The sequence below is a fragment of the Scyliorhinus torazame genome, chromosome 13 (genome assembly GCF_047496885.1).
Source record: "Scyliorhinus torazame isolate Kashiwa2021f chromosome 13, sScyTor2.1, whole genome shotgun sequence".
Lineage (NCBI taxonomy): Eukaryota > Metazoa > Chordata > Chondrichthyes > Carcharhiniformes > Scyliorhinidae > Scyliorhinus > Scyliorhinus torazame.
The window spans coordinates 4,788,257-4,860,107 of NC_092719.1; the positions used below are offsets into that span (position 1 = coordinate 4,788,257).

Consider the following 71,851-nt stretch of genomic DNA (forward strand, 5'->3'; position numbering starts at 1 on the left):
CGCCACATTCTGGCGCCTGTTCGGGTACACAGAGGGAGAATTCAGAATGTCCAATTCACCTAATAGCACGTCTTTCAGAACTTGTGGGAGGAAACCTAAGTACAGCCCCTCAAGGCCTCACGGCACGGCCATGGACTCCTGGACAGTGGGTGAATGCCGGATATTTAAATCTGCCCACTGGCGCTGGGCAGCAGGTCACTAGCACGCGAGTTGCTGCCGGTCCAGAGTCCAATTTGGGGCTCTCCGCCGATTCACCCGGCACAGAGCCGGACGTGACGGGAAAATCACACCCATTGTCTTTTGGTAATGCCTTGTAATTACATATGGCATATGTAACTGTGGACTAAGAAAACTGTACTTGTATGATGCAATAAGTTATGCAGTTAGATAATTATCATGTTAAGTTTGTGTAATGGGGATGTAACATCAGTGTAAAGAAATCTTCATATAGAATCTCTACAGTTCAGGCCATTCAGCCCATCGAGTCTGCATCGGCCCTTTGAAAGAGCACCCTATCTAAACCCACTCCACCGCCCTATCCCCGTAACCCCACCTAACTGTTGGGACACTAAGGGGCAATTTATCATGGCCAATCCACATAACCTGTTCCAGGTTGGCACAAAAATTGAGGCCAACTACAAGAGCAGCTATAGTAGGTCAGGGCTGAAAAGGAGGTCAACGTAATTGCCAAATATTTGCAAAAGATGTGATTTTTGGGACCAGAAACATCATAGATTTACAGTGCAGGCCATTCGGCCCATCGAGTCTGCACCGGCCCTTGGAAAGAGCACCCTACCTAAGCCCACACCTTCACCTTATCCCCGTAACCCCACCCAACCTTTCTCTTGGACACTAAGAGCAATTTAGCATGGCCAATCCACCTAACCTGCACATCTTTGGACTGTGGGAGGAAACCGGAGCACCCAGAGGAAACCCACGCAGGCACGGGGAGGACATGCAGACTCCACACAGACAGTGACCCAAGCCAGGAATCGAACCGGAGACCCTGGAGGTGTGAAGCAACTGTGCTAACCACTGTGCTACCATGCCGCCCATTATGGGACTGTCTTGTATGCTGTGATTAACGGAATATATCGAGATACACATCATGATTGTGTGGGACAAATTGGATGGTTTCGAGGGGCTTTTCCTGTCGGTTGTTGTTCGTAACATCCTACGAAACATACAAATGCATTTATGCATGTTAGAAATCCAAATGTATCGGAGGCTTTCTGGATAGTTACACAATACAGTTTAATAGTGATAATGCAAACAAAAATATACAGTCTAGGCAACATGGTGTTAGAATCTCATACTCCATATCTGATACTCGTCTTTTTCAAATATCTTGACATATTTCCAACTGGGACAAGAGATGAAGAGAAACTGTTTCTCCAAGAGGCCTGTTTCTTTGGAACTCTCTTCCTCCGAAGACGGTGGATTGTTGATAAGCAAGGGGGTGAAAGGTTATCGGTGTGGGGGTGTTGTTGGGTTGAGGTTACAATCAGATCCACCATGATCTTACTGAATCCTACTCTTGCTCCTAATTGACCGGATATAACAAAGTGAAGGAAAGTATGTCTGAACTCTCTACATAATCACGATCCTTGGACATATGCCTGGAATAATAGGTTTTCGGTTGCCAAAGCAGGTCAGACACCAAACTCGAGACGGATTTTATATTTAGGCCAATAAACAGCTATGATAAGCTGGTTAACAATATTAAGATGAAAAGTCAATGAGCTGAAATGTAAACTCTGCTTTTCTCCCCAAGGATGCTGCCAGACCTGCTATTTCCAACATTTTCTCTTTTTATTCGATTTCCAGCAGCCACAGTATTCTGCTTTAATTTTATGTCACAATATCAAACCCGCATCAGTGTTTTTAAAGTAGGGTCAATATTCACTCCTTTGTTTTTTGCTTTGATTAAATAAACACAAACCGATGAACATTTATTCGGGCCCAAGAGGCACGTTTGGTGCAACTCCCTAATTATGCAAGGAAAACGAGTGCTTGTCTGGAGGAGTGGTTTTATTCCCACAATATAGGTCTTCAGCTTACAAAAACTCTCTCCTCATCGATTATTTATAACACAACATCTATAGTGACTGCCTCGGAAATTCCTGTTCCTTGCTCTGTACAAGTGACGTGCAGCGATCCATCCCTTCAAAGAAGAAAAGTTACTGAATGAGTGTCAAATTCGGAGTATTGAAAGAAAGACAGTTACCCACCTGAACCGGTTACTGTTCAGAACCACAGTTACAATGATGGTCACAGCTGGAGGGAAACTGGTCATATCAGGCAAAGGGGTTTCTGACTATTTACTAATTTCATTAACTTATTCCTGGTTAATTTCAAGTCATCGTCCCTGTAGAAATTAAGCTCTTTTCTAAAAGCTATTTAAAACTGGATGATAGAATCATAAGAGGGTTTACAGCAGATAGAGTCCACATGGCCCCATTATCGCTGCACTGTCTGAAAAACAAGCCTCATCCCAGCAGCAGTTGGTCCACAGCCCTGGGGGTCACAGAACTTGAGATGCACGTTGACAGCTTTTAAATGGGGTGAGGGTTTCTGCCTCTGCTACACTTTCATACAGCGAGTTCCAAACCCACAACTCTCGGTGAAAAACAGGCTTCTTCATCCCTGTTTTAGATCCATGCGCCTTAGTCACTGACCTCTCTGCTAAATAGGCCCTACCCATCCACGCTATGATGCAAAAATGAGTGTGACCTACTTCCATAAAAAGATGCAATCAACCTATTCATGGGGCCAAACAGAGAATTTGCTTTCTTGCCTCATTATTGTAGTTCAGTGAAGCAGCAAATGTAAATATGCAAAGAGGGCTTAATGTCTTCTGATATACCAGACAAAGCAATCATACACACAGCGAGGGATTAGGAGTTCAATGCAATGACAGGTCACTTACTGTGTACTGGAACAGTCATTAAACTCTTTCAAGTCACAAGCCCAGTAAAATTAAAGAGAAAGCAGGATGAACGCCTCAGTGCAGCCCAAATAACACCGGTCTTTTTATGTCGAGCATACAGCAAGCTGACAGTGGCACAGAACCACCTTCTACCCTGATCGTCAATCCCCCACGAGTTGAACTGATTAATGACCAGCTAGAAACTGAACTGCAGGACTTCCAGTGGCAGCTATGAAGGAGTAAGTCGCACATTTGGTGGCTCCCACTCGGGTCGGACTTTTGGACCTTTCCCCCCGATTTCCTACCGGACTTGAACTGTAAAACTGATGACAGAGGCAATTGTGTACTGAATTCCCACATCGGTGCATGGAGAGAAGGACTAGAAGTGCTCATAAAGGCAGAACCAGAAAGACAGAGAAGGCCTGGGCTGAAGCTGCAGCGGGAGACAGCATGGCGGAGGACCGGACCTCCGGTTTGTCGACCCAGCGGTCAACGGAGCAGTTGATGCAAGTTATTCAGGAAGGCTTTGCTAAGCAGAAACGGGACTGCTTGCACCCGGTAAGAGTCGATTGAGCGGCTGGAGCTTTGATTGGACGCCCAAGATCGGGCGATCCAGAAGATGGAGAAGGCGCTGGCTGAGCAGGAGGAACATCAAACTGCGGTGGAGTTGGAGGTGGGGATGCTGAGAGATCAGCAGAAGAAGCTCCTGGAGAAGGTGGAGGACCTAGAGAATAGGTCCCGCCGGCAGAACTTGAGAATTGTTGGGCTCCCGGAGGGGTCCGAAGGAGCGGACGCTGGGACATACATTGCAGATATGTTTGTGAAACTGCTGGGGGATGGGGCATTCTCCGAGCCTTGGAGGTGGACAGGGCTCACAGAGCACTCGTGAGGCAGCCGCGAACGGTAGACCCCCAGAGGGCAATGGTGGTGAGATTCCACAAGTACTTGGATAAGGAACGCATTCTACAGTGCGCCAAGCAGACACAGAGCTGTAAGTGGGACAATAGTATCCTGCGGGTCCCCGAGTGTGGAGGTGGCCAGAAGAGCAGGCTTAAACCAGATTATGTCGATCCTTGTTAAGAAAAGGTGAAGTTCAGACTGTTGTATCCGACCCGTCTCTGGGTCGCGAGGAACAGCACTTTTATTTCGATTCGCCCGAGGACGCGCTGGACCTCGTGAAAAGGAAAGGACTGGTGGTGGACTGTGAACTTTTGAACTTGGCTGCAGCGTTCATGTTTTTTTTGTTTTAGTTTCTCTGTTCTTTAAAAAGAAGTTTCTCGTTTTGTGGAAGCTGTCTGTAATGCCTTCTGTATTGATTTGGGACCAGTGGCAGAGCTGAGTGAGTTAAGGTTTTCATTTGCACTGTTGGGGGATGGAGGTGTGCTTGTTTAGATTTTGGTGTCTTTCTGTCGGGCAATTGTGTGGGGATTGTTTGGTGTTGGAGTTTGTTTGTATGAGCAGGGGGGTTGGGGACAATAGGTGGGAGACTATCCGGCACCAGGGACGGGGGCCACCAAGCTAGCTGGGCGGGCTAGCTGACGGAAGCGCAGTGGGGTGGGGGGGTTTGTGCACATGTTCAGTTTATCAAGGGGGTTGGGTTACAGAGTGTTGTTACTGGGGGGGGAATGTTCTGCTGATGAGGGAGGGACTTGTGCCAAAGGACAGAGAGGAGCTTGGGGGCGGAGGCTACCTGGGGGCGGGCCGGTGGAGGCGCGGAGCACGGGCTGGAGGCGGGCCCAACAAAGGGGATGGCTGATCAGCGAAGTGGGGGGGGGCGCAATGAGCCCCCCAACTAGGCTGATCACCTGGAATGTTCAAGGGTTAAATGGACCGGTCAAGAGGGCATGTGTGTTCGCGCATCTTACGAGGACTGAAGACGGACGTGGTAATGTTGCAGGAGGCGCACCTTCGAGTGACTGACCAGATTAGACTGAGGAAAGGCTGGGTCAGTCAGGTCTTTCACTCGGGACTAGATTCAAAGACGAGAGGGGTCGCGATCCTGATCAATAAGCGGGTGGTGTTTGAGGCGGGTAGAATAGTTTTGAATGTGGGAGGTCGGTACGTTATGGTCAGTGGGAAACTGGAGCGGGTGGTATTAGTAAATGTTTATGTGCCAAATTGGGATGGTGTGGAGTTTATAAAGATACCGGACCTTGACTCGCACAAGTTGGTCATGGGAGGGGACTTCAACACAGTTATGGACCCTGGCTTGGACCGGTCAAGCTCGAAAACGGGCAGGGTGCCAGCAATGGCAAAGGAACTAAAAGGGTTCATGGAGCAGATGGGGGGTTGGGGGGTGGATCCATGGAGATTTGGGCAGCCGAGGGTGAAGGAATTCTCCTACTCACACGTGCATTAAGTGTACTCCTGGATCGATTTCTTCATTTTGAGCAGGGCCTCACTGGCAAGGGTGGTGGACACAGGGTACTCGGCGATCACAATCTCAGACCATGCTCCGCACTGGGTTGACCTGCAGGTTAGTAAGGACAGTAACCAGCGCCCGCAATGGAGGTTAGATGTGGGACTTTTGGCTGACAAAGGTGTGTGCGAGCGGCTGAGGAAATGTATTCAGAACAACCTGCAGGTCAACAACACGGGGGAAATTTCAGCAGCGGTGGTGTGGGAAGCACTGAAGGCGGTGGTCAGAGGGGAGCTGATCTCGATACGGGCCCATAGGGAGAAGGTGGACAGGGCAGAGACGGACCGACTGGTAAAGGAGATACTACAGATCGACAGGAGGTATGCAGAGACCCCAGAGGCAGAGCTTTTAAGGGAATGGCGGAGGCTACAGGCGGAGTTCGGCTTGTTAACCACAGGGAGGGCGGTGGAGCAGCTGAGAAAGGTGAGGGGGGCGATCTATGAGCACGGAGAGAAGGCCAGCAGAATGCTTGCACAGCAGCTTAGAAAGAGGGAGGCAACCAGGGAGATAGGGAAAGTAAATGACGGAGATGGGAACCTGGTTGGAGATTCAGCAGGGGTGAATAAGGCGTTTAGGGATTTCTACAGTAGCCTGTATAGGTCAGAACCCCCTGGAGGGATGAGGCACTTCTTGGGGGGTCTGAATTTCCCAAAGGCGGGGTTGGAAGAGATAGTGGAGGGTCTGAAGGCCATGCAGTCGGGTAAAGCCCCGGGGCAGGACAGGTACCCAGTGGAGTTTTATAAAAAGTTCTCTGGGATATTGGGGCTGGTGTTGATGAGGATATTCAATGAGGCAAGGGAAAGAGTGCTGCCCCCGACGATGTCACAGGCCACAATTTCACTGATTCTGAAGCGGGACAAGAACCCGGAGCTGTGTGGGTCCTACAGGCCGATATCCCTGTTGAGTGTGGATGCCAAACTGCTGGCCAAAATGTTGTCCTCCAGGATTGAGGAGTGTGTTCCGGACGTTATTGGTGAGGACCTCACGGGGTTAGTTATGGGTAGGCAGTTGGTGGCCGATGTAAGAAGGCTGTTAAATGTGATCATGATGCCCTCGGAAGGTAGGGAGGTGGAGGTAGTGATTGCAATGGATGCAGAAAAGGCTTTTGATCGGGTAGAATGGGATTATCTGTGGGAGGTACTGGGACGGTTCGGATTTGGGCGGGGCTTTATTGACTGGGTCAGGTTGCTGTATCAGGCTCCTGTGGCAAGTGTACGGGCGAATAGGACAACATCGGACTATTTTAGACTGCACCGGGGGACGAGACAGGGATGCCCCCTCTCCCCACTGTTGTTCGCGCTAGCTTATAGAGCCGTTGGCAATTGCTCGGAGAGCCTCAAGGGGCTGGTTCGGGGGAGGGGTGGAGCACAGAGTCTCGCTCTATGCAGATGACCTTGTTCTGTATGTATTGGACCCATTAGAGGGGATGGAAGAAATCATGAGGATTCGAGGGGAATTTGGCTGGTTTTCGGGGTATAAGCTAAATATGGGGAAAAGTGAGATGTTTGCGATCCAGGCGAGGGGACAGGAGAGGTGATTGGGGGAGCTGCCGTTTAGATTAGTAGGGGGAAGCTTTAGGTACCTAGGCATTCAAGTGGCGCGGGAATGGGAGTGGCTGCATAAATTAAATCTGGCCCGGCTAGTAGACCAAATGAAGGACGATTTTTGGAGATGGGATGCGCTCCCGTTGTCATTAGCTGGGAGGGTGCAGACGGTGAAGATGACGGTCCTCCCGAGATTCCTGTTCGTGTTTCAATGTCTCCCCATCTTTATTCCGCGGTCCTTTTTTAATCGGGTCAACAAAGTGATCTCTGGCTTTGTTTGGGCGGGCAAGACCCCGCGGGTAAGGAAAGTAATGCTTGAGCGGAGTCGGGGAGAGGGCGGGCTGGCGCTGCCAAATTTAATAACTATTACTGGGCGGCGAATATAGCCATGATCAGGAAGTGGGTGGTGGGGGAGGGGTCGGCATGGAGCACATGGAGGCGGCTTCATGCAAGGGCACCAGTTTGGGGGCATTGGTAACTGCGCCTCTGCCGGCACGGTACTCCACCAGCCCCATGGTGGTGCCGGCCCGGAGAGTGGGAGGAGAAGCTGGGAGGAGAGAAAGAGGATGGTCTATGGGCGGACGCGTTGAATAGAGCCAACGCGTCCGCAACATGTGCCAGGCTCAGCCTGTAACAATTTAAGGTCGTTCACCAGGCTCACATGACAGTGGCCCGGATGAGCAGATTCATTGGGGTGGAAGACAGGTGTGTAAAATGTGCAGGAGGACCAGCAAACCATGTCCACATGTTCTGGGCATGTCCAAAGCTTTGGGGATTTTGGCAGGGAGTTGCAGATGTCATGTCCACGGTGTTAAAAACAAGGGTGGCGCTGAGTCCAGAGGTGGCGATTTTCGGGGTGCCGGAAGACCCGGGAATCCAGGAGAAAGAGGCAGACATTCTGGCCTTTGCTTCCCTGGTAGCCCGGAGACGGATACTATTAGCTTGGAGGGACTCAAAGCCTCCGAAGTCGGAGACCTGGCTATCGGACATGGCTAGCTTTCTCTGTTTGGAGAAAATCAAGTTCGCCTTGAGAGGCTCACTGCTAGGGTTCACCCGGAGGTGGCAACCGTTCGTCGACTTCTTCGCGGAAAATTGGCTCAATTTAAACTCAATTCAAATTTCCCTCTCAAAGCAACTCCAGACTTTTCATTTACTTTTAACCATCAGTTGTACATCATAGGAACATCGGAAATAGGAGCAGGAGGAGGCCTTTTGGCCCCTCAAGCCTCCTCCGCAATTCAACTAGTTCATGGCTGATGATCTACCTCAATGCCACCTTCCCACACTATCCCCATATCCCATAACGTTAATATCTAGAAATCTATTGATCTTTGTCTTGAATTTACTCAATTACGGAGACTCCACAGACCCCAGGGGGAGAGAACTCCAAACATTCATCACCCTCGGAGTGAAGAAATTCCTCCTCATCTCATTCCTAAATGGTCTGCCTCTTTTTCTGAGACTGTGTTTCTTGGTTCTAGACCCCCCCCCCCCCCCTAACCAGGGGAAACATCCTTCCTGTACCCCACTGACGAGTCCTGGAAGAAGTTTGCATGAATATTTCCCCCAGGTCAATGTGCTCCTGGATGGAAAAGTGGTTGAGGGTTGGTGCAAATTTAAATCATTGTAAGCAGGAAAACCCAGGTTTCGGTCTGATTTGTATTGAGTCAGTGATTCTTAGCTCAGGCTGCAATGGAACACGGCACTCTAGACAGGAGGAGGCAAAAAAAAAAAAAAGCAACAATTCCCTCTCCTTATTTGCAAAAAACAGGGAATCTTGCTGTTAAGAGTCAGCCCTGGTTAGAGAAACAACAATATCAGGCTCAGACTTCATACTTTGTCACTCAACAGTCACTAGTCTTGAGAAACAGTCCTGGGAACTGGGAGGAAAAAGAAAATATATCAACAGACAGCTGATGGCTGTGGACCCAGACACCTGTTAAACATCAAAACACACTTTCGGGACAGAAAGCAGAAAACCAGCAAAACAGATTCCTATACATCGCTCCCAAATTGCCCCAAAATGAACTTTGAAACATATACCTTTTCATGGTGAGAACAGATAGAATGTCATGGTTGCTGCCTTCCTTCAGTTGTAAATCTCGGAGTACAATCTAGCCAGTAAGACAAAATGAAGCAGCAGCAATGAAGTGGGTAGAATGGGGCGTTCTAATCATTCAGCTTATCAAAATAAAACAATTATTCATACATTAAAAAAATTTAAGAGTACCCAATTATTTTGTTCCAATTAAGGGGCAATTTTAGCGTGGCCAATCCACCTACCCTGGGTTGTGGGCATGAGACCCACTCTGACATGGGGAGAATGTGCAAACTCCACACAGACAGTGACCCGGGGCCAGGATCGAACCCTGTGTCTGTGTGGATTGACCATGCTAAATTGCCCTTAATTGGAAACAATATAAAAAACACGCATAGAATATCAAATCCACAGACAACACTGCATCACATCTACGAGGTAAAATACTTTCCAGTCTCTCGATTTGCTTATTTTGGACTTTTTAAAAAACATCAATACATTTTTTCGATGATACGTTGATTAGATGTTTTCCCAACTTGGATTTTAAAGTTTGAAGCAATTATTTGTTTTCTGACGCTCGGCTGACCACTAGTGGACCTGTACTAAAAACCTTTCCAGTTGTGGTCTAAAAAGATTTCCTCTATTGTGTATTACAGGACAATAAGTAAAAGCAGGAGACCCGTACACAGGGTGTGTATTTCACTGAACAAGCGGATTCAACTTCATCACAGCCTCGTTCCGGAGTTGCCTAGGCCGGTCCAGTTGAGAATAAGAACTCACCACTACATTGCAAATCGCAGCAAACAAAGACGAGTGAACTATGTATGAGAACACAATGTTTTGTGTCACAGATCCCAAACACTGGATTCAACTGAATGACAGAAATAAAATGATCAAATCTAAACAACATCCCAAAACTGTACGAGCATCGCCTAGTGGCATAAAACCATACATCTGACAGGTTATTAATGTGAGCTTTAGCTACAACAGTCACACAAATATCCACTCGGCTGCAGTGTTAACCTTGTACTTTGAGAACAGGAGAAGCTTTTCTCTCTGCACTGTGTAGCAAAATCATAAACCCATTTTCCATAAATAAAATCACCATTAGACAACGCTGAGGAATTCATCAATTGTGCAAATTATTGGATAACTATAAGAATTTTATTTATTTTTTGTATACAGTCTGATTAGGATGGCTGCTGGCAGTTATCTGCACAGGGTAATAACAGTGTCCTTGTGCAGGCTCCCTAATCTATGGGGATGGGATGGGAGGAGCAATTGCAAGGAGCAGAAACTTCCCAAAGCCCCTTAACAAAAGCATCTCACCAATATTTGCTGGTTAAGACCACCTATCCAGTGTGGCATAGACTAGAAAAGTCCCATGTTTGACTTAGCTCAGGGCTTAACATTTGGTGATTCCAATTGGTCGGATGGGTAACTGGGATGGAGATGGAGGGGAAATGTTTTTAAAAAACAGCCAGACAGTGCTTCCATTCATTATCCAATGACTCCTGTTGGACAACAGAATAATAATATTATTATTGTAAGGATAAGGACAAGATGAGGCTTGGTTATAATGCCATCCAAAATCAAACAGTTTGCCAACGCTAGCTACCTAGGGTCATACAAGGAAGGAGACTTGTTGGCACGTGTGGATATACATTCAACACAAGACAAAGTTTTTTTTAAAAAAAACAGTGTTTTGAGAACATTCTACACCTCCTCGCTCCCTTCCAAGGTCCAGCTTCCGCATACGTGGAAGTGAACAGGTTTTCAGGTTGTCCTGAGAAACAGGAGTCAGCCATACACCCCACATCAAACCACGGCTAATCTTCAACCTCAAATCCACTTCCTTCCTCGAGCATATTCAATGCCTGAGCTTTTACAGCCCTCTGTGGCAGAGAGTTCTCGCAGTCAAGACTGAAAAACACAAACAGACCTGCGCCAATTTGTTTCTTTCTTGTTCACATCCTTTTTCACCAGATTCGTACAGCTCGAGGCAGACAGAGGAGGCATTTCCTGGCGCCTGAAATGCATGATGCTTTCTTGCTGGTAGCGGAGTACCTGATGGAAACACTACCTTGTAGGTGTCAGATCCAGACTCGTTACTCTCCTGCAGAAAAACATAGGGTAAAATAATATGCAAGGAACTGCCTTCAACGTGTCCATGGAGATGCTGAAGATGCTGTAGTAGAAAAGGCAAATTATCTCGACACCGTAATCACCAGATAGAAAGAACAATTTTCAATTTCCTCAGCAAAGCAATACAGGATTCTTCATAAAAGCATTGAGCACAACTTTGACAAGCCAGAATGTTAGTCATTTGGAACTGAGCTTGTGCATAGCATTAAGCTCCATGGATCTTATTACGGTAAATGAAACATGAAAGGTAGCAGTTAACAAATCAAAGGGCAGAACTAGAGGCAAGTGACAAATAAATACAGCCCATGATGCACTGGTTTTAGTAAAACGCTGTTGGTCAATCATAGATTGCACAAATGTGTGATTTAGATACTTAAATGTGGCAATGAAAACAATATCAAGATGTTCTAATAGGTAGGGTTTTTTTTGGTTTTCTGGGATCAGAGATTTTAATACCTTAGCCAAAATGTTTCGTGCTGAGCACTCCACAATGACAGAAGCTTCCTCTAATGAACTGTTCTCCTTTCCCAACAGTAGTGCAGCCTCGATAGCTGCACCAACAGCTATCACCTCATCGGCGGGGATGGAGTTCAACAAATCAACATCTGGGAACAGATCTCGAATCATTTGCTGCAATTTTGGAATACGGGCAGAGCCCCCACAAAGTACAACCTAAAAGCAATGAATGAAAGAAAATATATCTTAAAACACTTGAAGAATTAGAAGAGACTAAACCAGTCTAATAGATAAAGTTTCTGGTTTTCAGGCTTAGACAGCGACTTATAAGACAGAAGTAAAGGAGATAGGCTGCCATTTAATAGATCATGAATTTTTGATACAAATATTCTGCCTCAGATTCTGTCCAGTCTCTCTCCCGCCAAAAAATTGGTAAAATTGATCCCAGCTAAATGTGCACTTTTGGGTCAAAATAAAATTGAATATTTGTAATCAGAAAATCAGCTTTAATCTAAATTTGTTCAGCAAAATATTTGAACAAATAAATATACTAAAAAAAAAAATACTAAACTGAGATGGTGTGTACTCCCCAGAATCTGCAGCAATTTGCCATAAATGCATAAAATACTGCAATGCAACAAAAAGGGGCTGTTTAGCACAGGGCTAAATCGCTGGCTTTGTAAAGCAGACCAAGGCAGGCCAGCAGCACGGTTCAATTCACACGCCAGCCTCCCCGAATAGGCGGCGGAATGTGGCGGCTAGGGGCTTTTCACAGTAACTTCATTTGAAGCCTACTTGTGACAATAAGCAATTTTCATTTCAAAAAGGTAAAACCTCCACACCAGAACTGCAGCATGCAAACACTATGTATCAAACAAAGTTTAAATTTAACTTTGAGTCAGGAGGGGTCATTAAGTCTAGGTCCCCCCCCCCCCCATGGGAAGGACAGCATTTACTGCCTATCGCCAACTGCCCTCGAGGTGGTGGTGAGTTTCCTTCTTGAACCGCTGCAGACCATGTGGTGTAGGTGCACCCACAGTGCTTTGGGAAAGGAGTTCAAGGAAGCTGACCCAGTGAAAGGATGTTGATCAGAGTTCCAAGCCAATTGGTGCATGGCTTGCAGGTGGTGGTGGTTCCCATGCGTCTGGAGCCTTGGTCCGTCTGGATGGTAGTGGCTGTGGGTTTGGAAGGGGGTGCTGTCGAAGGAGCCTTGGTGAGTTGCTGCAGTGCATCTTGTAGATGGTACACACGGCTGTCACTGTGTGTTGGTGGTGGAGGAATGAACATTTAGGATGATGGATGGGATGCCAATTAAACAGGCTACTTGGTCCTGGATGGCGTTGAGCCCCTTGCGTGTTGTTGGAGCCGCACTCATCCAAACAAGTGGAGAGTATTCCATCCCATTCATATTCTGACACCACAGGGTACGGGGAGTGTATGACAAAACAACTTTTTGAGATAGAGGATCAGCCACGATCATATTGAATGATGGAGCAGGCTCTGAGGGCCAAATGACCTACTCCCAGTTCTATTTTCTAGGTTTTTCGGAAGAATATCAATAGTGCTTAAACCAACATCAGAACGAGGATTGCTTGCACCAGTATATGATCTGTAAATCAGACATCCCACCTGTTGACAGGGTACAGGTTAAACTCGATCTTTACAATTATATCACAAATTGACCATGGTTCAAATCTTTTTCCTGCTTGGACCTGGATTATTTTCATCTCAGGATATTGAGCTGAAAAGCTTTCTTTGTTGGCCGTTACTTTCTGCTCCCCCACCCCCACAATTTGTTTTCGGAGGCGAGGGGAAGAGAGATGCCTTGTCATTTTTATACTGCCATCTACACAGTCAGAGAGTGCCACATAAGCAGGGACCCAATTGTCTAATTTCCCCCCATTTTCCATTGAAAGTGTGTCGCCAGTCTTTACTGATGAAGTTGGGGCTAACAGCCAGGGAAGCATACTGGAATGGCTCGGATATGACGCTTCCTGCAGTCAAATAACCCGCTAACAGTGTCAAGGTTTGCATTTGGACAAAAACCACTCCGAATGCCAATCTCACAGAGACCACAAGAATAGCTGGCAAGGTAATTGAAAAACACGGTACTGGGGCAATTGGGGTGGTTCTTCTGCCACTTGTTGGAGCAAAGTAAATAACAGTTACTCTGAATTGGCCCGATGGTTATATTGAGTGCGCTTTATGTTGACTATGGAAATGTGCACCATTTCTCAGCAATGCCAAACAACACCGGCTCTCCCCTACACACGGCACGAATCGTCACAAGTGCAGGAAACAACAATATAGATTTATATGCAAGATGCTATTGTTTCTCAGAAGCCGATTTTATAACATTAGAATTCTTCAAATAAACTGCTTCTGTTGCAATCTTAATGTGGATTTGAAAATGTCCATCAGTTCTGACATAATTTACTTACGATATTTAATAAAAATTAAATCACCTTCAGCAGCAAAATATTTATCATTTCCATAAGCTCCCATTATTTGTGTGTTGGCAAGTGAAGGTGGGTGAGGTAGGACCAGTCAGTGGTCCATCAGGTTTTTTGCCCTGCTTAAGTGGCCCACAGACAAAAAAACGTTTGATGATCACAGGTTCAGGTCAACGTTATGTTTCAGCATCTCTACACAAACCTTTGATATGTCGCTGCTAGAAAGTCCAGCTTCCTCCACAAGCTTCCGAATAGGTTGGACACTTTGATTGAACAACGCAGAGCATACTGATTCGAATCTTGCTCTAAAATCAAGATACACACGTCTACTTTTTACAAAAGATTTCAAATTCTAATGTTATAGAGGTTAGATAGCTTCTAGATCTGTTGTACATGAAGGAAATAGTCAGTATAACAGACATTTAATCCAGGTCGTTAACTGTGTTTCTATTTTAAGGTCACAATTTCTTAATGTTACCCATTAAAAGTTCCAAAATGACTTCGCGGTACAAGATGAGGAAATATTGAATTGTTGCAATCAGAAAATCCAGAACTAACAGAACATTTGCGCCAAAATTAACAGTAGAAACACAATGATCTTTCATTGGCCTATTGGGATGGGGGAGATGGAGGGAAGATTTATCGAGGGATGACCTGGAGTGCACAGGAAGGATCTATTTTCCATAGCAGAGTTGTCACCAACCATGGGGAATTATTAGGATTGGGAGGTTACAAAAGATTGTTGTTTTGAACAATCTGTTTAAGGTATAATGCAACAGTGAGGGTGGAGGGGTTATGATACATGCTTAGAATTCTGCCCAACAAGAAGCCTGGGCATTCGATTGCTACGGGAACCAAGAGGATCCCCCAAGTCAAAAGACTCGCCGAGCAAGGTTCAAAATGCTCACATCTGGAAAAAAAGGCAAGGGCAGTTATGCTGACAACAAATAGACTTTTAAGGCAGAAAAGAGAGAGAGAGAGAGAGAGAGAGAGAGGGGGGAAAAGGACTGCAGTTAGTGTTGTCAGCAGGGAGAAGCTGCAAGCTCTCTTCCGAAGCACAATGTGGGAGCACAATGTGGGAGAGAAGACAGACTCTGGTTGAATCTAGGGAATCCAGGAGATTCTTCCTGGCATGGTTGGGGGTGGGGGAGAAGACTTTTGCGCTTTACTGTCGATCGTGGATTTGGTAACGGGGACTCAGACTACTCCAGCTAATTCAACATCGCCCCATGATCAATGGTGGAAAATGGGCCCTCTTCCTCACCACCTCAAAATGGAGGCAATTCTAGGAAATACATAACTAGCAAAATGCAGGCACCAAGGAAAGTCAAATTTGAATATAGAATCATGGTGCAAGAGGAGGTCATTCACTCCTTTTGTCTTTGGGCCTGATGCCATAAGGCTAGAAGGCAGCCTTTAGGGAGGCCTAAACTATAGTCAGAGCCAACATTCAACACCAACATGTCTCTTGGCCTAACACAACTAACTATATACATACCTGGAGACACTGCAATCAAAGTCTAAGCCTTCATGAAGTGAATCTACAAAACAGTTTGAACTTTCCAGAGTTGACAATGTATGTTTTGCAACTTCAGCACTATTAACAAGCTTCATCATGGCTCTCGCGTTGTTCTTTATATCGTGCCTCAACAACCTATTAAAAAAAGTTTACAGTTTTAATCTTGCAGGAATATCGAAAGTGTTGAAAGTGATCCATCGTGTGCTGTATTCCTGCTGTGCAGACTCTTACCTCTGAAATTCCGAAGCTAAATACTGTGCCAAGGCGTCTGTGAAACACTCTCCTCCTATGCTGTCATTGGTATGAGAGGCAAGGACTCTGTACATGCCACTATTTACCTCTGCTATTGTAACAGACAGTGATGATCCACCAAGTTTATAAACCAGTGCATTACTATAAATGGATAGAAAAAATATATCATACAAAAACGGTCAGGTTTTCCGGCTTAGCTTGCTCAAAACACACTTACACAACTGAAAACCACATTAATGTTGGGATAATCAGCAATATTAAGTGCAATTAATATTGCTTCAATGTATGCAAATGATGAGGCTAAACAGACTATTAGCAGATTTGATTTGTACATGAATCATCTCGTAAGACAGTCAATTTTTAAAAATAATAAAGTCCCACCTCAATTCACAAGACTGGAAGTAACAAAATTATATGCAAATATTTATATAACTACAACTAAATATAAAGATGCCATGACGTTCTACTGAAGTAAAGTGTTTTGAATATTGATCATAAAAGGATAGCTTAAAGACAAGCAAATGTCAAAATTCTTCTATTGTTTGGACTGTTAAAATAAACTACCTTTTCTCAGCAGGTGACTCCTGTCCAACTCCAAATGCAAGAAGAGCTGCCGCAGGTTCGTGAATCAACCGCAAAACATTGAAACCAGCCGCCTGGGCTGCCTGTCTACACAAACAGAGCATATCACATTAAACCGGTCAACGTTAGCCAACTATTCACTGCAGTACACAGGGAGAAAATAAAACACCCATTTAACCTGGGAGAATGTCACACAAAATAAATCAGAAATGAATGAAATGTAAAGATGTGAACCAACAAAAAGGTGCCAAATGTTTAAACGCGCAGACTAATGGAAAGTAGGTCAATCAGTTTGAACCTTTTGTGGCTGGACAGATGAAGAAGGTCTACTTCGTTTACCTCAGAACATTTTTCTGGTTCTTTCCAAAGTCCAGTGGGACAGTTATGACAACATCATTTACATCAGAGCCCAATGCTGATTGTGCTGTTTCTGTTAACATAAAAATAAATTCAATTTAGCAACAGAAATATAAACGTGAAAATGCTGAAAACCAAGTTATTGAATCTCAAAACATATTCCTTATTAACCCTGCACCCCACAACGACCGTCATGCTGGCTACCATAAGTTCCATCCTTTGTTTATTTACTTTAACTTCAGCCTTGAATACGAATATCTGTTGTGACTCAGTCTCACCTGAGACAGAAGGTTGTGGGTTCAAGCCTCACACCAGGGCAAAGATCTGGGCTATTGCTCTAGTGAAGTAGTGAGGGAGTGCTACACTGTTGGAGGTCCTGCCATTTGAATGAGAAGTTAAACTGAGCTGCTGTCTGAAATCTCAGGTGAACGCAAAAGATCCCTTGCACTAATTCAAAAGAACAGGAGAGTTATCCCTGGCGTCCTATCAACGTTTGTCTCTTAATCTATATCACAGAAACAAGAATCTGGCGAATATCACATTGCTGTCTGTGGCAGCTGCTTGTGTGCAAATTGGCTGATGCATTTCTACTCTACAACAGTGATAACATTTCAAAAGTATTTCATTGGCTGTAAAGTCCCATGGTTGTGATACATAAGAAGTCGCTCTTTTTTCTCATGCCAGACTAGAATACAGACATCACAGGGTCAGAAACTTTTAGACTGCCCACTGCAGTGCGATCATCACTGTTCCACTGCACAACAGTTCAGGTTCCTGAATTTTGGGGGTTTATTTTATATTTGTTCTCCGGATGTGGGCAGTGCTTGCAAAGGCTGCACATATTGCGCAAAGTCTCTTCCTTAAGAGCCATTGTGGTGGTGAAGGCTCCCTCTGCAGTGTTCTGACAGGGAACTCCAGGATCTGTCCCAGAGATGGTGAAGGAAGAACTATAGATGCCCAAGTCAGGATGGCGAGTGGTTTCTGACAACTGGGATAATCTTCCTTTACGTCAGTTGTGATTTTAGCTAGTAGACAGGTTTCGATATGACACCCAGTAACTTGAATTTTATTGGGGCTCTTTGGTGCCATATTCTGTTGAATACTGTCTTGATGCTGTAGGCAACAGTTCTCCTAATTCTCAGATTAAAATCACAATGCTCATTATACAGATGCCACTTTATGTTCCTAGCCACGTTGCAAGTTACTTCCTAAAAACATTTCAGCTGTTCCTCAGTGTTTGTCTACTTCCTAGTGAATTAGATTGAGCTCACACAAACACAATTTATATAATGCACCCATTTCCATGGTAAAGGCCTCCTTTACTACTCAATGCTGTATGGCCAAGATAGACCCTTCCCTCGATCCATGATTATGTCTCTGTTGAAGCCTGGTCATTTTTGAATGCAAGCAAAATTTAAAACATACATTTCCCCTCTGAAAGCAGACTCACACTCGCCTTTCGTTTTTTCAAAAATCAACTTCATTACTTCTTCCGGAGGGACAATCTTGAGCTCTTCCCCAGTATCAATCTCATATCTGGGTTTGCCATCCTTATCAATAACCTGTTTAAACATTGAAAAAGACAACATAGCCCAGGTCCAATTACAACATAATTAATTCTGAGCAACAAAACGATTGCAACAGCTGCAAACTGTAAACATTTTTGATGTCCCATGACAAATCCTGTATGTCTTGCAGACTAATTTTTTAATAATAATCTTTATTGTCACAAGCAGGCTTACATTAACACTGCAATGAAGTTACTGTGAAAATCCCCTAGTCGTCACATTCCGGCTCCTGTTCGGGTACAGAGGGAGAATTCAGAATGTCCAATTCATCTAACAGCACGTCTTTCGGTACTTGTGGGAAGAAACCGGAGCACCCGGAGGAAACCCACGCAGACACAGGGAGAAAGTGCAGACTCCGCACAGACAGTGACCCAAACCAGGAATCGAACCTGGGACGCTGGCACTGTGAAGCAACAGTGCTAATCACTGTGCTACCGTGCCGCCCACTACAGGACAAGCATGACTCTTCTGGTCACTCTTGTAATGTTAGGTTGAAAGTCTAGTCTTTTACTCCTCCTTTGGCTAAGGTACTGGTATGAAAAATAATATTTTAGTAAAGTCATCACCAGCAGGTATTTCCTGTATATGCCTGTTTTTGCAAGTATCACAGTCAGTGCAATTATTATTGTTTCCATTTGAGCATAAATGCTCTGAAGCCACTGTATGGTGCTACAAAGGGGAAGGACATATCGCCTGCAATGTGAACCCACCAACACTCTAGCCAGGTTGTGTTCTGAACAGTTATCTTTTAACGGGGTTGGTTTCACAGTGGGCTAAACAGCTGGCTTGTAATGCAGAACAATGCCAGCAGCGCGGATTCAATTCCCGTACCAGCCTCCCCGAACAGGCGCCGGAATGTGGCGACTAGGGGCTTTTCACAGTAACTTCATTGAAGCCTACTTGTGACAATAAGCGATTATTATTTACAGTGAATACTCTCAAGTTTTCCTTTTTACCATTGCTCGTTTTGTCCTCAATGCAAAATGCTGACGTGTTCTGATGAAACGGTCACACACCCGAAATGTTAATTCTCTCCATGGATGCTGCCTGACCCGATGAGCATGCCCAGCATTTTGTTTTTATAAATCAATGTGGCATGCTTTTTCATTTAAGGCATAGTCAAGGCCACCTTTTAGTGATCAAAATATATTTGCAATGAGCCACTGAATAAAGTCGTAACAGCTTTCCAACAGAAAAGTTATAGTACCTCACTTCTGTCCTGGAACTTTGTTGCCTTACTAACTATTAAGTGCTATATCTAAAAAAGAAATCTTTCAAAGCCTTGGTATTAGATGTCATAAATACATTGTGTTCATGGAGCAGATTACTTTCAGAAGTGTATTTTGCGCTCACATTAATGCTCTCTCATCAGCATTCAAGGTGACTGACAAGAATGAAGAACAATTAGCTAGTAGTTTAATACCAGCGTACAATTATTTTCAGGTTTTGTTTTTAAGAAAGCGGGCTTTAAAGAGCATGAAAAGAACTTTCTAAAGTAGGCCATTTCCAACTTTATGTCAATACTTACAGAACATTTGCTTTCAGCCATATGTTTCTGAACTTGAGGATCATCAAAACTAGGAAAAAGTTTGGAACAATTTTGAAAATGGAAGGACACAATTTAATTGAAAGATTGTCAATGCATAAAATTGCTAAATACTTTCAAAAAATGTCATTACGGGCCCCCTGATTACAACAGTTATATAAAACATTTACTAGAGAGATAAATAATTTATTTTTAATTAAGATTTCAGTCCATTTGTGAGACAGCACGGTGGCAGTGGTTAGCACTGCTGCTTCACGCCAGGAACCCAGGTTCAATTCTGGCCTTGGGTGACTGTTAGTGTGGAGTTCTCCCTGTGTCTGCGTGGGTTCCTCTGGGTGCTCCGGTTTCCTCCCACAGACAAAAGATGTTCAGGTTAGGTGGGGCTGCCGGGAAGCCCGCAGGTGAGGGTGCGCTACCAGCGGAAAAGGAGAATCCCAACGGCTGGAGAGTTACAGCCAATATGCAGCCGTTGCATTTTACTATAAAGTGCATATAAAATCATCAAATAATTCATCTTCTCCCAGTACAATCTGAACTGCAATTGCCACCGAGGCAGCAAAGATGTATTTACATAGTTCGGGTTGCAAAGATTTCAGTCCTTACCGTCTGCCAAGAATCTGCTTCACTTTCAGGATAGTGTTTGAAGCATTTCTGATTCTACCATGTTTTGCTGCCAAGCCAACAATCTAATAAATAAAGCAAATAATGACACTCAGAATTCAACCATGTGTACAATGTCAAAGATATAAAACCGTTTCAATTACCTTCTCATTTTCTCTGTAAGCAACAACTGCTGGGGTAACACGGTCACCTGCATCATTTGCCACAACATCTGCTCGACCATCCTGGGAGGAAGTAAATCCAAGTTTTATATCACAGGAGAAATACATTAGAAATGTTTTGTTACTGCCAGAAACTGCATTCAAAGAATATGAAAGTAATGGGATGGTGCAGTGGATTATCAAACCAACTTTCAACCTGGGTATGAGAGCCGTGGCTGTTAGTAGCGCTCTTGCCTTGGTCAGAAGTTGTAGGTTCCAGCCCCACTCCAGATACTACAACACAAATTTTGAAGTTGACAATCCAGTGCAGTACTGAGGGGAGGGCTGCAGTGTCGGAAGTGTGCTTTTCAGATGAGATGTCAAACAAAGGCCCATCTGCTCTTGCACGTGCATGTAAAGATCCTATAGCACTATCTGGAAGAAAAGTAACGGGATTCTGCCCAGAGATCTGGCCAAGATTTATCCCTCAATCAACATCGCAAAGCTGACTACCCAGTCCTTATGACAATTCTGTTTTTTGGAGCTTGCTGTGCACAAATTGGCTGCCACGTCTTCAACACTGTAACAGTGATTTGTTGGAGTTATGAGAATACCAGATAAGCCGAATACTGTTAGTAAGATTTGGCTTGATAAACCATAATCACTGAAAGAATATAATGCATGGAAGAACAATGGCAAAGGAAATAAGTGGCAGGACACCAAGACTGAACTGAAACATACCTTTCCTTTACAAACTTGAATAAAAGCATATGCAACAATGACTAAATAGGCACACTGAGCAAACAAGGTAATGATTCTAAACAATATGAGCTTCTGCCTTAAACTCAATACAACACTTAGCCCAGTTGAAACGTTTTACTCTGGCTTTCACTCCGAACCTACTCATGCTGTTATAGTTCCCTGTCCTCTGGAACAAAAATAGAAAATGTTGAAAATATTTAGCAGATCTGGCAGCATCTGTGGAGAGAAAAACAGGGGCGGGGGGGGGGGGGAGAAGAGAAAACCAGAGGGTTGGAGGGGGAGGAAAACAGTGCCAGGGGGTGAGAAGAGGAAAACAGTGTGTGTGGGGTTGGGGGGGGGGGGGGGAGAAGAGAGGAAAACAGTGGGGGGGGGGGGGGGGGGGGGAGAGAGAGAGAAGGAGAGAGGAAAACGGGGAAGGAGAGAGGAAAACGGGGAAGGAGAGAGGAAAACGGGGAAGGAGAGAGGAAAACGGGGAAGGAGAGGGGAAAACGGGGAAGGAGAGGGGAAAACGGGGAAGGAGAGGGGAAAACGGGGAAGGAGAGGGGAAAACGGGGAAGGAGAGGGGAAAACGGGGAAGGAGAGGGGAAAACGGGGAAGGAGAGGGGAAAACGGGGAAGGAGAGAGGAAAACGGGGGGGGGGGAAAGAGAGAAAAAGATAGAGACAGAGAGGGGGAGAGATGGTGGTGGGGGGGGGATGATATAAAAAGAACACGTCCGTACAGACTCAAAACATTAACTCTGTTTCTCTCTTGGGCGACACGGTGGTTAGCACTGCTGCCTCAGGGCGCTAAGGACCAGGTTCGACTCAGACCCTGGGTCACCGTCTGTGTGGAGTTTGCACATTCTCCCCGTGTCTGCGTGGGTCTCATCCCCACAACACAAAAATATGTGCAGGGTAGGGCCATGCTAAATTGCCCCTGGATTGGAAAAATAAAAAACTCTTGGTTCTCGTATACAGATCTTCTCTCTTTACCGATCGACTTGGTCCGACCCAATTCTCCAGAACGCCCTCTTTTCCTTTCTAACATACAGAACTGAGGTCTCTAGTTAAACACGGCAGACTGGACCTACGCAGCCTTCAGGTCAGCTTCCCCTACACTTACTTTTTCTCAATAAAACTCACTAGTATCTCTAGTCAACATACCCCCCAGTGCCCACACCACCACCACCCAGTGCCCACACCCCCCCCCCAGTGCCCACACACCCCCCCCAGTGCCCACCCCCCCCCCCGTGCCCACCACCCCCCGTGCCCACCACCCCCCCCGTGCCCACCACCCCCCCACATGCCCACACCACCCCCCAGTGCCCACACCACCCCCCAGTGCCCACACCACCCCCACCCTCCCCAGTCCCCAGATACACCCATCCAAACCCCAGCACCCACATACACCCTCCATGCCCACACCCCTAGTGCCCACACCACCACCCCCCGTGCCCACACCACCCCCCGTGCCCACACCACCACCCCGTGCCCACACCACCACCCCCTGTGCCCACACCACCCCCACCCTCCCCAGTCCCCAGATACACCCATCCAAACCCCAGCATCCACATACACCCTCCATGCCCACACCCCTAGTGCCCACACCACCACCCCCACCAGCCCAGATACACCCCCTCACCTCTCAGTGCCCACACCACTCCGTGTCCACCTCCACCCCCATGCCCCCACACACACCTCAGCCCCGGGGAGCAGAGACGGACTGAACCGGGCTGGACCGCTGGACCGCTGGACCACCCCCACCCCCACCCCCGCGCGGGCAGAGGCCCCGCCACCGGGTGGACCCGGCCCGGCTCCCACCTTGTACACGGCCACACAGCTGCACGTGCCCCCGAGGTGGACTCCAATCGCCGCCATTGTGATCACTAGACAACCACCCAGAGTGACTGCAGCTGACCAATGGGCGTGTCTGGGGAATTGACCAATGGGCGCGGTCCGAAGCGTTGCCTGCCCAATCGGCATGCGTGATGGGAAATGAGCACGCTGATTGAGCCAGTATCTGCGCAATGGGAATGCGGGATGGGAGAGCAGCGCGCTGATTGGAGAGGCACTGCCCAATGGGATTATGGGATGGAATTGGAGCACGCTGATTGGAGCAGTGTCTGCCCAATGGAGCCCGCAATGGCGGCTGGTGTTTACTGTCGGTTGTGAGGCAGTTTGAGGGGCCGACATGAAGCGGCTGCTCCCGGTGCCGCTGCTGCTTCTGCTGTCGCTGGCCCAGGGCAACCAGCCCCTCCAGCCCGGGGAATGTGAAGGTGAGCGGCCTGACCCGGGATAGAGTCAGTGGGACTGAGAGGCCCGGCCTCAGCCCGAAGGGTATGTGTGTGAGATTCCGGCCCCGGGGGACCCGGCCCGGCCCCGGGGGACCCGGCCCGGCCCCGGGGGGCCCGGCCCGGCCCCGGGGGACCCGGCCCGGCCCCGGGGGGCCCGGCCCCGGGGGACCCGGCCCAGTCCCGGGACAGTCAGTATGGTTTATCGGGGAAATCAGAGCCAATTAGATGCTGCAATCTGAAACAAAAACAGAAAATGCTGGACAATCTCCGCTGGTCTGAAACGAGGAGCAGGCCATTCAGCCCCTCGAGCCCGCTCCGCCATTCAATACTATCACGGCTGATCACCTCTCGGCCTCAGCTTCTCTGCCTGTTCTCCATCACCCTTCACCCAGTACTGAAGCAAGCTGACAATAGGTTTAGATTAATACTGTTGAAGCGGCGTGGAGCAATGGTTGTGGATCAGGGGCCAGTGAGGAGAGCCCAGCAGTTCTCTCCAGCTTTGACAAAAGAGTCATCCAGACTCAAAATGTTAGCTCCTGTCTCTCTCCACAGACGCTGTCAGGCCTGCTGAGACTGCCCAACATGTTCTGTTTTCGATAGGGGAAGATTGTGTGTTACTAACTCCATAGAATGTTTTAAGGCAGTAACAAGGAGGAATGATGAGGGTAGTGCTGTGGATATTGTCTACATGGATTTCAGTAAGGCATTTGCCAAGGTCCCGCATGGAAGATTGATCAGAAAAGTGAGATTTCATGGGATACAGTGGGAGGTTGCATCCAAAATTATATCAGTGACAGGAAACAAAGGGTAATGGTCGATGGATGTTTTGGCGATTGCGATAAATGTTACCACAGGGCTCCGCATTGGGGCCCTTGCTGTTTGTTGTATATATTATTGATTTAGACTTAAATATGGGTGGCATGATTGGGAAATTTGCAAAAATCTGACCATGTAATTGATAGTGAAGAGAACACTTCTCGACTCCAGAATGATGTCAATGGTTTAGTGTGGGCAGAGAAATGGAATTCCGTCCAGAAAAAAGTGAAGTAATGTATTTGGCGAGGGCAAAAAAGCAAGGGAATACTCAATAAATGGGAAGATATTAATAGGGGTTGAGGAATAATAACAATCATTTTTATTGTCACAACTAGGCTTACATTAACACTGCAATGAAGTTAGTTTAAGTGAGAGAGCTTGGGGTGCATGTCCACCGGTTCTTGAAGGTGGTAGGACAGGTGGATAAGGTGATAAAGCATATGTAATGCCTCCTTTTGTTGGGTGAGATATTGAATACAAAAGCAGGGGTGTAACGCTGGAACTGTTATAGAAACTTTGCTTAGGCCACAGCTGGAGTTCTGTGTACAGTTCTAGTCACCACATTACAAGAAGGACATCACTTCTCAGGAGAGAGTACAGAGATTACAAGAACTTTGCCAGGGCTTAGAAAATTGCAGCCAAGAGAAGAGATTGGTTAGGCTGGGGTTGTTTTAGGAGGCTAAGCGGTGACCTAATTTTTAAAAAAAATTTAGAGTACCCAATTAATGTTTTCCAATTAAGGGGCAATTTAGCGTGGCCAATCCACCTACCCTGCACATCTTTGGGTTGTGGGGGTGAAATCCACGCAAACATGGGGAGAATGTGCAAACTCCACACCGATCAGTGACCCAGAGCCGGGATCAAACCTGGGATCTCGGTGCCGTGAGGCAGGAGTGCTAACCACAACGCCACTGTGGTGACCAAGTGGTGACCTAATTGAGATGTACAAAATTATCAGAGGTCTAGACAGGAAAGACTTGTTTCCCCTAGCTGAGGAGTCAATTACCAGGGGGCAGAGATTTAAAGTGATTGATAGAAGGATTGTTTTGCACTGAGTGCTGAATTTGGTGCATTTGAGTGCGATAGTGAGAGTTTGGTGACCGAGGGAGTATAAGGCTTCATTTTTATCTAAAGTTTAGTCTTTCTTTTATTTAGTTAATTAACTTAAAAGTTGCTGTTTGGTTTAGAAGAAGGTGAATTTTCAATCAGCTTTAAACAGGCTTCTACTTGGAGGCACTTGCAGCTGGAGCTTGTTAATTAGTTAATTGGATTAGGCCAGTTTTCCAGAGGCTAGATTCACAGTATAAAAGTGATCCCCTACAGTGCAGACTTTGTTTGCACCGAGTGCTGAATTTGGTGCATTTGAGTGCGATAGTGAAGAGTTTGGTGACCGAGGGAGTGCTGAATTTGGTGCATTTGAGTGCGATAGTGAGAGTTTGGTGACCGAGGGAGTTAGGTGAGGAGGGAGTAAGGTGCTCCTTTCATTTTGTTTCCGACATTTCCGCAAAGAGTGAGAAGAGAGCCAGGAGTTTACAGAAAGTGTAGCTGACTGGGAGCAGAGTCGGAGGGCGGAGATCTAGTTAGTCCACACGGCAGCTATATTCTGTAAGGTAAGAGGGGATGGAGGCTAGGCCAGTGACATGCTCCTCCTGTAGGATGTGGGTGGTGAGGGATACCACCGGTGTCCCCGCTGACTATACCTGCAGGAAGTGCACCCAACTTCAGCTCCTCAAAGACAGTGTTAGGGAACTTGAGCTGAAGCTGGATGAACTTCGGATCATCCGGGAGGCAGAGGGGGTGATTGAGAAGAGTTACAGGGAGGTAACCACACCCAAGGCACAGGACAAGAATAGCTGGGTTACAGTCAGGGGGAAAAAAACAAACAGGCAGACAGTGCAGGGATCCCTCGTGGCCGTTCCCCTTCAAAACAAGTATACCGTTTTGGATGCTGTTGGGGGGGATGACCTACCGGGGGAAGGCCCTAGCGGCCAGGTCTCTGGCACTGAGTCTGGCTCTGGGGCTCAAAAGGGAAGGGGGGAGAATAGAAAAGCAATAGTTGTAGGAGATTCAATGGTTAGGGGAATAGTTAGGAGATTCTGTGGTCACGAGCGAGACTCCCGGAAGGTATGTTGCCTCCCGGGTGCCAGGGCCAGGGATGTCTCGGATCGTGTCTTCAGGATCCTTAAGGGGGAGGGGGAGCAGCCAGAAGTCGTGGTGCACATTGGTACCAATGACATAGGTAGGAAAAGGGGTGTGGAGGTAATAAACAAGTTTAGGGAGTTAGGCTGGAAGTTAAAAGCCAGGACAGACAGAGTTGTCATCTCTGGTTTGTTGCCGGTGCCACGTGATAGCGAGGCTAGGAATAGGGAGAGAGTGCAGTTGAACACGTGGCTGCAGGAATGGTGTAGGAGGGAGGGCTTCAGGTATTTGGATAATTGGAGCGCATTCTGGGGAAGGTGGGACCTGTACAAGCAGGACGGGTTGCATCTGAACCAGAGGGGCACCAATATCCTGGGAAGGAGGTTTTCTAGTACTCTTCAGGAGGGTTTAAACTAATTTGGCAGGGGAATGGGAACCGGATTTGTAGTCCAGCAACTAAGGTAGCCGATATTCAGGACGCCAAAGCGTGTAATGAGGCAGTGGGGAAGGGAACACTGACAAAGGAGAGTACTTGCAGGCACGGAGATGGGTTGAAGTGTGTATACTTCAACGCAAGAAGCATCAGGAATAAGGTGGGTGAACTTGAGGCATGGATCGGTACTTGGGACTACGATGTGGTGGCCATCACGGAAACTTGGATAGAAGAGGGGCAGAAATGGTTGTTGGAGGTCCCTGGTTATAGATGTTTCAATAAGATTAGGGAGGGTGGTAAAAGAGGTGGGGGGGGTGGCATTATTAATTAGAGATAGTATAACAGCTGCAGAAAGGCAGTTCGAGGAGTATCACCCTATTGAGGTAGTATGGGTTGAAGTCAGAAATAGGAAAGGAGCAGTCACCTTGTTAGGAGTTTTCTATAGGCCCCCCAATAGTAGCAGAGATGTGGAGGAACAGATTGGGAAACAGATTTTGGAAAGGTGCAGAAGTCATAGGGTAGTAGTCATGGGCAACTTTAACTTCCCAAATATTGAGTGGAAACTCTTTAGATCAAATAGTTTGGATAGGGTGGTGTTTGTGCAGTGTGTCCAGGAAGCTTTTCTAACACAGTATGTAGATTGTCCGACCAGAGGAGGGGCAATATTGGATTTAGTACTGGGTAATGAACCAAGGCAAGTGATAGATTTGTTAGTGGGGAGCATTTTGGAGATAGTGACCACAATTCTGTGACTTTCACTTTAGTAATGGAGAGGGATAGGTACGTGCAACAGGGCAAGGTTTACAATTGGGGGAAGGGTAAATACGATGTTGTCAGACAAGAATTGAAGTGCATAAGTTGGGAACATAGGCTGGCAGGGAAGGACACAAGTGAAATGTGGAACTTGTTCAAGGAACAGGTGCTACGTGTCCTTGATATGTATGTCCCTGTCAGGCAGGGAAGAGATGGTCGAGTGAGGGAACCATGGTTAACAAGACATTCAACCTCTCTTGTCAAGAGGAAAAAGGTGACTTATGTAAGGCTGAGGAAACAAGGTTCAGACAGGGCATTGGAGGGATACAAGATAGCCAGGAGGGAACTGAAGAAAGGGATTAGGAGAGCTAAGAGAGGGCATGAACAATCTTTGGCGGGTAGGATCAAGGAAAACCCCAAGGCCTTTTACACATATGTGAGAAATATGAGAATGACTAGAGCGAGGGTAGGTTCGATCAAGGACAGTAGCGGGAGATTGTGTATTGAGTCTGAAGAGATAGGAGAGGTCTTGAACGAGTACTTTTTCTTCTGTATTTACAAATGAGAGGGGCGATATTGTTGGAGAGGACCGTGTGAAACAGATTGGTAAGCTCGAGGAAATATTTGTTAGGAAGGAAGATGCATTGGGCATTTTGAAAAACTTGAGGATAGACAAGTCCCCCGGGCCTGACGGGATATATCCAAGGATTCTATGGGAAGCAAGAGATGAAATTGCAGAGCCGTTGGCAATGATCTTTTCGTCCTCACTGTCAACAGGGGTGGTACCAGGGGATTGGAGAGTGGCGAATGTCGTGCCCCTGTTCAAAAAAGGGACTAGGGATAACCCTGGGAATTATAGGCCAGTTAGTCTTACTTCGGTGGTATGGAAAGGGTACTGAAGGATAGGATTTCGGAGCATCTGGAAAGACACTGCTTGATTAGGGATAGTCAGCACGGATTTGTGAGGGGTAGGTCTTGCCTTACAAGTCTTATTGAATTCTTTGAGGAGGTGACCAAGCATGTGGATGAAGGTAAAGCAGTGGATGTAGTGTACATGGATTTTAGTAAGGCATTTGATAAGGTTCCCCATGGTAGGCTTATGCAGAAAGTAAGGAGGCATGGGATAGTGGGAAATTTGGCCAGTTGGATAACGAATTGGCTAACCGATAGAAGTCCGAGAGTGGTGGTGGATGGCAAATATTCAGCCTGGATCCCAGTTACCAGTGGCGTACCGCAGGGATCAGTTCTGGGTCCTCTGCTGTTTGTGATTTTCATTAATGACTTGGATGAGGGAGTTGAAGGGTGGGTCAGTAAATTTGCAGACAATACGAAGATTGGTGGAGTTGTGGATAGTAAGGTGGGCTGTTGTCGGCTGCAAAGAGACATAGATAGGATGCAGAGCTGGGCTGAGAAGTGGCAGATGGAGTTTAACCCTGAAAAGTGTGAGGTTGTCCATTTTGGAAGGACAAATATGAATACGGAATACAGGGTTAACGGTAGAGTTCTTGGCAATGTGGAGGAGCAGAGAGATCTTGGGGTCTATGTTCATACATCTTTGAAAGTTGCCACTCAAGTGGATAGAGCTGTGAAGAAGGCCTATGGTGTGCTCGCGTTCATTAACAGAGGGATTGAATTTAAGAGCCGTGAGGTGATGATGCAGCTGTATAAAACTTTGGTAAGGCCACATTTGGAGTACTGTGTACAGTTCTGGTCGCCTCATATAAGGAAGGATGTGGAAGCTTTGGACAAGGTGCAAAGAAGATTTACCAGGATGTTGCCTGGAATGGAGAGTAGGTCTTACGAGGAAAGGTAGAGGGTGCTAGTCCTTTTCTCATTAGAACGGAGAAGGATGAGGGGCGACTTGATAGAGGTTTATAAGATGATCAGGGGAATAGATAGAGTAGACAGTCAGAGACTTTTTCCCCGGGTGGAACAAACCATTACAAGGGGACATAAATTTAAGGTGAAAGGTGGAAGATATAGGAGGGATATCAGAGGTAGGTTCTTTACCCAGAGAGTAGTGGGGGCATGGAATGCACTGCCTGTGGAAGTAGTTGAGTTGGAAACATTAGGGACCTTCAAGCAGCTATTGGATAGGTACATGGATTACGGTAAAATGATATAGTGTAGATTTATTTGTTCTTAAGGGTAGCACGGTAGCATTGTGGATAGCACAATTGCTTCACAGCTCCAGGGTCCCAGGTTCGATTCCGGCTTGGGTCACTGTCTGTGCGGAGTCTGCACGTCCTCCCCGTTTCTGCGTGGGTTTCCTCCGGGTGCTCCGGTTTCCTCCCACAGTCCAAAGATGTGCGGGTTAGGTGAATTGGCCAATGATAAATTGCCCTTAATGTCCAAATTGCCCTTGGTGTTGGGTGGAAGTGTTGAGTTTGGGTAGGGTGCTCTTTCCAAGAGCCGGTGCAGACTCAAAGAGCCGAATGGCCTCCTTCTGCACTGTAAATTCAATGATAACCTATGATTAATCTAGGACAAAGGTTCGGCACAACATCGTGGGCCGAAGGGCCTGTTCTGTGCTGTATTTTCTATGTTCTATGTTCTATGATTAGAGGGGACATGAGGAAAAACTTTTCACCCAGAGGGTGGTGGGCGTCTGGAATTCACTGAAACATTCAACTCGTTTAAAAGCTGGGGATTGAGTACTGAGCCCTATGGAACCCCACTGAAAACAGCCTTCCAGTCACAAACATCAATCAACAATGATCATTTTTGTTTCCTGCCACTGAACCGTTTTTGTATCCAACTTGCTACATTCCCCTGGATCCCAAAGGATTCTATTTTTTAAGCTAGTCTACCTTGTGGGACTTTGTCAAACGTCTTGCTAAAATCCAGGTAGACTGCATCAACTGCATTACCTTCATCAATCCTCCCTTTTACCCAGCTCAAAGAATTCACTTAAGTTAATCAGACACAACCTTTCCTAAACACATCCATGCTGACTAACCTTGATTAATCCATGAGAGGGAGAGGAGGCAGGGACAGGTGGGGGAGGGTGTGGGTGAAAGTGCGTGGGAAAGGGGAGGGAGTGGTGACGAGGCGGGTCTAGAAGGAGGAGGAAGGGTGGAGAGATGGGTGTTAGGGTAGGGTGAGGGGGGGGAGGAGGGGCGTGGATAGTGTGGATGGGGGGGTGGGGAGATGGGATTGGTGAGAGGGGGGGGAGGGAGAGAAGTGAACGGTTCTTGGCATTGTGAGGGGGCAGTTCGGAAGACCATAAGACATAGGAGCAGAATAAGGCCACTCGGCCCATCGAGTCAGATCCGCTATTCAATCACGGCTGATATTTTTCTAATTCCCATTCTCCTGCCTTCTCCGCATAACCCCTGATCCTCTTATTAATCAAGAACCTATCTCTGTCTTAAAGACACTCAGTGATTTGGCCTCCACAACCTTCTGCAGCAAAGAGTTCCACAGATTCACCACCCTCTGGCTGAAGAACTTCCTCCTCATCTCTGTTTTAAAGGATCGTCCCTTTAATCTGAGATGATGTCCTCTGCTTCTAGTTTTTCCTACAAGTGGAAACATCCTCTCCATGTCTACTCTATCCAAGCCACGCAGTATCCTGTAAGTTTCAATAAGATCCCCCCATATCCTTTAAAAGGGAAGGGAGTGGTTTGCTCACTCCTGCCCCCGTTGTTTCAGTTCAGCAAATCCAGTATTGGGCTGCCACCCAGAAAGAAGGTGGCCAATTAGCGGTGTGTCTATTTGGGAGTCAGGCCATGTCTTGGGTGGGGGGCAGCTGGGGAGGTTTTGCCATAAACAGGAAGTCAGTTATGACCAATTCAAAGGTTCCTTTCCCTCTCAATCTCCCTGTACCTTTATGATGGGCTTAAAACAGTCCGTTAAACAAAGTCAGAAATCATACAGATGCTGCCACCTTCACCAGCCGTCTCTGTAGCAGACATAAGAACAAAGAACAAAGAAATGTACAGCACAGGAACAGGCCCTTCGGCCCTCCAAGCCCGTGCCGACCATACTGCCCGACTAAACTACAATCTTCTACACTTCCTGGGTCCGTATCCTTCTATTCCCATCCTATTCATATATTTGTCAAGATGCCCCTTAAATGTCCCTATCGTCCCTGCCTCCACTACCTCCTCCGGTAGTGAGTTCCAGGCACCCACTACCCTCTGCGTAAAAAACTTGCCTCGTACATCTACTCTAAACTTTGCCCCTCTCACCTTAAACCTATGCCCCCTAGTAATTGACCCCTCTACCCTGGGGAAAAGCCTCTGACTATCCACTCTGTCTATGCCCCTCATAATTTTGTATACCTCTATCAGGTCGCCCCTCAACCTCCTTCGTTCCAGTGAGAACAAACCGAGTTTATTCAATCGCTCCTCATAGCTTATGCCCTCCATACCAGGCAACATTCTGGTAAATCTCTTCTGCACCCTCTCTAAAGCCTCCACATCCTTCTGGTAGTGTGGCGACCAGAATTGAACACTATACTCCAAGTGTGGCCTAACATGGTGCCAGTATCAGGTTTTTTCTTCCACCATCAGGCCATACCTTGAGAGAAGTACTTCCAAACGTCATCCCAACCAACAGGTGTAATCATAGAGTGCCCAGTGAAACATGTGCAAGTATCTCTTTAACAAGCTCAATAGCTTCTTCATTGTTTATTTCAAAATGGTGGAAAGGCTTCCGAGTTCCATGGTCGTTCCCTTTTCATGGTTTTCAAGATTGGTGTGATGACATGGCATTGCCAACCTGACATCATTGTACCATATTTCATGTATGTGCAGCTGCAAAATCCAACCCAGAGAGCAAGAAGGGGGAACGGGGCAAGGGAGAGAAAGACTAAGGAAGGGGAGGGGGGGGTGGTGGTCAAGAAGGGAGAGACACAGGGTGGTGGGGGTCCGGGTGACAGGATGGCGACATGTGGAGAGGACGGGGGGTGGGTGGGGGGGGGGGGGGGGGGGAAGAGAGGGAGAGAGGGAAGTAGCAGAGGGGGGAGGAAGGGTCGAGGGAAGGGGAGGAACAGGAAGGGGGAGAGAGAGAGAGGGATTGTGGAAGGAACAGGTGTATGTTGTGGACAGAGAGAGAGGAGGGGAAAGAGAAAGTGAAGTGTAGAGGTGAGAATAAAAAGTAAAACATTGGATGCTGGAAATTTGAAACAAAAAGCAAATGCTGGAAGTACTCTGCAGATCAGGCAGCCTGCATGGAGTGAGAAGAAAGGTTTATGTTTCAGGTCAGTGGCCTTTCCTCAGGCCTTCCCTTTGTTCTTTCCCCACTTGCTCAACTTGCACAGTAAAAACATTTTGAAAATTCATTCTTGGGAGGTGAGCATTTCTGGCTAGGCCAACATATATTGCCCCTCTCTAATTGCCCCTGAGAAGGTGGAGGTGAGCCACCTTCTTGAATACAACTGAGTGAGTTGCTCGGCTGTTTGACCTGAATACATTGGAGTCACGTATAGACCAGACCAATATTATCAGACTTCCTTCCCTGAAGACCATTAGTGAACCAGATGGGTTTTGGTGACAATCCAGTAGTTCCAGCTTTACAATTACTGATACTAACTTTTTATTCCAGATTTATTCAATTAACTGAATTTAAGTTCCCTGCTGCTGTGTGTAATTTGGGCTCCTCTTTCCAGATCAGAAGTCCAGTCACATGGCCGCGGGTATATCGTGCTCCACACATATCTCAACCCCACCTTTTCCCGGTTCTAGTGAAATGTCATCGACCTTGAACATTAACTCTTTTTCTCTCTCTACAGATGTTGCCAGAACTGCTGAAGATAAAATGACTTCTGATTATGCACAGCGATTTATTTATTTTGACACACCTTTTGTTTTGCCTTGCACCATCAATTCTTTTGTCATTCGTAAATTCTTCCAACATAGTTTGATTTGTTCTTCCCTCCCTCCTTGACACCTCTGACCTTTCCCATTTGGATGCATCAACGACTGGAAACATTAACTGTTTTTCTCCACAGGTGCTGCCTGACCTGCTGAATATTCCCAACGTGTTCTGTTTTTATTTCGCACTTCGGCGTGTTCTTCTGAACTAATTTATTTCTCCTTCTTGACCCCTTCATTCCTCCCCATAGTTTCCCAACCAGAAAATGTGATGGGTTTCGAGAGGGTGCAGAAGAGAATTACGAGAATGGTTCCAGGAATGAGGGACTTCAGGCACTTAGATTGGAGAAGCTGGGTTGTTATTCTTGGACGGGAAGGTTGAGAGGAAATTTGACAACGGTGTTCAAAATCATGAGGGGCCTGGTCAATGTCCATGAGGCCAAATTGTTCCCACAGGTGGACGGGTTGAGAAGCAGAGGATGCTGATTTAAGGTTATTAGCAAAAGAACTAAAAGCAATGTGAGGTTCAGCTGTTCCACACAGTGATGGTGGAGCAAGCTGGAAGGGCCAAATGGCCTCCTCCTGCTCCTACATTCCTTGCAGTTATAATCTAGGGTGTACCCGACAGTGTGTTGGAGTCAGATTTAATCATGGCCTCAAAAGAGAATTAAATAAGCACCTGTTACGATCCCAGTTGATGTTATAACTGGACGGGAAGATGCCAGAATGGAACCATGGCTCAAAAAACCATACCTTTCACTTTTTAAAATCCAATGTGGAGGAAGAGAGTCGCAGGACTGTTAATTAATTCTAACAACAAGAAAAAAACATTTATTAAATATGGAAAATTTGGATTATAATACAATATTCCTTTACTCCCGCCCCCCCCCCTTAGTTTAACAAATGTACACTAGTTTTAAGATTAACACAGATTATAATGTACATCTTAAACTGTAACGGCCTCAATTAATATACAAAGTCCCTTTGACGCACAATAGTTGCCTGTGGTCAAATACACTTTGAAACCCCACACACTGATATTCAACGGATACTGCTCCACACACTGATATCTAATCAATATTGTCTCCTCAATTGCTTTAAAATTTATTTTGCAGACTGTAGTAAAAACTTTAGGATTACTTAGGGAAATTTTAAGCTTACTTTAGAAACCTAACTTCTCACCAGCCGATTCCTTCTCAACTTTGCCTGGGGCACACATGGACAGTATCCTGTTCTATTTCCCAGTTACTAGAACCAACTGTCCTTCAGTTTCTCTGGAGCTTGCTTTCTTACACATTACTCCATTGTACAGCTTCTCTTGCGTCAGGCAGGGCTGAGAGATGTTTCCTCTCCAGCTGTCTATCTGCAACTGCTCTGGTTTTCATTTAATAAAAATTCAGAACAAAGGAAATTTTTTTGTTTTACCTGACAAGAGCCTCTAGTTAAGCAACATCTACATACCTCTGCTGGCCTATTGATTTTTCACGCCGTAACGCTCTCTATCACAATAGAATCCCAGTTGGAATTGAAACCAACTCCACACACACAAACACCTTTGTCCAGCGTGAATCTAACTACAAGTTTTACGGTTCCAGGCGCAGAGACATTAATACCCCACAAAAACCAAAGCTCATTTCTAATGTTTACTAATGCAAATATACATGGTAGCACAGTGGTTAGCACCATGGCTTTACAACACCAGGGTCCCAGGTTCGATTCCCGGCATGCGTCACTGTCTGAGCGGAGTCTGCATGTTCTTCCCGTACCTACGTGGGTTTCCTCCCGAAAGACGTGCTGTTAGGTAATTTGGACATTCTGAATTCTCCCTCTGTACCTGAACAGGCGTAGGAATGTGGCGACTAGGGGCTTTTCACAGTAACTTCATTGCAGTGTTAATGTATGCCTACTTGTGACAATAAAGATTATAAATATAAATCCCTGAAAACTACATTTGTTTTCCTAACACACCTGTAGGGGGGAACAAAATTGCAGGGGTTCGGGAAAAGTGTTGGGAGTGGGAGCAGCTAAATTGCTGAGAAACAGGATGGGATCGATGGGTCAAATGGCCTCCTCCTATCTGTAACCATTCTATGATCCTCAAAAGTTTGGATGTGGAAAATTGTAACTTTAATTCTTGTTTTTTATACTGATGGGGAAGCAAAAATTGCTAACGCCGCAGTTTATGTTTCTCCTAGAATGGTCTATACTGCCAACTGATCATTCAACAATGTTGATGCTGCTCATCGACTTTTGCAGCCAGCCTGGTATCTGAACAGCGGCAATCAGTTGGCATCCAGAGAATAGAACTTTAGTTGTATTCATGATTTTACTAATTATAAAATGTCATATTGTCATTATACCTTTTTGGTAAGGTTTAATAGCATTGATAGAAAGTTTCTGTACAGTCTGTTTATCAACTGAAAATGTCTAGTCACACAATTATAGATTGTTGTCCTTCCAAAGTTGGGTCGTGTTTAAAGACTGCTCAATATTAAAAAAAAAAAAAACCACCAGTTGTTATAGGCCTCCCCAGTGGTTGGAATAATTTGAAGTGACAAATGCACTGCACAGCATTAAATTGTACCGATCAGATAAAGCTAGTGCTAACCCTATGTGTGTGCTAACTTGTTGCGGTACCATGCAAATAACTGTTCTAAACTTGTTTGACTTTATGTAAGCATGTTTAGCACACAGGCAATGAGATACATGAAGGAAGACTGGCATGCAGCAAGTGGTGCATTGTAACATTTTTTGTACATGGTGAGTGTGCACTTCTGAAGTCTTGACTTTTTTTAAAACCGGAAAGTAGATCCTTGCTCTATGGTGTATGATTCCAAATTCTGTTTGGAACTGAACGCAGTCCTAATTAGGTATCAATGTGCCTCTTAGTACCACAGTTTTCCTCGCTATCAAAGCATGTTCTTTTGCAGCATCATGCTACAGCCCCTGCTTCTCTATCTGATCGTGGTTTTTGTTGTCTTGTTATGCCTGTTCAACCACTGAGTGTTCTCAGTAGGTGGCTTTCTGCCACGTACATTGCCAATGCCACCAAAATAGTTTGGGTTCATACCTTAAATAGTAAGAAAAAAATTGGAGGTCAAATTTTGAATGACTATGGTCAGAAAGTACGGCATAATTACTTTTGTGTTAAAGTTTACAGACGGGTTTAAAGTCTGTACCTCAATTTACATAAACTGTTATAACATATTATTTTAATTTTTGTGCTTGCCAAAATAAAGCACATGCTTGCTGGTGGTTGAAGTGCTTCCATTTCAACATCCACTTTCTGGATAGAACAATGGGTGAATGTGTAGAGAAGCTCCTGCTGCTGCCACTATGTACTTTCACTGTCCTCATAAGAGTGCTCTTTTCTGAATCCTTGTGCCCTACCCCCCCCCCCCTCCCCAAAAACCATCCTCATTTCCTCTATGACCCTTTAGTAATGTTACCTGATTTAGTGTTAATCTGAAGGATGGCCAGTTTTGTGCACCATTCCCAGTAGGAAACATCTGAAAAATGCCATTTATGACGTATTACCACAAAATGGCAGTTCTCCAGTTCAGTCTTCACCTTTATTAACTTTATTCCTAAAATGCCACCTTTCTATAACATTCACTGTATTCTGGAAAGGCTGAGTACAATGTGTGTGAGATGACCTTAATCGTTGCCACGTTAGCTGAAACATTACGTTGAAGGAACAGTCATTTAATTTAGCCAATACCTGTGTTGATAAATGAGTCCTGCGAATAGAAATATAAAGAATTTGCAATATAGTAACAGGCCATTTGGCCAACCATCCTCTGTCGCTGTTTAGCTTCCACGTCAGGAAATGTCACATTTAGCCTCCTGGTCTGATCTTTTATCTCCAGTCTCTTCACTTATCCAATCTGTTACAACACCCGGGCTTTAGTGTGCGGTCAATTCCAGCCCTACTTGACCCTGCGTGGCAACGCAGGTGAAATTAGATTTTATATTGATACCCGTGGCTTTGGTTGAATTAAATTGACCACAGTCACGGGTTTGTAAACTTAAGTAACATTTTATTATTAACAGTAAGTATAATTAAATAGGCAAAAAATACAACTGGCTATCCACTATCTCATTCCCAACACCCCCCCCCTCCAAACTCTCCCAATTTCTAGATGTATTACATATACACACATACAGACAAACAACACTGAGGGAAAAGGGTAGTTGAGAGGTAAAGATAATATAAAAGAATAAGAATATCTGATTCAGGTGAATATCTTCCAGTTAGTTTCTGTTTGAAGGTTAGGCCTTCAGTTGGGTTCTTTCGCTTCCTTCAGCTTAGAACATAGAACATACAGTGTAGAAGGAGGCCATTCGGCCCATTGAGTCTCCACCGACCCACTTAAGCCCTCACTTCCACCCTATCCCCGTGACCCAATAACCCCTCCTAACCTTTTTGGACACTAAGGGCAATTTAGCATGTCCAATCCACCTAACCTGCACGTCTTTGGACTGTGGGAGGAAACCGGGGCACCCGGAGGAAACCCACGCAGACACTGGGATAACGTGCAGACTCTGCACAGACAGGGATCCAGCAGGGAATCGAACCTGGGACCCTGGCTTGTAATGATCTTCACTGTAGACTCACCGAGACAGCCGACAATCAACAGCGGAGACGGGGAGAAACACTGCTCCTCTTCCTTAGAAGGTCTAAAGGCTTCAGGCTGGTTTCTCTGCCAAGATTGCCTACTTTTTCTGTAAATTCAGGATCATTTCAAGTTTACAGGAAAGATGTGCCAGGCGTTCACTGAACAATAAAACAGTTCTTTCAGCGAGAGAGAGAGAGGAACGGTTTCTTCTCCTTCTAAGATCTAATCACTTCTGATCAGCTCTCTCAGAAGCATCATGCAGGAACCAATTGCTGACTATTGTCAGACAGAACATTGTCCCTGGCCAACCGACTGGTTGCCAGGCAACCAATCAAACTGCCTTCCTCCAAAGCTGGTTCTTAAGATTCACCAGGAGCTAGCGAGTCTGTTTCTCCTCCTCAAAATACAAAACCTGGTACACACTGTCCTGACCAAGCAGGCTGCTTCAGCTCGGGTCCTCTGCTCAAAAGGCACATTCCGTATATGGGTCCATGGACCAAAAATAATTAAATTAAAGATATGGGAACAACGGGAAGGAGTCTTACAAATAATGTTGACTTAGTTTCTACTTGAAGTATTAATCATGGAACTGGATTCCACGGCCTGATTACTCTGCAAAGAAGTTTTCCTTACTCTCTTTCAACTTCTTGTATTTATTTTGTATTTGTGGCTCCTCTTTCTGGATTGTCAACAACTGGTCTGCTTCTATCTACCAGGTCCCATTTTCTCATCTCTTTAAATACCTCAAGCGTGTTGCCCCCTGAACTTAGTTCTTCAAGCAATTTAATCTCCTGTGAATGTGTACTTCCAAATCCCTCTTCAGTTCCACACCACTTGAGTGTACTTCCATTCCGAGCGTAATTCTTGTTTTTTTAACAATGCATAACCTCATTTTTTGCTGTTAAAAATCTGCTGTTTCTTAATCTATTCCCCCATCTTATCAGTATACGTTGAACTTGCTTTGATCTTACAAAGAATAACGTCAATATAAATGTGAAAACATTTCTAAATGGACTTGGATGGCTCATATTTTCTAGGGAGAGAGGGCATTGTCCCTCACAAGGATGCAGGGAGGTGGTTGAAAACACACCAGCACAGTCCCATTTTCAAAAGCTGCAATAAACCAGAGTCTGGTGACAAAAGCCCCGTTATTATCTGGTGTCATTTCAATCCGGAGTGTTTCTTAATCATGAAGAAATAACAGAGATTTGGAAGGAGAAATTCCTACGTCACCAAACTCCTGAACGTTTCTGGGGACGTGGCATCTCACAAGTGATTTGTTGAAAATTCTATGGTGTGGTACCTTAACTCCACAAAATATTCAACGCAATTCTACATGTACAGTTGTCAGTGAAGATCAAATTGCATAACGCTTGAGGTATAAAAGTGGCTCAATGCTGAAAATTAGCAGCTCCTATAAGAGGAGTTAGGAGGGTGAAGGAAGCAGGGCATCAAGGGTCACAAACATTGGTATTTGGGCTATTCATGTGTATAATATTTTTATTAAGCCTACAGCAAAAAAAACAGATTTGCCTTTCTCAAAGCCGTACACTAAAAGTACTAATTGTGGAATTTTGAAATCTCCCAAGGCTTCATATAAAGATTACAGAATTGACCCTTCCAATCCATTAGTGTTCAATACTTGTAGGAACACAGGAATTAGGAGCAGAGATCAGCAATTCAGCCCCTCGATCCTGCTCCGCCATTCAGTCAGATCGCGGCTGATCTCTTCCTGGTCTCAAATCCACCTCCCACCTGTTGCTCACTTCCTTTTAACCGATTTTGAAATCAAATATACCTATCTCCTTGAAACCATTTAATGATTCAGACTCCACCGCACTATGGGGCAGTGAGTTCCACAAATTCACCACCCTCTGCGAGAAGTAGTTCCTCCTCATCTCCGTTTTAAAGCTACTGCCTCTCAACCTATATCCGTGACCTCTCGTTCTAGACTTCCCCACAAGGAGGAACATTTGGTCTACGTTTACTTTATCAATCCCTTTTAGTATTTAATACATGTCGATTAGATCCCCTCTCATCATTCCAAACTCCATTGAGTATAAGCCTAAACTGTTTAATCTACCTTCGTGCATCAACCCTTTCATCCCCGGAATCAATCTGGTGAACCTCCTCTGAACTGCCCCCAATCCCACTACATCTTTCCTCAAATAACGAGACCAAAACTGGACACACTGCTCCAGATGTGGTCTCACCAACACCCTATACGATTGCAACAACACTTCTCTACTTTTGTACTCCAGTCCTTTTGTAATAAACACTAACATTCCGTTTGCCTTTTTAGTTACATGCTGTACCTGCATACAGACTTTCTGCGATTCATGAACAAAGACACCCAGATTCCTCTGCATAGGCACATCTTGAGTCTGCTTTCCATTTAAATAATAATTTGCCTTTCTATTCTTTCGGCCAAAATGGATAATCTCACACTTCATCTGCCATATTTTGACCCATTCTCTTAGCCTATCTATGCCTGTCTGTAAAATCTTTACCTCTTCACTGCCTGCTTTCCCACCTATTTTATCATGCGCATATTTTGCTATGTTACACTCTTGTTTCTACTTGCAGATTATTTATATAAATTGTAAACTGTTGAGGTCCGAGGACTGACCTCTGCGACAGCTCGCTGGTTACAGTTCGCCAGCCTAGCCCGACCCTCTGCTTTCTATTAGTCAGCCAATCCTCAATCCAATCTAGTACTCGATGCTCAATCCCCTGCGATCTCACCTTCTGGATCAGTCTTTTATGCGGCACCTTATCAAACGCCTTCTGGAAGTCTAGATATACCAAATCCACAGGTTCCACATTATCCACTTTGCTGGTTACATCCTCAAAGAACTTATAACCCCAAAGATACTTTGGTATCATTCCGGATACCTCTTCAAATGTTGAATCAACATTGCAGTTCAAAATTTTCACAAAGTGAAACTTGAGCTTCATAAACAAATAGTTGAGTTTTAATTATCAGGTTTTATGTTGTAAGATTTTGCACATGGACAAAAAAAATGAGCATCGCTACTTGAGTTGCTGATCTAAAACGCTGTCCAAGAAATGTGTTTTCTTCTGTTAATCTAAATTGTGCAGTTCACTGTTGTTGAAAACAGTGCAGAAACCTCACATCTGATATCTTTCTGTGGTAAAGTGTAAAGAGGATAACATCATTAAAGGTTAAGATATATAAATGTTATCATTTGAATATCTAAAGTAATTAGTTTTAAAAACTTCCATTAATTATGTTTTCAATTTGGATGTTTCTTTTTGAGAATTTTTTTTCCCGCCGCTTTTTTAAAAACCTTTTAGTGTGCATTGGATTTCTGGAGAGATTTTACAAATATTTGAAAGCGCAGGATGTGGATCTGACACTTGGAATGGTAGTAAATGAACTGATGCTAATGTGTGAACATACCAAAGGAAAGGAGCACCGCCTGGTAAGTATGTTGTCGTGTTAAGGTTTAAGTGTGATTGCTATTTTTGGCTGAAGTGATAAAGGATGAGGGGCTAGGTAGGTTATTAAAATGACAGAAGGAACTTGTCAATAATGGAAACTCTAAGCACTAAGACTGCATTCAGCAGAGAAGGTTATGGGAAAACCTATTCACGAATCCCGACTGTGGCGCAGGAGGCCATTCAGCCCATCGAGCCGGCTCCGATCCTCTAAAAGAGCACCCTACCTAGCCCACTGCCCTGCCCTATCGCAGTAACCCCGTCTAACCTTCTGAGAGCCTCAGAAGTTTCAAAGAAGGTAAAGAATGAAAGATTGTTCCCACTGATGAATTGGTAATGAAAGTGCTGAAGCATCCGCTTTTCAAATTGAAAGGCCAGGTTAGAAATTCAAATCCTGTGTACCAGGATTAGAAATTGATTACGATATCACAGTTGAAATAGTCAATATAGCATTTTGGAGGAATAGACCTGGATTAGGAATTACATTGGAGTAGAGGGACAGAGCATGAAAATGGGATTAATAATAATAATAATAATAATAATCATTATCAGTGTCACAAGTAGACTTATATTAACACTGCAATGAAATTACTGTGAAAAGCCCCTAGTCGCCACATTCCGGCGCCTGTTCGGGTACACCGGGAGAATTCAGAATGTCCAATTCATCTAACAGCACGTCTTTCGGGATTTGTGGGAGGAAAGCGGAGCACCCAGAGGAAACACACTGGGAGAACGTGCAGACTCCGCACAGACAGTGACCCAAGCAGTGTTTGGAGGGGATAGTTCTGATGTGGACCTGGCACAGTGGCTAATTGGCCGTCTCCTGTAGTATAATTTGTATGATTGCATAATATCTTTGTAATGTATATAGTGTGGCTGTATATTGAACCTTCATTGGACAATGTCACGGAGTGGGAAGCTGCCCAATTGCCCCACTCGTTTACCGGTGCTGCACAGGACTTGTCATGTGGAGGCGAGGTACCTGTATAGCTTTTTTTGATGGTTTGTATTGTATTGAAGCAAAGGAATATTGTACTAATGTGTATTTGTCTTTTAAAAGGCTTTTCATGGTGATATATTCTTACTTGTGTTACCACTTCCATCTTGTGCTTAAATTTATGTTTGGTTTATTTTCTTTTGCTGGTTCTCTTGTCAAAAGTGATTGATGAATTTCCCATATCTGAGGACAAGCTCCACTCCTTCACACAAACCGTTGACTGGTTTCTATAGCAATTGCAACTAGATTAAGTATTCAGCTAAGTGGAAGAAGACAAAAGCACTAATCAGTGGGATTAAGTCTGTGTAAATGATTACTATATGTCCATGTATTGATAATGTCTGCATGACACAAATAAATGAAATTGGAAGAATACTTTGTCTGGTAAATTCAATAAATTGGAGAAAATCACCCTAGGATTGAAAAACCCTCAAGTTTAAAATATTGTTTAAACTGAAGGAACATGGGCAGCACGGTAGCATAGTGGTTAGCACTGTTGCTTCCCAGCGCCAGGGTCCCGGGTTCGATTCCCGGCTTGGGTCACTGTCTGTGCGGAGTCTGCACCTTCTCCCCGTGTCTGCGTGGGTTTCCTCCGGGTGCTCCGGTTTTCTCCCATAGGTCCCGAAAGATGTGCATGTTAGGTGAATTGGACATTCTGAATTCTCCCATGTGTACCTGAACAGGCGCCGGAGTGTGGCGACCAGTGGATTTTCACAGTAACATCATTGGAATGTTAATGTAAGCCTACTTGTGACAATAAAGATTATTATTATTATAAACAAGTTGTGGACCTGCGCTCATGCACAAAGCTGGAGAGTTAGCTGCAACTTTGTGTGGATGTGGCAGAGACCATGTTGCGGATCTTGGAAGCGGGCTCGGTTAAGGGACAGAGTAGATTACTAATGTCAGAACAGGACAGCACGGTGGCACAGTGGTTCGCATTGCTGCCTACGGCGCTGAGGGCAAGAGTACGAATCCCGGCCTTGGGTCACTGTCCGTGTGGAGTTTGCACATTCTCCCCATGTCTGCATGGGTTTCACCCCCACAACCCAAAGATGTGCAAGGTAGGTGGATTGGCCATGCTAAATTGTCCCTTAAGTGGAAAAAAGAATTGGGTACTCTTTTTATTTAAAAAAAAAAAAAATTTTAAACTAATGTAAGAACGCCCCAAAAGTACTTGAACATACCCAAACTAGAGGCAGGATTACGTTGGTGTGGAATAAATTAGATTTTAAAAAATTTACAGGCACGGAATCAGGAAAAGATTTGGAAAATTCCCTTCTCTGATTCATTGTTAAAATTCAAATTAAATTTTTTTTTAAAAATTCATTTAAAAAAAATGTAAAATTCAAATATCAACAACTTGCTCCTAAAATATGTACACTCTGTTAATTACAATTTGCCCTATGTGAATCAGTACTCTTCATAGAAGTAAGTTTGTAAGCAGCAGATTGTAAATGTTTGTGAAAGGTTTTTCTGGCTTGCTGTATTTATATGATTTTTGGGTGTGATACACAATGTAATTGAACTTTCCTTTCGCATAGTGCTACTATGTTGGAGCAACAAGTGATGCCGCAACTAAAATTGTGAATGAAATAGCCCGTCCTATGAGTGCACATGTACCGGTCCTGAAGATTTGTGAAAAACTGAAAAGGAAAGACATGCAGATCTGTGAACTGAAATATGGTACGTGTAACCTCTCTTTCTCTACCCTGTGCATCATCCTGTGTAATTTTTCTGAACTGTCCGCTTATTCAAATATACACCTTGTGTCAAGTGTGTCTGCATCCATCACCCCTCAGCAGTATACTCGTTACAAAGTGTGCGTCATTTGCATGTGATTGGTTCAGAATTCATGTTTATAAAAACCAACAAATTGTAATGGAAAAACGAATGAATGCACCAATCAAAAGAACAATACAGCACAGGAACAGGCCCTTCGGCCCTCAAGCCTGTACCGGTCATGATACTAATTTTGGCCAAAGCCCTCAGCATTTCCTTATGCCGTATCCCTCTATACCCATCCTATCCATGTATTTGTCGAGATGCCTTTTGAACGCCGTTAATGTATAAAAGTAAGCAAAGTAGGCATATTTCAATTTTGAAAAAGTATGAGGTCAGTAAAGTCTAGTAATTGTTTTAGAAAGAAATCCGTGAAATTGTACAAATATTTTTGGCTGCCATCTTGAGCGGTTAGCAAATTGAACCTGGAACTACATACTTCACATTTAGGACATAATAGGCGAAGTCTTACAAGACAAAAATGAGCTCACACATCAGGTGGAGATATTCACCCCTCAATTGCAAGGTGTTACTATGAAGCCTCACTCCAGGACTTCATGTAAACTAGGCAAGTGCTTTGTGAACTAATGATGGATTGTCAAGAGCTACCAACTTGTTGATATTGATTTGAGACTCATATCCACTTTTTGGGTGGAAGTAAAAGATTGCGACACTTGATCAAAGAAGACAAGGGATTACTTCCCAGTGCACATAGAAACATTTAACCCTGAACTAACCCCGCCAAAGCAGACCATGGCATTTTGCTGAATATACATTGGCTTTTGTGGTAGTTTATCAAGCAGTGAGCAGATAGTAATTTGGTAGTACAGAACTTGAGTATTGCTGAAAAAGACTTTTTGCCAAAGCTTTTCATCTTGTACCCATCATGGAAAACAGCATGACCCTTCTGGTGTTCACAACGTGCAAGGTACCTTTTCCAACTAGCTGGTTCTTGCGAAATTCAAAACTGTCCAACATTAGAAGTGATTGGGCAATATTTGGTAAATAGTACACTTGTGCTAAAAATAATGATGACAACCAATTTTAAAAAAAATAAAAATTTAGAGTACCCAATTCAATTTTTTTACAATTAAAGGGCAATTTAGCGTGGTCAGTTCACCTACTCTGCACATCTTTGGGTTGTGGGGGTGAGACCCACGCAGACGTGGGGAGAATGTACAAACTCCACATGGAAAGTGACCCAAGGCCGTGATCTAACCTGGGTCCTTGGTGCCGTGAGGCGGCAGTGCTAACCATTGCGTCACTGTGCTGTCCATGCTGACAAACCAATTTAAGATTAACAGTCAGGCTCACAGTGTGGTGCATTTGCATGTACTGGAAGCTACATATATTAATACACAGGGTCCTGTTCTTTGCAGACGGCAAGAATATGTAGACATATAATGCCTGTTTCAGCTAAACAAAATAAGTGATAGCTATTTCCTGATTAATTCCTCGGGACTTGACCAATCAGGTTCCCTGATTTGAATTCTCAAATATTGCTGGGAAGTTAATCACTATCAACTGGTGCATTGTCCATGGCAATGTCACTACCAATCAAGAGTCCATTTGACAACCAGTCAGTGTTCTCTTCTGCATTAAAAAGTAGTTGTTTCTCCTGACGTGGTCTTCTTGCAAATTGTCCTGATGGGTGCGAAATGAAAAACTTTAACAAAATGTTGTCATTTTAGCACAATGTAAAAAGTCATTTATTGACTCATTACTTGGGGACTAATTGAGGACATGCAAGGTGCAAATTACCTTTTTTATCTGTCTTGGGGGTTCCATGGCTGCAGAAAGTGCCCCCCTGCTTCTTATCTTTCTCTTCTTGTATTTCTTTTCTATGTCTCGACTGTAACTGCATTAGAATAAATTCCCGTTCTGATATGATGCCCGGTGTGAATTTTTAAATTCTCATTTACAAACACCACTTCAATACTCCTCAATTTCAAAGCCTGTAGAGCTCGCTGCATGTGGCACATGTGCAAACTGTGATGAACAGGCTGCAAACCAGAAAGATTGGAACATGGTAGCTACGACCATTCTGATTAATCCACCTTCTATCTTAGAAAATCAGAAACTGCTGGAATTGTGCCTAACAGACAGCAGCTATGCAGAGACCAGATAGTTACCATTAAGGTGTGGACTTGTCAGGTGGAAAAGGTTGCAGATGGACAGCATTTAAAAAGGAGCAACACTGTGAAGGGGGGGGGGGGGGGGGTGGAAAGCACAACTGCACACAGGAAAATAAATGGCCCTGAAAAAAATGCATTTGGCCAATTTTGCCTCCGATCCTGAATCTCCCAAAACAGAAGCAGGAAGAACAGTTCGAGCAACGTACCCAAGACATCTAAAAGCAGGAAAAGCATTTTAGCAAGGGACAGTATGGATTTGGCCTTTTAAGCAAAACGCACAAATGTTTAACAAGTCACTTAGTTACACACAGGCGCAGCACGGAGGATACAGAAGAACACGAAGTTCAGGAGTAGTTAGTTGTTACCCAATAGTTCAGAATTACAGACAGTGTCCTCCATCTGTGAGGATCTGCAGCATCTGATGCTCCATTTAGTGTGTAGATGCAGGTATGGTGAGTGTGTGTGTGTGTGTTGCCTTAATGAATAACCCCAGCTCGTTCAGGAATTGAACCCACGCTGCTGGCCTTGCTCTTCATCACGAAGTGAGCGAAACCCCCCCCCCCCCAAACCATCTTGAGCTACACGGCCTATTCAATATACAGAGTGAATATTGGTGCTGTTGCCATGCACTTCATATACAAGTGGCTCCTTGCCATCGCTGCTAAAGGCATTGGTGGGTGCCAAGGATATGGCTGGCATCCCATAATTATGGATGCTGGATGTTAAGGTAATAGTGTAATCCAAATGTACGCCGCATCCAACTCGTGACTTTTTTCTTCCTAATTGAAAGACAGGCCTGTGTTTGAACAAAGAACAATACAGCACAGGAACAGGCCCTTTGGCCCTCCAAGCCTGTACCGGTCATGATACCATCCTTGGCCAAAACCTTCAGCACTTCCTCGTGCCGTATCCCTCTATACCCATACCCATCCTATCCATGTATTTGTCGAGACCCCTTTTGAATGCCGAAACATAGTGCATTTGCATAGTGCCTTTCAAAGAACCTCACGGCCAATTTATTTTTTAAAGTGTAGTCGCTGTTGTAATAAAAGAAACATGACATCGAATTTACTCAGCGGTGATCTGTTTCCGTGATCTTGATTTGAGGGCTAATTATTCAGGGGGAACTTCCCTCCGCTTCACAATTAGTGTCAATAAACCTCAAGGGAGGACACTCGGGGCCTAATGGAACTTGAACCTACAACATCTGACCCAGAAACAAGAATGCTTCACCCAGCCATACCTGGCACTGAAGTTGCAGTTAACTTTAAGAACATGGTGGGAGAATAGGCTGCTTAGTAATTTGTGAGATACAAAGAACTTGTAAACCTTGGTCAAAATTTCCCGGTGAAAATAATAAGTTTTGAAGTTGAACAGAAGATAATTTGTGAATGATGGAGTTTCGGGAATGTTGTGCACGTGTTACCCATTGGTGGGGTGTCATTAGACCGTTGAATATTTAGCAAAAGTAATAGAGTATTAGACTGCCTGACATTTCATTAACAACATTGTGACGCAACTATTAAAATAGTTTTTCTGTGTTCTTATAGCTAAGAAATTGAAATTGAATAAAGCTGAACTCAGCAGACTGCGAGTGGCAGAGCTGAAGAGGATTCTCGATGACTGGGGAGAGAAATGCATAGCGTGTGTGGAGAAAGTAGAGTTAATCAATTTGATCTTGGAATTAGCACGGAAAGACCACACTGATGAACTAGATGTCAATTTTGATCCATGAAGAATTACCTACATTTTTAAAAGGAAAATTGGACCTCAGCAATGTTATTAAGTATATGTATGGTGCATGCCATGGATATGGTATACCATAAAGATAAATTTACCATTTCAAATGGTCTTCTCAGTTCTTTGTGTCCTTTCAGAGCGTAGTAAGGGCGTGAAATGCCCTGCCTGCAACAGTAGTGGACTCGCCAACACTAAGGGCATTCAAATGGTCATTGGATCGACATATGGACAATAAGGGAATAGTGTAGATGGGCTTTAGAGTGGTTTCACAGGTTGGCGCAACATTGAGGGCCGAAGGGCCTGTACTGTGCTGTTATGTTCTATGTTCAGTGTTTTAGAACATTTAAGAGATCGACTGGCCACTAGAGGGGGCTCCTGGGCAACGTATTAAACAAGACTGGTTACAGTGCAGAAAGAGCCCATGTCTGTTCTACAATAATAATTATCTATCTTAGTGTCACGAGTAGGTTTACATTAACACTGCAATGAAGTTAATGTGAAAATCCCCTCGTCACCACACTCCGGCGCCTGTTCGGGTACACAGATCATCCACCTCAATAGCCTAATCCTGCTTTCTCCCCATAACCTTTGATCGCCTTCTCCCCAAGTGCTTTATCCAGCCGCCTCTTGAATATATTCAATGTTTACTACTTCCTGTGGTAATGAATTCCGCAGGCTCACCGCTCTGTGTGAAGAAATGAACAGGAGCTGATCTGTGCAGTAACAGCCTGCCACCCGAGTGCCCATTTATTTCTACTGTTTTCTGTCTGTTAACCAATTCTCAATCCACATCAGTACATTAACCCAATTCCTAATTTTGTTTACTAACGTCCTCTGTGGGACCTTATCAAAAGCCTTCTGAAAATCCCAATACACCATTTCTTAGAAACTGTTGAGGTAACTTGCTGAACAAATTCACAGGTGAACTTCTAACACAAATAAAATATTAAACAAGAAAAATAAGTTATATTAGACCAGACAAAAAGGTTCGAAAAATCTCAATATACACACAAGAAAATGATTCAAATATTCACTCTTCACTATTCCTTCATCCTAGCTATTTCTTACAAATTCAGAAAGGTAAAACAATTGATTACATCTATCTTTTCCCTATCACTGATGTCAAATGAACAGGTCTGTAGCTGTCTGTTTTGTCTTTCCCTCCCTTCTTAAATAGTGGGGGTTATACTTGCTAGCTTTCCTATTGCCCTAGAAAACAATACCAATGGCCACAGTTTTACTTGCATTTGTGTGTTATTTGGGCAATGGGGGGGGGGGGGGGGGGACACCTGATTGAGGTCTACAAAATTGAGAGGTATGGGCAGGGTGGATAGAAACAAGCTTTTTCCAAGAGTGGGGATGGCAATTACAAGGTCATAATTTCAAGGTGAGAGGGAGAAAGTTTAAGGGAGATGTGCGTGGAAAGTTTTTTTTTACAGAGGGTGGTGGGTGCCTGGAACGCTTTGCCAGCGTAGGTGGTAGAGGCGGGCACGATAGCATCATTTAAGATGCATCTAGACAGATATATGAACGGGCGGGGAACAGAGAGAAGTAGATCCTTGGAATATAGGGGTGACAGGTTTAGATAAAGAATCTGGATCGGCGCAGGCTGGGAGGGCCGAAGGGCCTGTTCCTGTGCTGTAATTTTCTTTGTTCTTTGTTATGGCCACGTTCTCATCATTCTCTGATTTCAGATCTTGGGCTGCATTCTCCGATTTTGAAGCTATGTCCAGAGGAAGTGATTTTTCCGGCGAGGCCCCAGCACTGATGCTCCGACTGGTGAGGGGCTTGCAGCCGTGCCACGTAAAACGCACGGCCGTCCCGATATAAACGGCCGGAGAATTGCCGGGTCTGTGGCCGCACATGCGCATGGCAATGAACAACATGGTGCTGGCCCCACGCGGACCGATCTGCCAGATAGTGCCCCTCCTGAGTCACCCCCCATCAGTCTCTCCAGCGCTCACCGAAGCCCCCCTGGCCAGCACACTGCTCCCCCCCCCCCCCCCCCCCCGACTGTGGCGGCTCTGGACACAGTACGCAGCTGCCACGCGGGAACTCGGCCCATTGAGGGGCGGAGCATCGGGGGAGGGCCTTCAGGTAACGTTTTGAGGCCGTCCCTGCGGCGTGCTCCTTGATGCCGTTTTGGAGGAGGGCGGAACCTCCGAAAAGAGGCGCCGCCCCCGATTCGGTTGTAAACAGATTCTCCGCCCCATCGCCGATTACAATATCGCCACTTTTCTTTCTAAACTAGAATCAGACAGTTAGAAAACTGGGAAATATGCATACAGTGATCAGTCAATCCTCACCTCTATAAAGACAAAAACATTTTCGAGGCTGTGGTTGATGCGAAAACCTTTAGCATAGGTGATGCACAGCTAAACAAGACTCGGGTCGAGTATCTTGCCCATCGCAATGGACCCTCCCTGTAGAATTCCACCACCAACCTCATCTTTTTAAATCGTATATATGTTTGAGATCACCAAGTGAGTGAGTTATTCAAAGGATGAATGAAATAACTTCTGTGTTTAGTCATGTTTTCCATGAACTCTTAATGTTAATGATCGTGGGGGCAATTTAACGGCAGTGTTGTGACCAGCGTGGATCCATGCGTTAGATTACAGGAGAGGCTGAATTCAGGACCTGCGCCGGCCGGGCAGCAACCGATTCGCCCCTGTTAGCAGTTTCTGGATCACACCTGGATATGACGAGGAACCAATTAAGGGCAAACTCCATCTCATTAACTAGATGGAAGCCCGATCTTAACTGCCTCGTGGGATCTAACCAGCTCCCCAGCAGGAGGTCAGACAGATGCTTTAGCATTCCTACTTAAAACCAGGAATCATGGGTAATGGCTGCTGAGGGGATCGGAGGTGGGGAATAGTGATTTTTATTGTCAGGCAAGCAGTCCAGGGGCACTGGAGCCGCTGCCCCTGTACTCTGCGGGGGGGGGGGGGGGGAAGAGAAGAGAGGAGGATTGATGCTGGTGGAGGTCCCATGGGAGGTCGGGCCTGTTCAGGGGGCTGGGAGTCAGAGGTCGCCCAGGGGCTTGAGACGCTCAGCGCCTATGGATCCTAGAGGCCTCCCCCAAATTGTGTATGCCCATAACAGAGGCAACTACACTGCCGTCTGTCCCACCAAACACCTCCAGGACAGAGCCCCGAGCATGGTAAGATGGTGAGGTCACTTTATCTCCCTCTGACAGTGGACCGTGAGAAGCCTCTGACTTCACAGCTGAAGACCATTGCTAAAGGAAATTGGCATTGTTGGATGTGAGAGCACTTCACAGCTGCAGGTTGTGTTTGCTGCTGCTGGTGGCTGCAGGTACTTGGAGGCTGCTGTTGCTGTTTCCTTCCTTTTCTGTAGCCGGAAAGAAGGACAATTCTTTCTAAGATACCTGGAACGCCATGAGTCCAGAAGGCAATCCGGTTTGAAGCAAGAAGACACTGTGGGGTCTGGTGTGTGACATTGATCCAAAAGAAATCGGTATGTCTGCATCGACTTTCTCAAACTTCTACAGATGTGCCATAGAGAACATCCTATCCGGCTGCATCACAGCTTGGTACGGCAACTGCTCGGCCTAAGATCACATGAAACTGCAGAGTGTTTGACCTCAGCCCAACGCATCACACAAGCTTGCCATCCTCCCATTGATTCTGTCTACACCTCCCGCTGTCTTAGGAAGGCAGACAGCATTATCAGAGACGCCTCCCACCATTGCCTTCTTCCAGTCCCTTCCATCAGGCAGAAGGTACAGAAGTCTGAAGACTAGCACATCCTGACATAGAAACAGCTTCTCCCCCACAGCTACAAGACTCCTCGACGACTCCCGCCTCAGACTGATCTGTTCCCTGTAAGAACACTATTCACGACGCCCTTTGCTGCTCTTGTTTGGTCTTGTTCGCACTGTAACCAATCACTATTTGTTGATGCACCACTGTCGATGTACTCTGTCGATTATTCTTTTGTCTACTATGCATGTACTGTGTACATTCCCTTGGCTGCAGAAAAATGCATTTCATTGTACTTCGGTACACGTGACAACAAAAATCAATCAATCAGTCAGTGGGCCACCTGATGACACCACTGAAGAAATGATTTTGCCGATTTCTGATGCTTTTGTTGCTAGTGTGGTGCGTGCTGCATGCAACTAGCATGTCATCGCGGGTTAAACACGCTGGAAGTCACGGATGTTCAACTACACCTTGGGCGCCAGTGGAATACGTGGATGGCAGGATTTGGTTGCGGTGAGATTGGGCTGTGTGGGAGGGGCCTGCACAGCTGCAGCTCCTGGATGGGGAATGGCCCTGACACATGGAACAAGAGACAGATCATTACTACGACAAAGTTCTGGACATGATACATTCTCAGGCTTATCCTCTGTTACTGCAGAGGAACCTGTGAGGGGTGATACCGTATGTTTGGGTTTTTTTTTTGTGAAAATGAGCTGATGTAGCTTTGTATTGGCACCAATATGGAACGGTGACGTTCCCTTGTTGTTTAATGGTCAGTGTGAGATGTGGAATGTTACACAGTTGATTTTCAAATCTTTGTTCCTGTTGACAATTTAATAAAGAAAATATTCTCCAGTCTAACTGCAGGGTGTGTTTATTGATTGCTCCTGCTGGTAGGTCCAAATGTGTGAAGGCTGTGTGTTTGTTGAGAGTCTACTGCTGGGAGCTGCGAGAGGGGGAGAGAGGCGGGTTGATCCAAATGAGCAACTTGATAAAGGTGTTGAAGAATTGCTTTTGCAGATTGCTGGGGACCCTATAGTACTGTTGACTATTTAATGTTGTATTTGTACCGATATTCTTTGGTGAAAACATGCTTGTGTATCTGGCACGGTACCTTTTCTCTGTTGGTTAATGGTCAGTGTGGACTGTTCCTTTTTTAAAACCATTTCCATAAAGGGGCAATTTAGCATAGCCAATCCACCTACCCTGGGGGTGAGAGTCATGCAGACACAGGGAGAGTGTGATAACTCGAATCTTGGTCCTCAGCATCGTGAGGCAGCAGTGCTAACCACTGTGAGCATGATGCCCTTGTATTGGACAGTTTTGTAGTTTGTTTTCATCTTTTTTGTACAAACGTTCTGTTGATCGTTTAATAAACAAATTATTCTCAAGTGCATTCCAGTGGGTACACATGCCGTGTCTGAGATGAGCGTTACTGCCTAGGTCTGGACACTTTGTCTGAACCCTGGGGGGCGTCAGCACCACAGAGGGAGCAGCCAATAATCAAACACCCTAAAGCTGGGCCTCAGCACTGGGGATATCCCTGTAACCAGAGGGTGAGTATGTGGATCAGGGGATGGTTCCTGAGCTCCGCTCCCCTAATGTTCCCGGCAGGGGTCTGGGACCTGGGGTCCGGGGCCTAGAGGCCCCTGCTGTAGCCAGGGGTGAGTGTACAGGGAGGGGTCTTCCAGCACAACTGGCTCAGTGGACAGCATCCTGAGAGAAGGCGGGACACGGACGGGGTGGGGGTGGCTTGGCGAATTGGAGGCTCCTGGGGTAGAAGCCCCAAATGATTGTCGGTCCCTCCCCCTATCTAATTCCTGACAGATGTAATAATATGGATGGTGTTGGCGAACCCACAGCGGCTGCCGTTACGATGCTGGGGGCAGCCCAGAGAAGGCAGCGGTAGCATCAACGGAGGCTTCTTAGCGAGGAGCTGCCACGTGCTGTCCAGGCGAATCAGTTGACGGGACAGCCATTTCCGCCATGAAGCCCGTGGGGAATCCGTTCCGGCACTAATTGCCGTTAGATACCAGCTGTCGTTTCACCGGGAAGCACCTGGGATATCGTGCCCGCTACGGCACTTAGTGCTTCTCCCGTTAGATCCAGCAGCTGGGTATATGTTGACAGAGGGTTCAGAGTAGAAATATTATCTTCTGGCAACAAACCCTCCCCAATTTTGTTTGATGAGGGTTTTATTTATAAGTTGCTCCTCAAATCAATAAAGCTTTAAAATGTTGAATATCGGGTGTCACAGATAATCTGAAGTACACCAAACCTGTCATAGTGCAGTTAAAAGGTGATGCCTACAATAGCTTGCTGCTGTAGCTGAGGTGCTCCTGCACGTTGCACATCTGAGCTCAGAAGCTTCAGCCTTTGTGACTCCACGAACACTTGCCAGTAATCAGTCTTATACATTTTCCCCCTCCCATCCTGTCGCAAACCACGTCATTGTGAATTCTGCTAATGTATAATTGCTAAATTAATGATCAGGAGAATTTAATTGACTTGTCTGATATCTGCCACTTCAGTTTTATTTGCTTGAATGGTTCGTCTTTTTCCGTAGACCAGAACTGGAGTTGTACAGATAGTTTCATTCGTGTTATGCATGATTGCTACTCCACCAAGTGAAACATTAATTAAAGGTCTGTATTTGACTCAATACCATTACATGCCAGTCAATCTCCTGCTTTTACAGAAACTCAAATTAAAATTGATGATTTATGACCAGATATTTTTCCAGCCTGTTACCTAATGATTCAATGGCAGGTTTTTAATTAAACCTCTTACTACTTCATCCTCAAACTGACCATTGCTGCAGGGTCAGCTTTGGCTCAATAGTCTACCGACCTTGGTTTTCCTGTTTACCAAGCAAAGGCTAAAGGTTAACAGAACAACACGATTGAGAGAAATCTGTGGCAGTTTAACATTTCTAAATTCCAGAAAAGTCTGATTAATCCTCGCCTTGTAATTTCACTGACTATAATCCAACCCCTCACAATCACAAATGAATATGTAGTGTGTGCCAACCATGACATTGACACCCTGTGTGTATGAGATGTTCAAGGCGAGGCAGTATCTCACAACATCACCTGACAAGTTGCCTTTGGGAACAAGTATTGTCAGTTGTAGTTACAATATAAAGCAAGTAGTTCATCCTATCGCTACAGAGCCAGACTCCCATCGTCTTCTCAAAGAATTTATGAGCTGTGACCAGATTTATCAATCCTATTTCTGTCTGGCTCCTTGCTGGAGAACAGCACTGAGCAGAGATGTAACAAAAGAGTGTGATGCTGGGAAGTTCATATAACACCACTGTCCTGAAACAACACTGTAACATAAAGAAAGCTTTACATGTAATTGACAAAATTTACCTTTGCACAAATTGGTTTCTAGGTTGCGTTAAGAACCCAAACTTGAGAATACGATATTGGCAGGCCATTTTTTAACACAAGATGCTAGTGTAGAATTCGTAAACAATTTGCAAAATCAAACTGGATACTTAATTTAACTATTGTGCTTTGCAAGAAGTCATGACATCAATCACCTATCATATAAATCTCTAAACAAAGCTTCATTAGCAATTTGGTTTTACTTGAAGCCTTAACTGTCAGACTTGGCAATTGTTGACGATGGGATGCACGCAACAAACATTTTCCTTATTTCAGATTCGCTCAAACCTCCATATCCATGTTTGGGATGAAGTTCTGCTCACTTGGGGGGGCCCCCTGCATAATTTGAGAAGGTGGGATTCTGAGAGGAGGCTTTGCCTCCCCTGGGCTTCTTGCATTCAACTAGTGCCGCAGACACACTGCTGAGAGTTAAAGGAACTTTGGTTCATTTAGGGTTTTTTTTGCTTTTACTTTATCAAATAAGCTTCTCTTGTCTTTCAAAGTGCCATTTACAGCTATAAATCTATGTACAGGTTAGTCTCCTCTCTCATGACAAATACATGAATGGGATGGGGATAGAGGGATACGGACCCAGGAAGTGTAGAAGATTGTAGTTTAGTCGGGCAGCATGGTCGGCACGGGCTTGGAGGGCCGAAGGGCCTGTTCCTGTGCTGTACTTTTCTTTGTTCTTTGACAACTAAATTTCATCCATTAATTCAGCAGGCGATTACATAATTATTCAGATCTCAGCACTGATATCATTCACCTTTAACTTCATGCTGATGGCTTATAGAATATTTTAGCCGGCATTGAAACTTTCAACCAGGATTTAGTGCAAGGCACCGAAGATAAAGTTGATGGTTATGGATTGAGGATTGGCATTAGCTTGTTAATGCTCTCTCTGCTTCTCCCTCACTCTGCTAGACTTGAACATTCTTTGATTTTATCCGTCCAATCTATTGACAGGCATCTTACTTTTAATCAGTCCAAGTATACACATCTCTCGCACTTAATTTTGACTAAATTAAATTGACTTCACCATTGAGAAGCAACTAATTGTGTGAAGGGAGTGCCTCGGGGTAGTGTCCGAGGCCCAACCACCTTCAGCTACTTCATCAATGACCTTCCTTCAAATAATAACAATCTTTTCGAGGAGGTCACTAAGATGATTGATGCAGGTAGGGCAGTAGATGTTGTCTATATGGACTTCAGTAAGGCCTTTGACAAGGTCCCTCATGGTAGACTAGTACAAAAGGTGAAGTCACACGGGATCAGGGGTGAGCTGGCAAGGTGGATACAGAACTGGCTAGGCCATAGAAGGCAGAGAGTAGCAATGGAGGGATGCTTTTCTAATTGGAGGGCTGTGACCAGTGGTGTTCCACAGGGATCAGTGCTGGGACATTTGCTCTTTGTAGTATATATAAATGATTTGGAGGAAAATGTAACTGGTCTGATTAGTAAGTTTGCAGACAACACAAAGGTTGGCGGAATTGCGGATAGCGATGAGGACTGTCGGAGGATACAGCAGGATTTAGATTGTCTGGAGACTTGGGCGGAGAGATGGCAGATGGAGTTTAATCCGGACAAATGTGAGGCAATGCATTTTGGAAGGTCTAATGCAGGTAGGGAATATACAGTAAATGGTAGAATCCTCAAGAGTATTGAAAGTCACAGAGATCTAGGAGTACAGGTCCACAGGTCATTGAAAGGGGCAACACAGGTGGAGAAGGTAGTCAAGAAGGCATACGGCATGCTTGCCTTCATTGGCCGGGGCATTGAGTATAAGAATTGGCAAGTCATGTTGCAGCTGTATAGAACCTTAGTTAGGCCACACTTGGAGTATAGTGTTCAATTCTGGTCGCCACACTACCAGAAGGATGTGGAGGCTTTAGAGAGGGTGCAGAAGAGATTTACCAGAATGTTGCCTGGTATGGAGGGCATTAGCTATGAGGAGCGGTTGAATAAACTCGGTTTGTTCTCACTGGAACGAAGGAGGTTGAGGGGCGACCTGATAGAGGTATACAAAATTATGAGGGGCATAGACAGAGTGGATAGTCAGAGGCTTTTCCCCAGGGTAGAGGGGTCAATTACTAGGGGGCATAGGTTTAAGGTGAGAGGGGCAAGGTTTAGAGTAGATGTACGAGGCAAGTTTTTTACGCAGAGGGTAGTGGGTGCCTGGAACTCGCTACCGGAGGAGGTAGTGGAAGCAGGGACGATAGGGACATTTAAGGGGCATCTTGACAAATATATGAATAGGATGGGAATAGAAGGATACGGACCCAGGAAGTGTAGAAGATTGTAGTTTAGTCGGGCAGCATGGTCGGCACGGGCTTGGACGGCCGAAGGGCCTGTTCCTGTGTTGTACATTTCTTTGTTCTTTGTTGTTGTTCTTTATTATTGTCACAAGTAGACTTACATTAACACTGCAGTGGAGTTACTGTGAAAATCCCCTAGTCGCCACACTCTGGCGCCTGTTCGGGTACACAGGGAGAATTCAAAATGTCCAATTCACCCAACAAGCACGTTTTTCGGGACTTGTGCGAGGAAACTGGAGCACCCGGAGGAAACCACGCAGACACGGGGAGAACGCGCAGACTCTTCACAGACAGTGACCCAAGCTGGGACTCGAACCTGGGACCCTGGCGCTGTGAAGCAACAGTGCTAACCGCTGTGCTACCGTGCTGCCAGTCATCACGGCAGAATTGGGGATGTACGCTGATGATTGCACACTGTTGAGCACCATTTGTGACACATGCGGTCCATGTCCAAATGCAACAAGATGTGGACAATACCCAGGTTTCGGCTGACAAGTGGCAAGTAATGTTGACAACACCCAAGTGCCAGACAACAAGAGAGGATCTAACTAGCCCTTTGATTATCAATGGAATTACCATTGCTGAATCCCCCACTGCTAACATTCTAGGTGTTACCATTGACCAGAAACTGAACTCGACCATCCATATAAACACTGTGGCTACAAGAGCAGGTCAGAAACTAGCAATCCTATGGCGAGTCACTGGCCTGGCTCCACAAAGCCTGTCCACCATCTAAAAGGCACAGGTCAGGAGTGTGATGGAATACTCTCCACTTGCCTGGATGAGCGCAGCTCCAACAGCACTCAAGAAGCTCAACACCATCCAGGACAAAACAGCTCACTTGATTGCTCCCCCTTCCACAAACATTCAAACCCTCCACCACTGACAAATAGTGGCAGCCGTGTGTACCATCTACAAGATGCACTGCAGGAACTCACCAAGGTTCTTTCAGCAGCACCTTTCAAACCCACACCTTTGCCATCTAGAAGGACAGCAGATACCTGGGAACCCCACCACCTGGAGGTTCCCCTCCAAATCACTTCATCCCTAACAGCAGAGTAGGTGTACCTACACCACATGGACTGCAGCGGTTCAAGAAGGCAGTTCACCACCACCTTCTCAAAGGCAACTAGAGCTAGGCTTCTCAATGCTGGCCTAGCCAGCGAGCCCACCGTCTATAACCAATAAAAAGAATATGAAATAAGGGAAGTGTGTGTCATGATCAAAGTTTATCATTTGATACATGAGTGGCATAAAAATAAATAGAAACAAATCTGTCCATGAAGTTCGAAACCGAACCAAATTGTTGTTGGTCTTGTACTTTCAGTTCAAGATGGTATTCTTATCTGAGTGTACTATCAGAAGCCAACACCCAGTTGTGGAAGTAAATGCAGAATGTGTGGTGCCCAATCAGTGATTAATCTCCGTTACAATGAGAAATGACAGCATTAACAGAAAACTCCCAAGAGTGCCAGCCGGTTACATCAATACATTGGCAGATGCCTGGCTGGTAATGGTGTAGCTGTTTTATAATTCAATAACTCTTATTATCCTGAAATTTGATTGTACTTTATAGTGGTGGGCAATCTTTTCAGCATTTGTAAATAGATGCTGGTATTTATGCATTAATTTATTACAATGCCAAAGCACTCACACAATTAATTATGTGCAGCATTCAAATTCAACATCAGAAGCACAACAAAATAAATATATTTAGTTGGCAGAGCTTGCCTGTCATTCCGAGTGATCTACCATTTGCCGCAAAATTTGTCTATAAGTATTTTTAAAAATTGTTTTTCACACTCCAGACAGGAAGAAGCTTAATTTAACCACAGATAGAATTCACTTTCTTCAGGTTATACATTTTTCCCGGTTGATGCCTGCGGGGGGTTTTCAATGCCTCTTCTTGCCTTCCTCAATTGAGGCGAGAGAGTCAGCATTTTGAGTACTTTTCTCCTCGCGTATTAGTTGCCGTTACCACATGGTGCAAGAGATGACATATAAAGAGGTGTGACGTAGGCCTTTACCTAAAAGACCTGGAAATTGTGCTTCTTCATACAAGGAATGTGTCCTAATAACAATGTCCAACTCAGCGTGAGTCCAAATTCTTTATCTGAAAGAGCAGCACATACTACTTCCTGAACGTGATGGCATTTACACAGCAGACGCAAAGAAGCCAGCTCGTCAATGCTGGCTCAAATTTCTAACACTTTTAAAACTGCCAAATTTCTTTTTTGTGGATTTCAAGGCTGCCAGAACACCAGTTTGTACAAGGGCAGATATTTCCGAAGCAACTTTCATGTTGCGCTGTCCCAGTTTATATTGTAGAAGACTGGGATTTCTAAACAAGCTGCTGGACTTCATGCTACTAAATTTCCCTCATGCAGGTGATCAGCAATGAACTGTTACGAGTGCAACCCCTGTGAGCAGGCTCTGTATCGCTGGTCTATCTGAATCATTAATAATGTGAGCCTATGATTTTGGCTGCTGTACCTTCCCTGATAACTGGGAAAGTTCTGGAGAGGTCAGCAGTGAAAGGTTACCTGATCTACAATAAAATTATATAGAGCTGAATAAATTATACAGCATTTAAACAGGCCATTCGACAGAACTGTCATCCATATGTCCCTCGACCTATGTTTTAACATCCAAAATACATGATTCTGTCTGCCTCTATAGCAAGTCTGATTCCACTCATGCTGAAATTGACGATGAGGCAATAATGTCATTGTAATATGAACATCAAAACATTGAAATGGGGCCGGACTCATTATAACACAGCAACATCTGACTCGGGCAGGAGGATACTTTAATAATAATAATAATAATAATAATCGCTTATTGTCACAAGTCGGCTTCAATGAAGTTACTGTGAAAAGCCCCTAGTCGCCACATTCCGGTGCCTGTTCAGGGAGGCTGGTACGGGAATTGAACCCGCGCTGCTGCCTTGTTCTGCATTACAAGCCAGCTGTTTAGCTCTCTGTGCTAAACCAGCCCTATGGTTTAGCCCCAAACTTCAATTGCAAATGATCTTTTAAGGTGCAATATCCTTTCAAATGTGAGAAGTAAATCTGCCTCCTAATGCCTTTAAACCATTTCGAAATGCCTCAAATTGAATGGAGAAGACTGAAGGCTGTTGGTGTAAATTACATACTGCACAGAAAAGATGGAGAAAGAATACATTGCATTACTTGCGATGGTAGTTTCTCCGCTTCTCACCAGTTTCCTTCCCCGCTTTCCCCTTAATAATAATCTTTATTATTGCCACAAGTAGGCTCACATTAACACTGTGTGGTAGTATGCATTAGGGGTCATGTGGGACTGTGAAGCCATGATGTCATTGGCTGACAGATCCCGGGTCCTGGTTGGCTGTTGACCTCTAGCTCCGCCCTGAAGGCGGAGTATAAGAACCAGGAGTTCTCCCCTTGCAGGCCAGTCTGTTGCTGAACTGCGGGGAACAAGTCACGCTTAATAAAGCCTCATCGACTTCATCTCTATTCGTCTCTCGTGAGTCTTTGTGCGCTACAATTTATTAAGCGTGCTTAAAGGACTATGGAGCTCAGGATCATCCCGGAATGCCTGAGGATCAGCCCCCACGCAGTGAACTCAGCAGCAGTTTTTAAACACTGGCAGACTTGTTTCGAAGCATACCTCCGAACGGCCCCCGGCCGGGTCACAGAAGACCAGAAACTACAGGTCCTGCACTCGAGGGTAAGCCCGGAAATTTTCCCTCTCGTCGAAGACGCAGAGGATTTCCAGACGGCGTTCGCAGCACTAAAGAGCATCTATATTCGCCCAGTCAACGAGATCTATGCACGCTACCAACTCGCAATGAGACGGCAAAGTCCCGGAGAATCGCTGGACGAATTCTAGGCCGCGCTGCTAATTTTGGGACGGGCCTGCAGCTGCCCGCCGGTAAACGCGATTGAACACATGGACATGTTGATGCGCGATGCTTTTGTCGCAGGTATGAACTCTCCCCAAATCCGCCAAAAACTTTTGGAAAAAGAGTCGCTGGGACTCTCAGAGGCACGGGCCCTTGCAGCCTCCCTGGATGTAGCCGCGCAAAACGCCCGCGCGTACGGCCCCGACCGCGCGGCAGCCCCTTGGGCTCCGTGGACCCCCGGCGCGACAAACCCCCCCCCCCCACCCCACAGGCTTGCGCGGTTCAGACTCCAAGTTGTCCCGGGGGAGCCCGCTGCTATTTCTGCGGCCAGGCGAAACACCCCCGGCAGCGCTGCCCGGCCCGCGCAGCAATTTGCAAGAGCTGCGGGAAAAAGGGCCATTTCGCGGCTGTGTGCCGGTCCCGGGAGGTCGCCGCTGTCCCCGGAGAAGAAGTAGTCCTGCGCGTTTCTAACGCTCCTCAACCCTCCCAGTGCCCTATGTACGACCCACAAGCGCAGCAATTTTGGGTCCCGGCCACCGCTGTCCCTGGAGAACAAGGAGTCCTGCGCGTTTCAAACGCTCACCAACCCCCCCAGCGCCCCATGTGCGACCCGCAGGCGCCGCCATTTTGAGTCCCGGCCACCACGAGGGGAGGAGGGGCGCCGCCATCTTGGGACCCCCCAGCCCTGTGCGACGCATGGGGGTGGCCATTTTGTCCACCCCCGCCGCCACCTTGGACGGCAACAACGGACCCCAGTGTCGACGGCTCCACGGGGTTCGAGGAAGACGCTCAAGCACTACGATCACGTCTGGCCTCAATGACGCTGGACCAAGCACGGCCCCGGACGCTCCAGACGACGACAACAACGGTGCTGATAAACGGGCACGAGACACCATGCCTGCTCGACTCCGGGAGCACAGAAAGCTTCATCCACCCCGACACGGTAAGACGCTGTTTTTTGACCATCCGTCCCAGTACGCAAAAGATTTCCCTAGCTGCAGGATCCCACTCCGTACAGATTAAAGGCTTCTGCATAGTATCCCTAACGGTGCAAGGGAGGGAGTTTAAAAACTACAGGCTCTACGTCCTTCCCCAACTCTGCGCGCCCACATTACTGGGATTAGACTTCCAGTGCAATCTGCAGAGCCTAACCTTCCAATTCGGCGGCCCAGTACCCCCACTCACTATCTGCGGCCTCGCAACCCTCAAGGTTGAGCCCCCATCCTTGTTTGCAAACCTCACCCCGGATTGCAAACCCGTCGCCACTAGGAGCAGACGGTACAGCGCCCAGGACCGGACATTCATTCGGTCCGAAGTCCAGCGGCTACTGAAGGAAGGCATAATCCAGGCCAGCAATAGTCCCTGGAGAGCACAGGTGGTAGTAGTAAAGACAGGGGAGAAGCAAAGGATGGTCATAGACTATAGCCAGACCATCAACAGGTACACACAACTAGATGCGTACCCTCTCCCCCGCATATCCGACATGGTCAATCGGATTGCCCAATATAAGGTCTTCTCCACCGTGGACCTCAAGTCCGCCTACCATCAGCTCCCCATCCGCCCAAGTGACCGCAAGTACACAGCCTTCGAGGCAGACGGGTGATTATACCACTTCCTAAGGGTCCCATTTGGCGTCACAAACGGGGTCTCGGTCTTCCAACGAGAGATGGACCGAATGGTTGATCAACACGGGTTGCGGGCCACGTTCCCGTATCTCGACAACGTAACCATCTGCGGCCACGATCAGCAGGACCACGACGCCAACCTCCAAAAATTCCTCCAGACCGCTAAAGCCTTGAACCTCACGTACAACGAGGACAAGTGCGTTTTTAGCACAAACCGGCTAGCCATCCTGGGCTACGTAGTGCGCAATGGGATAATAGGCCCCGACCCCGAACGCATGCGCCCCCTCATGGAATTTCCCCTCCCGCACTGCTCAAAAGCCCTAAAACGCTGCCTGGGGTTCTTTTCATATTACGCCCAGTGGGTCCCCCAGTACGCAGTCAAGGCCCGCCCCCTAATACAGACCACGGCCTTCCCTCTGTCGACAGAGGCTTGCCAGGCCTTCAGCCGCATCAAAGCGGATATCGCAAAGGCCACGATGCGCGCCATCGACGAGTCCCTCCCCTTCCAGGTCGAGAGCGACGCCTCCGATGTAGCTCTAGCGGCCACCCTTAACCAAGCGGGCAGACCCGTGGCCTTTTTCTCCCGAACCCTCCACGCTTCAGAAATCCGCCACTCCTCAGTGGAAAAGGAAGCCCAAGCCATAGTGGAAGCTGTGCGACATTGGAGGCATTACCTGGCCGGCAGGAGATTCACTCTCCTCACGGACCAACGGTCGGTAGCCTTCATGTTCGATAATGCACAGCAGGGCAAAATTTAAAATGACAAGATCTTAAGGTGGAGGATCGAGCTCTCCACCTTCAACTACGAGATCTTGTACTGTCCCGGAAAGCTGAACGAGCCGTCCGAGGCCCTATCCCGCGGCACATGTGCCAACGCACAAATTAACCGCCTCCAAACCCTCCACGAGGACCTCTGCCACCCGGGGGTCACTCGGTTCTACCACTTTATAAAGTCCCGCAACCTCCCCTACTCTGTGGAGGAGGTCCGTACAGTCAAAAAGAACTGCCACATCTGCGCAGAGTGCAAACCGCACTTTTTCAGGCCGGATGGTGCGCCCCGATCAAGGCTTCCCGTCCCTTTGAACGCCTTAGTCTGGATTTCAAAGGGTCCCTCCCCTCCACCGACCGCAACACATACTTCCTGAATGTGGTGGACGAGTACTCCCGTTTCCCCTTCGCCATCCCCTGCCCTGACATGACAGCGGCCACAGTCATTAAAGCCCTTAACACCATATTCACACTGTTCGGTTGCCCCGCATACGTCCACAGCAACAGGGGGTCCTCCTTCATGAGTGACGAGCTGCGCCAGTTCCTGCTCAGCAACGGTATAGCCTCGAGCAGGACGACCAGCTACAACCCCCGGGGGAACGGGCAAGTAGAGAGGGAGAACGGCACGGTCTGGAAGACCGTCCTACTGGCCCTACGGTCCAGGGACCTCCCAGTTTCACGGTGGCAGGAGGTCCTCTCGGACGCTTTCCACTCCATCCGGTCGCTACTGTGTACTAGCACTAACCAAACGCCTCATGAGCGCCTCCTTGTCTTCCCCAGGAAGTCCTCCTCTGGAACGTCGCTGCCGACCTGGCTGGCGGCCCCAGGACCCATCTTGCTCCGAAAACATGTGCGGGCGCACAAGTCGGACCCGTTGGTCGAGAGGGTTCACCTCTTCCACGCGAACCCGCAGTACGCTTACGTGGAGTACCCCGACGGCCGACAGGACACGGTCTCCCTGCGAGATCTGGCGCCCGCCGGCAACACGCACACCCCCCCGACACCAATCACCCCCTCCCTGCCACCGGCGCACCCCGCCACCGCCCCCTTCCCGGGAGGATCGGTCCTCCCCCCAGGTCCGACCAGAAGTGAAGCTGAAGCAGAAACCGTAAGGGTCCCGGAGATGACAACACGGGAACAAGCACCACCACCGGGGCCGAGGCGATCGACAAGGACGACCAGACCGCCCGACCGACTCGTGGCATGGATGTAACACTACAATGTTGTGGACTTTAACGAGAACTTTTTTTTCCTTTTCCCCCTTACGACTACTGTAAATAGTGCAAAACAAAAAAAAAAAACCCTGTACATACTGTGGTGACATGCAAAAGTTTTCCTCCCAGGACCAGCCTTGTAAACCCTTACCACCATGCGAAGCACCACCCCGCCGGGTTCATTTTTAACAAGGGGTGAATGTGGTAGTATGCATTGGGGTCATGTGGGACTGTGAAGCCGTGATGTCATTGGCTGACAGATCCCGGGTCCTGGTTGGCTGTTGACCTCTAGCTCCGCCCTGAAGGCGGAGTATAAGAACCAGGAGTTCTCCCCCGCAGGCCAGTCTGTTACTGAACTGCGGGGAACAAGTCACGCTTAATAAAGCCTCATCGACTTCATCTCTATTCGTCTCTCGTGAGTCTTTGTGCGCTACACACTGCAATGAAGTTACTGTGAAAATCTCCTAGTCGCCACATTCCGGCGCCTGTTCGGGTACACTGAGGGAGAATTCAGAATGTCCAATTTACTTAACAGCACGTCTTTCAGGACTTGTGGGCGGAAACCGGAGCACCCGGAGGAAACCCACGCAGACACGGGGGGAACGTGCAGACTCCGCACAGACAGTGACCCAAGCCGGGAATCGAACCTGGGACCCTGGCGCTGTGAAGCAACAGTGCTAACCACTTTGCTAGCTCCATCTGCAGAAGTTGCTGCCACCTGGTTAGTGTATGTTTCCATAAGGGGCTTCCCCAAGTGGCTCTTAATGATGTGTGAGTCTGAGAGTGACTAACTGAATGTTGTGCTAGACTGGATCCTCTCCTCATATACTAGCGAGCAATTATCACTCTCGGGATCCGTGTTGTCCAGCCTTCCTGAGCTAATGGAAGAGGATCATCCAATGGCACAACATGGTACTGACACATTGGGCTGAATGGACTCCTTCTGTCCGGTAACCATTCTACAATTCTCATGGCCATCCTTCCTCTGTGAGCCTAAACAGTGAACATCAGCAGGTTATCGCACTGAGGGGCTGAGGCCTGACAGTCAGCAGATGTACCCCCTCCACATCTACTCCCCTCCGACCAGGAATTCCCACTACGGGCCACTGAATGGTGATAAGGTGTCGGGGCTGTGGGTGATTTCCCCTCCTGTACAGTCATGAGGTATTTTCAGGCCACTTTCAGCAACCTAATTCCATCGCTGCGATAGGGGCTGGTTTAGCACACTGGGCTAAACAGCTGGCTTTTAAAGCAGACCAATTCCCGTACCAGCCTCCCCGAACAGGCGCCGGAATGTGGCAACTAGGGGCTTTTCACAGTAACTTCATTTGAAGCCTACTTGTGACAATAAGCGATTTTCATTTCATTTTCATTCATTCAGGTAAGACCGTATGAAACAGAATATCTGGGAGTACTGCTGTGTTTGGTTGGTTAGACCAGCGAGCGTAGTTTTCACAGATATATTGGGGAGACCGCACTCCATACTGTTTAGCTGTGTTAATCTGAGTTTAATGAGCATCTGCGACACAGAGTTATACCTTTTATGATGCAAATCTACAGTCGAGAGAATAATAATTAGCATTCGCTCCTCAAAGGCAGTTTCATGTTCTTTTAATGCGGTCATGATTTAAAAGAAAAATTAAGCAGCTGCTAGTTTCCTGAGCATGCTACACGATCCCCACATATCATTAATGAAACATTAGTGTTTGAGCCATCACAGCATTAAAAATAAAGATAAGCATCTGAATAAAGATGTAGAACTCCCCAAAATATAGAGGCTTGGAAAATAGTTTGGATGCATTTGGATGAAATTTCTCCCTAGCTTGTTTTAATGTGGTTTATCCCTCAGCATGCTTTCCTTTGTATTGTCAATGAAGACATTTTCAAATAATAACAACGTCACAATTTCACACGGGCTTGAGGAGGGAACTGATCGGCTCACGTGCAGGTTAACTAGACAGATGGCTCTGATGTAAAGTCCCGAAACATTAACCTCTTTTACTCCTGCCATCTTCAACCTTGTCCCTTTGTCATTTTATAGGTGAATGCCTGTTCTTATTATGGCGAGTGTGACTAGAGAATGGGCCATTGTCAATTTTAGGGATTCAGTTTTAATCTTATTATCTTTGGACTTTCTTTGCTCAACATTTGAGGTTTATCTTCAAAATTGTAAGATTCCTCCTGTTTATTTCCTTTGTTCCTATTTATTTTATTTTATTATTTTTGGACGCATGTGCCTTGAAGCAGAAGACTCAGTTGAAACAGCCTGCTGGCCAGGACCCTGTGTTCCAAGGTTTCATTTTTGGAGAAAGAAGTCTGACTCCTTGGCACCGGGTCAATTTTAGGAAGCCAGTTCAATTGGTTAACTGGCAACCGTTGGGTTGGGAAGGGACAGTGTTCGGCCCGACAACGAGCAGTGATCGGTTCCTGCGTGATGCTTTCTGAGTGGACTGAGGCTGGAAGGAGTAGGAACGCAATCTCTTTCTCTCTCTCCTGCTTGCTGAAGTGAAAGACTGCTCGGAGATTCCGAAAGCAGTGAGTGCCTGGCACATCCTTGCTGTGAACTTGGAATGATGCTGAGTCTGCAGAGAAGGTAGACAACCTTGCTGGAGAAAACCATCTCAAGCCTAGAAGGAAGAAGCACCAAAAAGAAAGCGGAACTTCAGAAAGATATTAACCGGAAATCATCCCAGTGCATCAAAGATCCTTATCCTTTTACTTTATTAATATGTTCTTCACCTCTCAATCATTCGTTCCCCTCTGTTGTTTGCCTGTGTGTGTCTGTGTAAAGAGTGGGGTGAGTTAGGAAGGTGGGGCTTGGAAAAGAGGTAGTCAGTTACATTTTCTGTTGGTTATAATACTTACAGAGTACAAGGTTACTTGTGTGTTGAAGTTATAAACTTGGTGACTGTAGTTTATTGGCTCAGCCAAGGACCTTGGGTATTTTAAATAAAATCTTATTTCACCTCTGTTGCGACCTAGGGTAAAGTGGGGCTGGAATTAACCGCGCACTAGCCCAGGGGGTCGTGACAAGATGATGATCACGCCGGTCTATAGATCAGTCTGATGCATCACAGAATTTTAGAGAAGCCAGGTATTTCATATTTAATTTTACAGCAAGACAGTCTTCGCCTTCATATAAAACAGCCAATATTTCAATTTCAATTTCAACCACAGTGCTCCATCTTTAACAAACTAACTGTAATGCCAAAGGGGCCAAGAACTAAATTCAAGCGGTGGAAACTTTGATTAAAAATTAAAAATAAATGCTGGGTGGAGCAGTGGGTTAGGCTGTGACATTTAACCCTTGGATCTGGGCTTGAGTCCAATTCAGAAAGATGAAATGAAAGTCTCCTGTCTGCTTTCGGCAGAGGCTCAGCCTGAAAATAGTTTCATAGATCCCCAGTGTATTCCCTGATGTCCCAAGACCGGTATTAAATTGGCAATCTCACTCAGAACGGCTGGTGCCGGAAACGGAAAATGTCACACTGCTTTTAAAATATTTCCAAACATAAAATGGAGCTAGCTTCCTGTTTCGGATTACCACCTTCACAAATTGTCTGAGGCTGGGAAATTATCAGAATCAGTGAGAATGAAAATCGCTTATTGTCACAAGTAGGCTTCAAATGAAGTTATTGTGAAAAGCCCCTAGTCGCCACATTCCGGCGCCTGTTCGGGGAATGGGAAAGTGAGGAGACAAATACAAGGGAGTCTCTGTTTATCGCATTTTTTATTCTTTATTTCGGAAAGAGATTTTGCTTCAAGCTTGGCGCACTGAATAAATAATAGACCATAACCAGAGACAGAAACTTTTTGATATCTGTGTGGCTCACAGGTAATCACTGGGCCGGATTCCCGGTCCCCCAGTCGTTTTTCTCAATGGCGCTCCATTCGCTGGCAGCAGGATTCTCTGTCAATGGGATTTCCCACTGTAGCCACTCCACACCGCCGGGATATCCGTGGCGTGGGGGTGCACTGCCGGCAGGAACAGAGAATCCCGATGGCGGAGAATTCCGGCATTGACTTTTCCGTTGCTATCCTCTACAGACACTTCTCCAAGGTTCTGGCATGTTCCCTGGATCGAAGTCAGGAGAAGCCTGTCCACATTGGATGTATCTCTGGCTGTGTCCTGTTGTGTTGTCTAAAGAAGATTGGATGTATAAGATAATTTGGTGCGGTGGGCAACATCGATTTGCCACAGTTAATTGTATATATTACTCCGAATTAGAAATCTGTGGATTTAAATCCCACACCATAAGACTTGAGCGTGTAGCTTAGCTTGGGCCCACTTGCAGCTTGTCAGGGTTTTGAGTACCTCACCCATCACCAGCTCAGCATTCTGCCAGGACATTCTGGCATCTCAAAAGATGGCCGGATAACCAGGGAAGCCTCCCCAGAGGATTACAGGTGTCAGCCGCAAGGCTGCTGCTGTAGGTGTGGCCAAAGGAAACGGCCCAGGCAAGGCTGCCAGAATCGGCAGTACATGTGTCACCCAGGCCGGAAGCCAAAGCCCACCTCAGGCCTTGGCCTTGCAAGTCTATCAGCCCGTAGAGGACGAAAGAATGCAGCGAAACTGTATTATCACCCCTGAGGTTGCCCCGATAAAGATAACACTTGGTCAACAGCCAATTCCTAGGAACGGAAGTAGATACGGGAATTGCCGTCCCCATCGTCGGGGAATAGACCTTCCGGCTTCTCCAGATGGGTATCTTGCCCCTAGGCCTGAGAGACACAAGGGCCAGGTTGGCCACATATACAGGGGAACGTTTGAAGATTATGGGGGCCACGATGACCCCGGTTACCTTTGGGCAGCAGATGCCCCAAGTGCCACTCATAGATGTACCAGGCCCAGTTACCAGGCTCTTGGGCAGGGACTGGCTCCAGAGGATCCATCTGGACTGGCTACAACGTTTTAAACTATGAACCGGTGGACTGTACGAGGTCATTGGCAACTACCCTGAGGTATTCCAAGAAGACTTCTGTCCCATATGCTTTACCAAGAGACCGAACGCAAGCCGTTAGTGACCCTCAGGATAATACGACCAGTGTAGTTTACAAAGTGGGCTGCACCAGTAGTCCCTGTCATCAAGTCCGACAAGTTGGTCCACTTTTGTGGGGGCTATAAACTAATGGTTAATAAAGCCTCACATTTAGATTGGTGCCCCATGCCACGTGTAGGAAATCTACATGTCAAACTGGCAGGGAGGAGCCTTCACCAAACTAGATATGACCCATGCCTACCTCCAGCTAGAATTAAATGAGTCATCCAGGAAGTACATGACAATTAACACCGATAAGGGTTTATATGAATATACACGCCTGCCCTTTGGACACTCATTGACATCACCATTTTTCAACGCCTGATGTAGAACATTCTCCAAGGGCCACTTAAGGTGGCAGAATACTTAGATGGCGTACTAATCACATGGGCTACGGAACAAGAGCACCCAGCGAACATGGAGGAGGTTTTGAGATGATTTTCTGTCTCGAATGTGAAAAGTGTGTGTTCCAGGCAGGCGAAGTGATCTACCCAGGATACCAAGTTGATAAAAAAGGCCAACACTGTGAAGGATAAAGGTGAGGCCATGAAAGATGCATCGAACCCGGCAAAATACAACATAATTAAAATCTTTCCCAGGCCTCGTAAACTACTGTGGGAAATTTATCCGAACCTTGGCCACCTTATTGTCAGCCCTACACACACTGTTAAAAACCCACCAGAAACGGTCCTGGCAGGTTCCGCAAGCTGAAGCCTTTGTGAAGGTGAAGCCGCAGTTATTATCATCAAACATCCTGGCTCATTACGACCCCAATAGGGAACTGGTATTAACGTGTGATGCCTCTTCATCTGGAGTAGGGGATGTCCTCCCCTATCGATGTGACAGTGGCACAGAGAGACCTATAGCATATGCATCCAGAACCTGGGCAGATGTGGAAAGACACTATTCTCAGATCAAAAGAGAAGGATTGTCTGTTATTTTTGGGATGAAGAAATTCCACCCATATGTCTACGGCCGGCATTTCTCCATAGACGACAATATACAATCAAATTGGTCCAAATCAATCTCCCTTCCATACAGTAAGAAGTCTTAGAACACCATCTTTCGGAGCACAGCTCCTGAGGAAGGAGCAATGCTCCGAAAGCTAGTGATTCGAAACAAACCTGTTGGACTTTAACCTGGTGTTGTAAGACTTCTTACTGTGCTCACCCCAGTCCAATGCTGGCATCTCCACATCATGGCTCTTCCATACAGTGGGAAGCTCTTAAGGCAGTCCTCTTGGGGGAGAAGTTGTCTCTTAAAGAGCATATATGTTAAGGACTAACGAAATTGGAGCAGAGAGGCTGGTGGATTCCATTCGAGAGCTTGGTCACCAGTACTCGCTTGATCCTACTCCAGAGCTATTGGCGAATAGGAAAAAAATGACAGACCCAGTTTGAGCCATTGTCTTCTATGCTGGGCGATGTGTCAGTTTCATCGCTCCAGGGGCACATTTTACAACTACTGAGTGAAGAAGAAGACAACACGCTCCCGGACGCGCTGGTCTCGGCACCGGTGCCCACACCACAGCCGGACAGAGGCAATCACGGCGGAAGGTCAAGGCCCCCGACAGACTTGACC

The 71,851-nt window shown here is 46.0% G+C and overlaps 2 protein-coding genes across 3 annotated transcripts; one reads left to right on the plus strand and one right to left on the minus strand.

Moving 5' to 3' along the window:
* Positions 1-1,229: 1,229 nt before the first annotated feature.
* hspa14 (heat shock protein 14) lies at positions 1,230-23,241 on the minus strand. Its single transcript, XM_072470954.1, has 14 exons — positions 23,133-23,241; positions 20,573-20,653; positions 20,412-20,494; positions 19,791-19,839; positions 18,151-18,256; positions 16,677-16,767; positions 16,320-16,424; positions 15,735-15,896; positions 15,483-15,638; positions 14,187-14,289; positions 11,532-11,747; positions 10,873-11,046; positions 8,936-9,006; positions 1,230-2,164 (listed from the first exon to the last, which is right to left on the minus strand). The coding sequence occupies exons 1-14, from the start codon at positions 23,187-23,189 to the stop codon at positions 2,086-2,088; spliced, it is 1,533 nt and encodes a 510-aa protein (XP_072327055.1). The 5' UTR covers positions 23,190-23,241; the 3' UTR covers positions 1,230-2,085.
* A 192-nt stretch (positions 23,242-23,433) lies between these two features.
* Positions 23,434-50,303, plus strand: cdnf (cerebral dopamine neurotrophic factor). Of its 2 annotated transcripts, none has more exons than XM_072470957.1 (4): positions 23,434-23,587; positions 41,503-41,630; positions 44,188-44,329; positions 49,995-50,303. In XM_072470957.1, the coding sequence occupies exons 1-4, from the start codon at positions 23,503-23,505 to the stop codon at positions 50,066-50,068; spliced, it is 429 nt and encodes a 142-aa protein (XP_072327058.1). In that variant the 5' UTR covers positions 23,434-23,502; the 3' UTR covers positions 50,069-50,303. The 2 variants fall into 2 exon arrangements, with proteins under 2 accessions (XP_072327058.1, XP_072327057.1); XM_072470956.1 differs by lacking the exon at positions 49,995-50,303 and adding an exon at positions 48,111-48,407.
* The last annotated feature ends 21,548 nt before the right edge of the window (positions 50,304-71,851 follow it).

Coding starts and splice junctions, on each gene's coding strand:
- cdnf (XM_072470956.1), top strand. CDS start 23,503: ATGAAGCGGCTGCTCCCGGTGCCGCTGCTGCTTCTGCTGTCGCTGGCC. Junction 41,631..44,187: donor AAGGAAAGGAGCACCGCCTG/GTAAGTATGTTG, acceptor CCTTTCGCATAG/TGCTACTATGTTGGAGCAAC. Junction 44,330..48,110: donor GATCTGTGAACTGAAATATG/GTACGTGTAACC, acceptor GTGTTCTTATAG/CTAAGAAATTGAAATTGAAT.
- hspa14 (XM_072470954.1), bottom strand. CDS start 23,189: ATGGCGGCGATTGGAGTCCACCTCGGGGGCACGTGCAGCTGTGTGGCC. Junction 14,290..15,482: donor TTTGATTGCAGTGTCTCCAG/GTATGTATATAG, acceptor TCTTGATTTTAG/AGCAAGATTCGAATCAGTAT. Junction 2,165..8,935: donor TCTGTTCTCACCATGAAAAG/GTATATGTTTCA, acceptor TCTTCTTTGAAG/GGATGGATCGCTGCACGTCA.